Source organism: Aquarana catesbeiana, linkage group LG08 (assembly GCF_042186555.1).
Source record: "Aquarana catesbeiana isolate 2022-GZ linkage group LG08, ASM4218655v1, whole genome shotgun sequence".
NCBI lineage: Eukaryota > Metazoa > Chordata > Amphibia > Anura > Ranidae > Aquarana > Aquarana catesbeiana.
Genome location: NC_133331.1, coordinates 207001969 through 207074057, shown reverse-complemented (window position 1 = coordinate 207074057; position 72089 = coordinate 207001969). Strand labels below are relative to the sequence as shown.

General features: G+C 42.4%; 1 protein-coding gene across 1 annotated transcript; it reads right to left on the bottom strand.

Annotated features, from left to right (window-relative positions):
• Positions 1 to 33574: 33574 nt before the first annotated feature.
• On the bottom strand, positions 33575 to 51040 carry LOC141106237 (pulmonary surfactant-associated protein D-like). Its single transcript, XM_073596849.1, has 5 exons — positions 50775 to 51040; positions 47637 to 47857; positions 43266 to 43382; positions 35905 to 35988; positions 33575 to 34048 (listed from the first exon to the last, which is right to left on the bottom strand). The coding sequence occupies exons 2-5, from the start codon at positions 47839 to 47841 to the stop codon at positions 33663 to 33665; spliced, it is 792 nt and encodes a 263-aa protein (XP_073452950.1). The 5' UTR covers positions 47842 to 47857; positions 50775 to 51040; the 3' UTR covers positions 33575 to 33662.
• Between the last annotated feature and the right edge of the window lie 21049 nt (positions 51041 to 72089).

Here is a 72089-nt window from a genome sequence, read left to right as displayed (position 1 = left end):
ATCGCTGCTTTGTTATTATATTTTAGACACTTTGAAGCGCAATTATTTTCCCCCTTTTTTTCTGAAACGTACCTGCACTCACAGGGAAGAATATAAAGAACAGGGCTTGATTCTAAAGAAAAAGATCAAGGAGAAGATATACGAAGAAACACACATAGAAGAAGCCTTTAACAAATACTCGGTGTTGTATGATAAAGAACCCGCAAGCGCCACATTCCTTCAAGAAAAGGCAGAGCATGCACAAGTAAGATTCTGTACAAGATAAAACAACAAAGTGCCATTGATGCAGAAAATCTTTAGGGAAAACTGGAGGATATTAAAACAAGATCCTGTCCTAAAGAACTGCCTATTAGTGATGGACGAGCTGTCTGGGCTGTACATCAGTTCGGCCCCAAACAGAGCCCATTCACTGATCAGGTGCAAGGCTTTGTCCAATTAGGGCACTGAGCACTGGGAGAGCCCTAATTGGACAAAGCCATGATGACTTTGCACAATCATGGCTCAGTGCTCATAGTCCCAGCCCAACATTATAATGCCCTGTACACACGGTCGGATTTTCCGCCGGAAAAAGTGCGATCGGATTGTGTTGTCGGAAATTCCAATTGTGTGTGGGCTCCATCTGACTTTTTCCGTCGGAATTTCTGACACACAAAGTTTGAAAGCAGGATATAAAATTTTCCGACAATAAAATCCGATAGGTTAAATTCCGATCGTGTGTACACAAATCTGACGCACAAAGTGCCACGCATGCTCAGAATAAATTAAGAGATGAAAGCTATTGGCTACTGCCCCGTTTATAGTCCTGACGTACGTGTTTTACATCACCGCGTTGAGAATATGACCGTGTGTATGCAAGACAAGTTTGAACCAACATCCGTCGGAAAAAATCCATGGATTTTGTTGTTGGAATGTCTGATCAATGTCCGATCGTGTGTACAGGGCAAAAAAAAGGTTCTTTTTGTGTTGTATACACACTTTTTTTTTTGTCACTGCATTTTTTTTCCCCTGCCCCTTTTTTTTAAATTGTCAGCCCAATTTTTCCTACTGCGATGCTGGTGTTCCCCTTTTTTTATTAATATATATATGTTTTTTTTGTTTTTCAATTTGGGCCAGTGGCAGTCATTAATTGTACACAGTTTATAATGCACCAAGCACCACATTTCATTTTTTTTTTGTTTGCTGCGTCTTTTTTTATGATTGTTGTTGTTCCCCTGCCCCCTTTTTGTAAATTGTCTGCCGCAGTTTGTCTTACTGCGACAGTTTTTCTGGGCATGGCCCCACTGTGTCATGGCAAAACCAGTCCCATCATGGATGCAAAGGGCAAAGCATGAACTGGGGAATGAAATGTATCAATGACTAAGTGCTCATAGATATCAAAATACTAGTCCGTATACCAATCACATGGGGTATGCAAGGAGCATCAGAACCCTCCACCCTCCCCCCCCCCCCCAGAGCATCAGTTAGGCTACACTAGCCTAGCTGCTATGGCATTATCAGTTGCAGGAGCCACGCTGCCACTGGGAAGGCCAGTTAAAAATACAGTATGTTTGTTCCCGGTCTGCCCGCATTGTAAAACAACAGGTCGGTACTTGGGAGGTTCCGTATGATGTCAGAAGGGAGGGAGGAAGGCACTTATGATGAGCTTCAGCTACCTATTGGCTAGGAAGGCACCAGGAGAGGTGCTGCTGCCTCCTTAGCCAATGGTTACACAAAGTGCTTTATCCATCTCTCCAAATTCATCCTGCAGGCTTCTTGTCTTAGTCGGTGTGGGAAGAAGCTAATCTGATGCGGGGAGAAGGCTGAACAGAAGCTGCAGAACTGCATGAAATGAGTGAACTTCCTGTAGTGATCGGAGGTGAGAGACTTTCACAAGTTTACTTTCATTTCATCGGCATCTTTCACCCCTGCTTAATTTCCCCTTCCTTTCCTGTACTACATGGCTGTACATCTTCCAGGTAAGACCATGCAGTAAATCACTCTCACACCTATCCTCCCCTTTCCAGTTCACTTTCTCCTGTTCCTTTCTGCTCTCCACCTCACATAAATCTGCACTAAATAAGTCCTGCAGCCTCTCAGATTTTGACATTCCGCTCTAGAAGCCCACACATTGTCTGCTGACACCCTTTCCACTACTAGAGTGAGACTCAGGCTGCAGTATTTGCTATATTGTTACTACTTAAATTCAAAATACTAATAATAAGTTACAAAGCCATCCACAACTGTGCCCCCAGCTACATCACTAACCTAGTCTCAAAATACCAACCTAATCGCCATCTCCGTTCCTCCCAAGACCTCCTCTTCAGAGAAGCCTATCCTGCCTCCATCTAACAACTGCACTATTTTCTCCATTAGCTCATCCTCCACAGCTATTACCCTTTTGTATAACTTGACCCTCCCTCCTAGATCGTAAGCTCTAACGGGCAGGGCCCTCTGATTCCTCCTGTATTGAATTGTATTGTACTTGTACTGTCTGCCCTAATGTTGTAAAGTGCTGCGTAAACTGTCGGCGCTATATAAATCCTGAATAATAATAATAATAATAATACTTGTGACAGGAGTACTAATAGTATACAATGCAATACTGTCTGCAGCCGTGAATGATACAGCCACAGCACCTGTGATCATGAGCATTATAATAATGATGACAGGTCCTGTGGCTGTATCATTCATGGCTGCAGACAGTATTGCATTGTATACTATTATTCAGGGCTTTTTTTCAGCTGAAATGTGGCACCCCTTAACCCTGCACTCTGTGCGCAGCACACCCTAAACCCTGCACTCTGTATGTAGTGCACCCTGAACCCTGCACTCTGTATGTAGTGCACTCTGAACCCTGCACTCTGTACGTAGCGCCCCCTAAACCCTGCACTCTGTGCACAGCACACCCTAAACCCTGCACTCTGTACGTAGCGCACCCTGAACCCTACATTCTGTACATAGCTCACCCTAAACCCTGCACTCTGTACGTAGTGCACCCTGAACCCTGCACCTGTATGTAGTGCACACTGAACCCTGCACTTTGTATGTAGTGCACCCTGAACCCTGCACTCTGTATGTAGTGCACCCTGAACCCTGCATTCTGTAAGTAGCGAACCCTGAACCCTGCACTCTGTACGTAGCTCACCCTAAACTTTGCACTCTGTACGTAGTGCACCCTGAACCCTGCACTCTGTATGTAGTGCACCCTGAACCCTGCACTCTGTACGTAGCGCACCCTAAACCCTGTACTCTGTATGTAGTGCACCCCTGAACCCTGCACTCTGTATGTAACACACCCTGAACCCTGCACTTTGTACGTAGCACACCCTGAACTCTGCACCCTGTATGTAGCGCACCCTGAATCCTGCACTTTGTACGTAGCACACCCTGAACCCTGCCCTCTGCATGTAGCGCACCCTGAACCCTGCACTCTGTACGTAGCACACTCCTGAACCCTGCACTCTGTGCATAGTGCACCCTGAATTCTGCATGTAGCGCACCCTAAACTCTGCACTCTGTACGTAGCACACCCTGAATTCAGAATTCTGTACGTAGCACACCCTCAACCCTTCACTCTGTACAAAACTGGGTACTCAAGGCTGAACCCCTCCATTTAAAAAAAATATCTACAGTCCTAATATAAATATAAGAAAAACAACAGAAAAGAGCAGGCTTAGCACATATATTCACCTCGACAAATAAGGTGGTTACTCATGGATCCTACACAGTGTAGGGTGCTGTTGCCATAGCTAAACATATAGCAAAAACAAATGGTTCAGGTGCGAAGCACCAGAAAAGAGTTACTTATGGCAACAGAATGCGATGCTTTTAAGAGTATCAAAAATTCATATTTATTAAATTAATTTAAAGCAAATTGGCAAAATAATAAACCAAAATTCAAGAAAATATATAGCAGCTTCACTGTAATGGCCAATAAAAAATCACTACAGTATTTGATGCATCACACATACATGAAAACATAAGACAATACATATAACAATTAAAAAGAAGCATCCGGATGCCGCATAGCAACAGACAGGTTAAGGTGTCAGATGAAATTCATCATGAATGTCTTTAAAGAAAAAGGATACTTATAAAGTGACAGCTTAACCTGTGCATGGCTCCAGCAAGGAATGGATAGGGAGACAGGGAAAGGAAAGAGGAGGCTGACTGATTTATGAATTACTTATAAGGGAGCAAAAAATGCCCTAAAGTGCATGATGTTGGGAGACATAAGTTCTGATCTTTCCATCTGGGGGAACCATTCTGAAATTGTCTTTAACCAAATGTTGGTAAGAATGTTATCAAGTGTAGATCTTATACATATGAAAAGATTATCCTGGAAAAGTCCCAGTGACAGCTATTTAGAAGATGGTAAATAAATCCTTAATTAGGATCGTGTTTAGTCCTGGTGCTGAATACACCTTTAATAGATGATAAATTTTCAATCCCTTCCGGGTATTGTTAATTGTGGGCCCGTGGTACGTTAGGGGATGTGAGGCTTCAGATGCTATATTTTAAATCACCTGTAGCGGGCTGAAAACTTTTGCCAAGTATTAGAGGTACTTTACCACTCATACGCTTTATACGCTAATGGCCTCCGTCCTCGATAGTCCCCTCCATAGGTCTGTCACTTATCTCCAGGCACTGATATTAGTGTGCGTCTGGCTATGGCTTTGCCTATATGGTCGGATGTCTCCGCGTGTAGTCAGCGGCCTCAATGCTGGGAGCTTGGTAAGGCGGTGTCACATGATGGAACCGTGATGACGTCAACGCGTTTCCCTATAGTCCATAACGTAGCTTCATCTGGACGATGATTGGACAGCAGTCCGCACTCTCTTATATCATGATTTTCTTCATGCTGAGTGCCGCCCATCAATGTAGATTTAAGGGAACATGTCAGGAAAGGGTTCGCCCATTGGTGGTGCTGTCGGTCTCTTGGATCGCAGTACCAGTGTCCACCAGCGGTGTCTTCCAACACTCTGGATCTGTAGTGGAGGGATTTACCTGTTGGTGGCACTGTTGGATCCTTTGGCTGTAATACCGGTGTCCACCAGAGGGTGTTTCCCAGCACTGTGGAGCAGACAGCACCTCCTGTGTTCAGGTGTCACTTGAGGCTAATTACACCTGTGCACCTGATTCAGCAACCTGTAACCTGTGTACCTGATCCTGTTACCCTGTGCATCTGATCCCTTTCCTGTCCCTCCTGTTACCTTGCATCCCTGCCCTGTAGCCTGATCGCATTGCACCTTCCCCATCTGCTGATTCCCTGTGTATGACCCCGGCCTGCCTTATGTTTGTGATTCTGGAACTGCCCTTGTTTATCTGCTGATCTCCTGTGAATGACCCTGGCCTGGCTACATTTAAGATTGCGGTATTCCCTTATATTGCATATAGTTATTGTTGTTTGTGGGTCACTGTTTGGTTGGTTGTTCACTGTTTATATTGGAGGTGTTTATACAGCGGGGACGGAAAGTATTCAGACCCCCCTTAAATTTTTCACTCTTTGTTATATTGCAGCCATTTGCTGAAATCATTTAAGTTCATTTTTTCCTCATTAATGTACACACAGCACCCCATATTGACAGAAAAACACAGAATTGTTGAAATTTTTGCAGATTTATTAAAAAAGAAAAACTGAAATATCACATGGTCCTAATGCCCCATACACACGGTCGGACATTGATCAGACATTCCGACAACAAAATCCTAGGATTTTTTTCGACGGATGTTGGCTCAAACTTGTTTTGCATACACACGGTCACAGAAAGTTGTCGAAAAATCCGATCATTCTGAACGCGGTGAAGTAAAACAGGTACGTCGGTTCTGTAAACGGGGCAGTAGCCAATAGCTTTCATCTTTTTATTTATTCTGAGCATGCTGGCACTTTGTGCGTCGGATTTGTGTACACACGATCAGAATTTCCGTCAACGGATTTTGTTGTCGGAAAATTTTATAGCCTGCTCTCAAACTTTGTGTGTCGGAAAATCCGATGGAAAATGTGTGATGGAGCCCACACACGGTCGGAATTTCCGACAACAAGGTCCTATCACACATTTTCCGTCGGAAAATCCGACCGTGTGTACAGGGCATAAGTATTCAGATCCTTTGCTGTGACACTCAGATATTTAACTCAGGTGCTGTCCATTTCTTCTGATCATCCTTGAGATGGTTCTACACCTTCATTTGAGTCCAGCTGTGTTTGATTATACTGATTGGACTTGATTAGGAAAGCAACACACCTGTCTATATAAGACCTTACAGCTCATAGTGCATGTCAGAGCAAATGAGAATCATGAGGTCAAATGAACTGCCTGAAGAGCTCAGAGACAGAATTGTGGCAAGGCACAGATCTGGCCAAGGTTACAAAAAAAATTCTGCTGCACTTAAGGTTCCTAAGAGCACAGTGGCCTCCATAATCCTTAAATGGAAGACATTTGGGACGACCAGAACCCTTCCTAGAGCTGGCCGTCTGGCCAAACTGAGCTAGCGGGGCATAAGAGCCTTGGTGAGAGAGGTAAAGAAGAACCCAAAGATCACTGTGGCTGAGCTCCAGAGATGTAGTCAGGAGATGGGAGAAAGTTGTAGAAAGTCAACCATCACTGCAGCCCTCCACCAGTCGGGGCTTTATGGCAGAGTGGCCCGACAGAAGCCTCTCCTCAGTGCAAGACACATGAAAGCCCGCCTGGAGTTTGCTAAAAAAACACCTGAAGGACTCCAAGATGGTGAGAAATAAGATTCTCTGGTCTGTTGAGACCAAGATAGAACGTTTTGGCCTTAATTCTAAGGGGTATGTGTGAAGAAAACCAGGCACTGCCCATCACCTGTCCAATACAGTCCCAACAGTGAAGCATGGTGGTGGCAGCATCATGCTGTGAGGGTGTTTTTCAGCTGCAGGGACAGGATGACTGGTTGCAATTGAGGGAAAGATGAATGCGGCCAAGTACCGGAATATCCTGGACGAAAACCTTCTCCAGAGTGCTCAGGACCTCAGACTGGGCCGAAGGTTTACCTTCCAACAAGAAAATGACCCTAAACACACAGCTGAAATAACAAACGAGTGGCTTCACAACAACTCCATGACTGTTCTTGAATGGCCCAGCCAGAGCCCTGACTTAAACCCAATTGAGCATCTCTGGAGAGACCTTAAAATGGCTGACCACCAAAGTTTACCATCCAACCTGACAGAACTGGAGAGGATCTGCAAGGAGGAATGGCAGAGGATCCCCAAATCCAGGTGTGAAAAACTTGTTGCATCTTTCCCAAAAAGACTCATGGCTGTATTAGATCAAAAGGGTGCTTCTACTAAATACTAAGCAAAGGGTCTGAATACTTAGGACCATGTGATATTTCAGTTTTTCTTTTTTAATAAATCTGCAAAAATGTCAACAATTCTGTGTTTTTCTGTCAATGTGGGGTGCTGTGTGTACATTAATGAGGAAAAAAATGAACTTAAATGATTTTCCTGGTGCCTCCATGGCAGCATACTAGTGATAGAGCTCCGCCTCGACTCCTCCCTCAGGACCAGTGAATAGCATAAATTAAAGACGTAGTCCCTCCCCCAACATTCTCCTTTTTTTCCTCATACCTCTTGTGCTGGTGAAGAGTAGCAGTATGTCCATACCTCTGCATTCGGCAGCATCCGCCGGGTTTAGCCTTTCCCGTGCGCAGTCCCTGTTCTTGGGCCGCTCACAGCGCTGATAAGACTGGGAACCCCTCTGTGGATCTGTTGGGGTCTTCGTGCAGAGTTTCCTCAGGAACGCAGTCTGCCACCATAGCCTATGATGAAGGCAAAAGGAGTCGCATAAGGATCAGCTCCCTTTTCTTCCAGGCCTGTGATTTTTCATTTTTTTCTTTCCATCTCTCATTTTAAAAAAAAAAAAGAAAGAAAGTTGCATTTGTCTCCCCCCCCTCTTTTCCTTTTTTGTATCATCCCTTTTCTTTCTTTAAATGAAAATATGATATAAAGGCTGTAAACATGTTCCTTTTGTTTGATACTTAATGTGTTCTGGAGACATCTTTTATCCAGGGGGCCGTGTTGTCTGTTTTCCTTCTCTTGCAGACAGCGTGGCTCGGCGTCCCCTTCGTTATACTGCGCATGCGCGATCCAGCCGTCGCTCTCGGCTTCCCGGCGTCTTCTCGGCGGCCCGGCAGCGGTTCTACTGCGCATGCGCGGGCGCGTGCGCGGTCTCGCGACGCCACGGCAGCCATCTTTGATTCTGGAAAAAGGGCCAATTTTGCCCTTTTCTTCCAAAAAATTAAAAAAAAAAAAAAAAAAATAAGGGAGCAGAAAGACCGGGGGTTAATGGGACTGCCCCACCCACCCTTAGGCTATTTAGGATCGTTTTTGGGAACTGGTGGTCAGAGTTTCCTCGGCTGCCCTGCTAAGGTCTCTCTGGCTGCTCTGTGGTAAGTTTTAAAAAAAAAAAAAAAGAAGAGGAACAAAATGGAATATGTGCCTCTTAAAAAAAAAAAAAAAAAGAGAAACAAAAACATTCTTTTTCTTCCTTACCTTTTCTGCTATTTTTTCTTCTGCAGCTGATCCTTATGCCCAACTCCGAAATGAGCCACTCATCTCGCAACAAAGATCCTCACACCTCCGTTAGGTATGGGACCACCTATACGTGAGTATAAAAAAAAAAAAAAAAAAAGTGCGCTCGCTGGCCTGACATGATTTTTTCTTAAAATCATAGCCCTACCCACTCCAAGAGGACCGAAAAATCCTCAAGGCACCACGATGACGACAGCCCAAGTCGCAGATCTTGTTCTTCACGCCACCGGTCCCGCTCGTCAAGACATGAGTCCCATTCTTCGCGACGTAGATCAAGATCCAGAAGACGGGACCGGTCCCCCTCTCCTAGATCCTATAAGAAGAAGAAGTGCTGGACCTGTGGGGCTAGTCCGCTGCCGAATAAAGTAGTCTGCAAAGACTGTTTTGCGGACTATGCGTCCAGCCGCGAGTTAGAAAACCAACAGGTGGTGGACCTGCTCAAAAGAACTATGAAGGACTCCTTCTCTGAGCTTGCGGCCTTGGTTCCTGCCCAGCCAGTCCCGCAGACGTCCCAGGCTCAGGAGATTGAACTTAATCTTCCCGGTCCTTCGGCAGCCAGTACGCCTCTACCTCCATCAGGCCGACCGGCCAGAGATTCCCCACCTGAAGACCTCTCGGGGATTCGTCAGATGAGTCAGATCCTTCCGGCTTCAGCCATTCATTGGTAAAGCCATTCATCCAGGCAGTAAGATCCGCAATAGCTTGGGAGGATACTGAAGAACCTCCCCAGGAAGCAAAAAGCTACTTCCCATTTCTTAAAAGGAAACAGGCTTTCTTCCCTTTGATTGGAGAAATTACGCAAATCATTCAAAATGAGTGGTCTAGGACTGATAAAAAGCTGTCGTTGGGCCGTTTAAATAAATTGTATCCCCTACCGGAGTCGGGAACACAGTCACTGAACTCCATGCCGGTGGTAGACGCATCGGTGGTGCGACTAGCAAAGAATATTACCCTGCCTATGGAAGATTCCGCGTCTTTCAAAGATCCTCTTGACAGAAGAATCGATCTGGATCTCAAGAGGAGCTATTTAGCTGCAGGAGCGGCATGTAAGCCAGCGATCGCCCTCACCTCCGTATCCAATGCCATTAGAGCTTGGACGGATAACATTGAAACAGCTCTACACCAGGATGTCCCCAAGGAAGACATAATTAAAGCCTTGGAAGAAATTAGATTGTCAGCAGACTTCGTTGGAGTAGCAGCTATAGACACGATTAGGTGTTCAGCAAGATCTATGTTGCACTCGGTAATGGCGAAAAGGGCCTTGTGGTTAAAACCCTGGACGGCGGATTTGGCTTCCAAGCAAAATCCCGTTTGACGGGAAGGCATTATTTGGAGACAAGATGGATAAAGCCATATCTAGGCTGTCAGGAGGAAAGTCAGGTATGCTTCCTCAAGACAGAAGGATGCGAAGATCCAGAGGGGGTTCTTCCAGGTTCCACCAGTCAAACCCTAGAGATTTCAGACAATCAAGGCAGTTCAGAGACGGCAGAAGACCCTGGAGGGGCACTCAGGCATCCTTCTTGGGCAGAAAGTCGAAGGCCCCTCCGACTCAACATGAGCAGAAGCAATCCTTTTGACGCCAGATTAGCCCAGACACTCCCGGTGGAAGCCAGACTAAAATTCTTTCTTCCAGTCTGGGCCAGCAAATGCCAGGATCCCTGGGTTCTCTCAACAATCCAATGGGGACACTTTTGGAGTTTCTCTCATCCTCCACCTCAAAATTCGTTCACAAGAACGGAAATTCCATCCTCTCCGCTGAAGGCTCAAGCCCTAAGACAATTTGTATCGTCACTCCAACTTCAGGGAGCAGCTGTGCCGGTTCCTTTGGCGGAGCACTTCGCAGGCTTCTATTCCACTCTATTTCTGGTTCCAAAGAGAACGGGTGGATGGAGGCCTGTGATCGATCTAAAAAGACTCAACAGGCACATACACCCAGAAAGCTTCAAGATGGAGTCTCTACAAATGATTATTCAGGCAGTACAGCCAACAGATTGGATGATCTCAATCGATCTGCAGGATGCGTACTTACACGTGCCAATTCTACCTGCCTTTCAGAAGTATCTCAGATTTGCAGTAGGTTGGATCCACCTGCAGTTTCAAGCCCTGCCCTTCGGTCTGTGCACCTCCCCCAGGGTGTTCACCAAGATTCTAATATCCGCTCTGGTTCCCCTGCGGGAGAGGGGTTTGAGGATATACCACTATTTGGACGACATCCTCCTCCTAGCAAGCAGTCCGGGTCAGTTGGTGTATCACCGAGACATTCTTCTCCAGTCCCTGAGAGAACTAGGATGGTTGATAAACTCAGGGAAGAGTCAGCTTGCACCTACACAGCGGATGATCTATCTAGGTGCGATGTTCGACACCCGGGAGGGGACAGTGTCATTACCATCCCTGAAGATGAGGATTATTATCCAGAAGATGCTCAAAACCATCGCGAGCCGGTATCTAACGGCATCGCAATGCCTGAGCCTCATTGGCACAATGTCTGCTTGTATACCGATGATTCCCTGGGCCCATTGGCATTTGAGGTATTTTCAGATGGGTTTCTTGGCGCAGTGGAAGAAACAGCGACTCTCTCAGACAATTCTGCTGACGGGAGCAATGCGCAGGAGCCTTCATTGGTGGACTCTTCCGGAAAACCTCTCCAAACCTCGTCATCTGGGTTCCCTCTTCTGGATCACAGTTACGTCCGACGCAAGTGGACAGGGCTGGGGAGCCCATTGCGGGGAAACCAGGATACAGGGGAGATGGTCCTGTTCCACCCAGGGAGTAGTATCCAACATACTGGAGATGAGAGCAACGTTCTTGGCACTAACTTCATTGGCTTCTCAGATCAGGGGCCAGAGAGTACTTTTACGCCTGGACAACAGGGCAGCTGTCGCATACCTGCAGAGGCAGGGGGGCACTCGCAGCACATCACTCCTCAGGGAAGTAGAGCCGATTATGCTCTGGGCAAAGAAGAACGTCCTAGACCTCAGGGCGATGTATCTCCCGGGAAGGTTGAACACGGAAGCAGACACGTTGTCGAGGAAATTCTTGGACAACAACGAGTGGGCTCTTCATCCCCAGGTCTTCCATCAGATTGCCAACCTCTGGGATCCTCCTCAAGTAGACCTATTTGCTACTCCGGGGAATGCCAAACTGACCAGATTCGTCTCTCGCCTTCCGTATACGCAAGCGGAGGAAGTAGATGCCCTGTCATGCCCCTGGAGGTTCACCACCGCATATGCCTTTCCCCCCCGACCATTAATATTCAAATTCCTACTGAGACTGCTCAGAGAAACAGTCCAGGTATTGGCAGTACTCCCATATTGGCCGAAGAGACCCTGGTTTCCTCTAGCTATGCGCCTCAGTGTTAGCTCTCCAATCAGGATCCATCCTTTCCCTCAACTTCTGACGCAGGGCAGTTTAGTTCATCCAGACCCTCAGAAGCTGAACCTTCGAATCTGGAGGTTGAGAGGCGAAGGTTTGAGTCCCTAGGATGCTCCCCAGGGGTCATAACAACCCTCCTGGGAGCCAGGAAGCCAGCAACCAATGCTATATATTCAAGAATATGGGACAAGTTCTTGTCATTTGCTGCCTCAAATGAGTTTAATCCAATCTCTCCTTCTACATCAGGTGTTCTCGGTTTCCTCCAGTCAGGACTTGATCTGGGTCTTGGCCTAAGTTCCCTCAAAGTCCAAGTAGCAGCAATTTCTGCCGCAACAAATAAAAGATGGGCAGAAGAGCCCTTAGTAGTCACTTTCCTCAGAGGAGTGTTAAAGATCCGGCCACCTGCCAGACGGTCTTTTCCCAAGTGGGATTTATCCCTGGTCCTTGAAGTCCTCTCTGACCATCCATATACCCCAGTGGAACAACTGACAATATGGAACATAACACTAAAAACGGTTTTCCTGCTAGCCATTACATCTGGTAGAAGGATCTCAGAACTCCACTCGTTGGGAATAGGTGATGACCACATCTCTTTTTTCCACGATAGAGTGGAGCTTCGTCCCCTTCGGGGGTTCACACCTAAGGTCACTACTCCTAGCCACCTTTTGGAGCCCTGGGCACTACCAGTATTTGCTGAAGCAGATTCAGGATCATGTCACGAGCTGGACATATCCAGAGTGCTCAGAGCCTACCTAGAGGCCACTAGATCCTTCAGGAACTCGGAAAGACTCTTGATTGTTCCATTCGGTAAATACAGGGGCAAAGAAGCTTCCATCAGAACTCTGGTATCTTGGGTGGTAAAGTTAATCCAGAAGGCCTACAGGATAAAGAATATGGAACCTCCATCCTGAGTGAGTGCTCATTCTACAAGGGCAGTCTCAACCTCCTGGGCAGCAAGGGCTAACGTGTCATTAGAGACGGTGTGCAGGGCCGCCACCTGGTCTTCTCGCAATACTTTCCTCAGACACTACCGTATCGACCCAGGAGCTCTCACAACGGTTGAGTTCGGGAGAAGGGCAGTTCAGGCTGCAATGTCTCATTCTAATTAAACATTTATTGTTAAGCATTATCCCACCCGTGTCAGCTAGTTATTTATCACTAGTATGCTGCCATGGAGGCACCAGGAAAACGGAAAATTGTATCATACTTACCGTAGCTTTCCTTTCCTGGTGCCTATCCATGGCAGCATACGCTCCCACCCTCGGTATTCTATTTTACGGAGAATGTTGGGGGAGGGACTACGTCTTTAATTTATGCTATTCACTGGTCCTGAGGGAGGAGTCGAGGCGGAGCTCTATCACTAGTATGCTGCCATGGATAGGAACCAGGAAAGGAAAATTACGGTAAGTATGATACAATTTTCCGTTTTAGCAAATGGCTGCAATATAACAAAGAGTGAAAAATTTAAGGGGGTCTGAATACTTTCTGTCCCCACTGTATACTGTTATCCCTTATCCTTAAATAAACTTATTTATTCACTTACATACATTTTTGGTTCTCTCTGTGCAATCCACACAGTCTGGTCATACCAATTCATGACAGTATACCAGGGCCATCTCTGACCAGAAGTGGCTGCACAGGGGAACCATCTCGGTTCTGTTTATGTTGCTGGGATGAATTCAGATGTAATTGTTTATTATGCTCTGCTGGCATCGGAGAGTTCTGAATATCTCCACCAGACATTGAAAAGGTGGTCCAGTGTTTAGCTGCTGGAGATTATTCATTTAGCTCACTCTGTAGTTGATCAGGGCTGTATACTGTTTGAGGATGTTCGGCCTTTGAAGCTGGATTCACACCTTTGCATTTTTAGTGCTTTTTGCATTTTTCAGATTTGCACTGCAGAACGTGTTCCATAGGAAACCATGTTGAGTGGACTGTAGTGCAAATCTGCAAAATGCAAACAGCACTAAAACTGCATAGGTGTGAATCCAGCCTGATTAAGATATGTACAGAGCTGGCTCTGCCCTGTATCCCAAAGGGCCGTGATGACTTTTCTCCCCATTAACCAGGTTGCATCTTTAGTATGGCTGTTGGAGGATGACCCTGCATCCTTCTTGGAGCACTATTTGGTTTGTTCCAAACAGTTGTTAAAGGATTGTATAGATGCAGTGCAGTCCCTGGTCAGAAAGAGGGTATGTGAGCCCACTTTTATTCTACCTGTACTTCAAGCATGGTAAAACCTGTTATGCCCAACTTCTGTCAGCTCTCCACAACCCAGACCTGCTACTAAACACCTGCCTGCTCAGACATCTTTTCTCCCGTCACCCATGGCAACCTCAGCTACGATCCAATATACCCTGCTTCCCACTATCAATACCCTGTTTCTACTTCCTGCACCTATCCTGCCTTTAACCCACCTGCATCTTCTCTACTACCTACAATTTCCCTACAGAAACTTCCTCTGGCCGCTGTCCCCCCTTCCTTGCCATATCCCAGCCCTTCGCTTCAGTATGCCTCACCTCCTACCTACAGTCCTACAGCCAACTACAGATCTCCAGCAGTTAAGCCAAAGAAGAAACTGAAGTTCTTCCCCACTCACACGATCCTGCCAGTAATCCAATCTGCTTCCACACCAACCAACCTGCGTCAGTCCGCCTTCATGGCAGCTGAACCTGATGACCCACCTAATCCTACCAACTTTTTGCCTGCTATCCAGCTTGAAGTTCCTGTGCCCCAGTCTGATGTTCCTGTGCCCATGTTCCAGTCCGATGTTCCAATACCTGCCGACCAGTCTAATGTGCCTGCTGTTTAGCCAGTGCCTGCCATTCAACCTGTTGTGCCAGTGTCAGCTGTTCAGCCTGTTGTGCCAATGCCTGTGTCCACTGTCCAGTCTGACTTCCCAGTGCCTGCTGTCCAGTCTGACATCCCAGAGCCCTTGTTCCAGCCTGATGATCCTGTGCCCATGTTCCAGTCCGATGTGCCTGTGTCCCTGCTTGAAGTTCCGGTGTCCCAGTCTGAAATTCCGGTGTTCCAGTCTGATGTGCCTGTGTCCCTGCTTGAAGTTCCGGTGTCCCAGTCTGAAATTCTGGTGTTGCAGTCTGATGTCCCGGTGCCTGCCTTCCAGTTTGATGTCTCGATGCCCACCTTCCAGCCTGATGTCTCAGTGCCTGCCTTCCAGTCTGATGTCTCGGTGCCTGCCTTCCAGTCTGATGTCCCATGCCTGCCTTCCAGTCTGATGTCCCAGTGCCTGCCTTCCAGTCTGATGTTCCGGTGCCCGCCTTCCAGTCTAATATCCCAGCGCCCACTGTCTTGCTTGATGATTCAATGTCTGATCTGCTTAGTGATCCCGTATCTGGTATCCAGCCTGATGATCCAGTTCCTGGTGGTCCTATTCCTGATACCCTACCTGGTGGTTGCTTTTCCGTTGCCCAGCTTGATGACCCAGAGCCTGCTGCCCAGCCTGATGACCTGGAGCACGCTGACCAGCTCGATGACCCGGAGCCCTCTGCCCAGCTCGATGACCCGGAGTCTGCTGCCCAGCTCGATGACCTGGAGCCCACTGCCCAGCTCGATGACCCAGAGCCTGCTGCCAAGCTCAATGACCCGGAGCCTGCTGCCCAGCCCGATGACCCGGAGCCCGCGGTCTGCCCTGATGTGCCCGCTGTCTGCCCTTATGTGCCCGCGGTCTGGCCTTATTTGCCCGCTGCCCAGTTTGACGTACCTGTTGCAGAGTTTGATGTTCCTGTTGCCCTGCCCGAAGTGCCTGATGCCCAGCCTGAAGTGCCTGATGCAGTGCCTGATGCCCAGCCTGAAGTGCCTGATGACCAGCCTGAAGTGCCTGTTGCCCAGCCTGATGTACCCCATGTAAGTGATGTAAGTCGGAATGACGAAACATGTTGGGGGCGTGGCTGTACGGCAGCCATCTGTGAGGAATTACGTCTGATGTTCTGCTGCTTCCGAGTGTGATAGGGCTGTGACACGAGCGAGCGAGGCGAGCGAGGCAGCGAAGGGTGAGATCACACACATTGCATCCCAGGTCCGCTGAGATTACAACACATCGCTTTGGCTCTGTTACAAGCTATTTTATTTCCTGGAAAGCTTTTACATGATTGGAACTATGTGAGTGCAATAGTTGGGATTTGTGTATGATTTTAATAAAGTGTTTGCAGTATCACACTATTGGAAGCTTTTTTCATTTCATGTTCACTTATGGGAATACCCTCCCCTATTGATTGCTGCTGGGAGCCGAAGTTTGATTAACCCTGGTGGGTTTGAAACAGCTTGTTTGCCGAGCATGAGAATGCAAGGCATATCTTTTTGGTGAGTGCGATTTCAAAGGGAGTGGATCACGATCACATCTTGGTGTGGTGGAAGATATTTTAATATCGTTTTGGCTTAAGAAGATTATTCAATTTATAAGAACTTTTTCACTATGCATGGACGTTTTAATATTTTCTTGATATTTTGACACGTGGATATTGTTTATCACACTTATTATTACGTATTAAGTGTTTGATTTACTGTCATTATTTTTTAATTATAATTTTATTTTATTGTTAGATTATTTTTAGGTTTTCTGTCACGGATTTATACACATGTAGCGCCACTATTTTTTCATTTAAAATACTATACCAGTTTTTTTTTTTTTAAGTAGGCAGCTTTAGGATATATCACTTAGTTTGATGAGCGCAGTGGTGACACATTCAGTTCAGGAGCACGGAACTTGTGTATCAGTGGTTTAATACAGAAGACTTGATTACAACCCCTTCCCAAAGGTTGTATGACAATTAAATCAGAAATTGGGTGAAGCTAAAGAGGTTGGTCTCCTGACAATACGTGAATACAAGCATCTTCAAGTAAGGCAATACAATGTACCCACCTCCTATATTATACCCAAAGTGCATAAAAAGAACAAAATCCACCCGGCAGACTGATAGTCTCGTCATGCCAGGGCTCCCTTGAAAGGGTAAGTGGCTACTTGGATTCCCTTCTTAAGGATATGGTCAAAAATCTAAAGTCATATGTGCAAGACACTCGCCATGTCCTGGCTAAAATTAGTGATCTACGGGTGGGGCACAAGATGTGGTTGGTGGGTATCGATGTGGAGTCACTCTATACCTCGATCCCCCACTCGTATGGGATCCAGTCAGTCGAGACCTTCTTAGATGTCCACTACCCTCAATTTGGATCACAGAATGAATTTCTGACAGAACTGTTGGAATTTGCTCTATATAACAACTTCTTTCAGTTCTCTAAACAAAACTACCAGCAGATTACGGGTACCTCAATGGGAGCAGCCTGGGCACCAGCCTATGCCTGCCTCCACTTGGGACTCTGGGAGGAGGAAGAGGTCTTTAATTCGCCGATGTACCTTGGCCATGTACACACGTGGCTAAGGTACATCGAGGATGTGTTCATGGTATGGAGGGGCAACCTCAAGGACTTGCGCTTGTTTATTGATCACCTTAATCAAAACAAGCGGAATATACACTTAACATGTACCTGTGATCAGATTGAGATTTCCTTCTTGGTTCTGTGGATAACAGTGGAGGAGGGGCAGTTACATACCCGCACATTCCGCAAGGAAACTGCGGCCAATACCCTTTTACGAGCTGACAGGCACCATCCACATTGGCTCAAAAACGGAAGCCCTATAGGCCAATTTCTAAGAATAAAACGAAACTGCACGAAAGATGATGATTGTAAAAAAGAGGGAACGGAGATGTACCAAAGATTCCATGAGTGAGGCTACTCTCAAATCAGCACCCAAATCCATGTTTTACATGTAGGTATGATTTAACACATACATACAATTTTACTGTCCCCATCGCTCTTGTTTAGATGGACCAGCTAATTATGTACACATTATAGTAACTTTCAATATTATTATTATTTTTAGATTTCTGCCTTTTTTTGTCTCCTGATGAGTGGCGTTGGTCACAAAACGCGTCAAGCTATCAGATAACCTTTTTGAATAAATTTCAAGACCACTATCATATCATTACTACATATGCTAGGCCTATTGGAGAGTACCTATCTAATCAAGATTTTAATATTTTATACCATGGAGACACATGTCAATGAGTTTGGTTTTTACCTTTGCCTACAATATGAATTTATATGTTACCTTGCTATGCTATTATCATGTTATTTGTATGAAATAAATGATATGTACTTTATCTACTATTTATATATTGTGCTACTATGTAACATATGTGGTTCTTACTAATTATGTACTACCTACCAGACACACCCTGTCATGTTTTCTCCTTGGCTGCATGATTCATATAAAGTCCCATTTCCTTCCCCCCTTTTACAATAAAAAACTGTGACCCTGTTAGAATAATAACAGCCTTTGGTGCACAATGGAATTTGGTGCGCAGTATTTTGGAGAGACACTGGGGGGATACTTACCAATAATCCTAGCGTCACCGAAATAGTGGGCACTGCCCCCAAAATGGTAGCTCAACGTGCCAAAAATTTGGGAGATATGTTAATACAATCCAAATTCACAAAGGAACCAGACTCTAATTGGCTGTCGACTTATCCAAGAAAAAAAAGAATGTTCCCTTGTAATAAGTGTCAGATTTGTCCCTTTGTCGATAGGACCCAGACATTCATGGATGCTATCGGACAAGAAAGTTTCGAGATTAGGGACTTAATTAACTGCTCATCAACAAGAGTAATTTACATGATCACATGCCCTTGCCCAAAAATCTACATAGGGAAGACAAAGAGGACACTGAAAGTAAGGATAGGTGAGCACCTAAGAGAAATAAGGGACAGAAACCCAGAAAAACCCTTGGCAAAACATTTTACCCAATGCCATGATGGGTGTGAAAGTAAAAGGGATATATGCCCTGAAATTGCCCACCAGGAGAGGTGACTTTGACCGTATACTCCTCCAAAAAGAAAAATGGTGGATATATAGGTTAAAGTCCCTCTTTCTGGTGGGCCTTAACACTGAACTCAACTTGCAAGTCTTTTTGAAGATCTGAAAATTACCCCTAGTGACTCGGCCAAACTACTTCTGGCTGAGCCACTATGAAAGTATTGGTTGGTCGATCCCACCATGGTCTCTTGATATCCATGGGAGGGACACCCGTGGCGGAAATTGATCTAATGACTACCATACTTGGGCTTAAATGATTGGCCTATTTACTTTCTGGTATACAGGTCTGGTTAAAAAATATAAAAAAAATAAAATTATCCTTTTCTCTTTTGCTTTCCACAACCTAATACCTAAATATATACACATGTATCAGCATGTTAATGTAAATATGTACATTTTTTATTTTCTGTTTTGTCAATTAGTACATTCCCAGTCTATTACTTTACTTTTATTATTTTTCATTTCTCTTTCCAACCTTTTTACCTTTTCTTTTTCTCATTTTGCTTCTATTATCTGCCCCTTTAAAATACAGCTAGTCTATACTTATGACGCTAATCATACTATGATTCATCAATCACTGCATTGAAAACAGGACACCTGTTCCCTTAAATCTACATCGATGGGCGGCACTCAGCACAAAGAAAATCATGATATAAGGGAGTGCGGACTGTCGTCCAATCATCGTCCAGATGAAGCCATGTTATGTACTATAGTGAAACGTGTTGATGTCATCGCGGTTCTGTCATTCCTAAATTAGCCAGCCCCCTCTTTCCTTTCCCTTTCTTCCTATCCATTCCTTCTTGGAGCCACGCACAGGTCAAGCTGTCACTTTATATAGTATCCTTTTTTCTTTAACCACTTGCTGCCCACCCACCGTCATTTGACGGCGGGACGGTGCAGCTGTTGTTCTGGGCGGACGTCATATGACGTGATCGCCTTCCAGGCCCCCTAGGACCGCCGTGTAACTGGGGACCCGGTGCGCGTGCCCGGCAGCCGCGATGTCCACCGGGCACCCGCGATTGCCAGGTAACCGAGCAGAACTGTGGATTTGTGTGTGTAAACACACAGATCCACGTCCTGTCAGAGGAGAGGAGACCGATGGTGTGTTCCTTGTACAGAGGAACACCGATCGGTCTCCTCGACTTGTGAGTCCCCTCCCCCTACAGTTAGAATCACTCCCTAGGAACATAATTAACCCTACAGCGCCCCCTCCTGGTTAACCCCTTCATTACCAGTCACATTTATACAGTAATCAATGCATTTTTATAGCACGGATCGCTGTATAAATGTGAATGGTCCCAAAAATGTGTCAAAAGTGTCCGATATGTCTGCCGCAATATCGCAGTCATGATAAAAATCGCAGATCGCCACCATTACTAGTATAAAATAAATAAATAAATAAAAATGCCATAAATCTATCCCCTATTTTGTAGACGCTTTAACTTTTGCGCAAACCAATCAATATACGCTTATTGCGATTTTTTTTACCAAAAATATGTAGAAGAATACGTATCGGCCTAAACTGAGGAAAAAAATTTGTTTTAAAAGAAAAAAATTGGATATTTATTATAGCAAAAAGTTAAAAATATTGTGTTTTTTTTCAAACTTGTCACTCTTCTTTTGTTTATAGCTCAAGAAATAAAAACCGCAGAGGATCAAATACCACTAAAAGAAAGTTCTATTTGTGGGGAAAAAATGATAAAAATTTCATTGGGGTACAGTGTTGAATGACCGCACAATTGTTATTCAAAGTGCAACAACGCTGAAAACTGAAAATTGGCCTGGGCAGGAAGGGGGTGAAAGTGCCATGTATTGAAGTGGTTAACAACTTCCCGACCGGGGCACGTCAATGTACGTCGGCAGAATGGCACAGCTGGGCAAATGGGCGTACAATACATCCCTTTGAATTTCCCGCCATGCCATTGCGCGTGCGCCAGCTGGGAGCTCCGTGAGTCGGGTTGCGGGTCCTGTGGACTCGATCGCCACTGGGATACCCGCGATCGCCTCACGGAGAGGATGAACGGGGAGATGCCGATGTAAACAGCATTTCCCCGTTCTGCCTAGTGACAGTGTCACTGATCTCTGCTCCCTGTCATCGGGAGCAGAGATCAGTGACATGTCACAGCTAGCCCATCCCCCCCACAGTTAGAACACATCCCTAGTACTAACTTAACCCCTCCCCGCCCCCTAGTGGTTAACCCCTTCACTGCCAGTGTCATTTACACAGGAATCAATGCATTTTTATAACACTGATTGCTGTATAAATGACAATGGTCCCAAAAATGTGACAAAAATGTCCGACATGTCCGCCATAATGTCGCAGTCACAATAAAAATCGCTGATCGCTGCCAGTAAAAAAAAATTATTAATAAAAATGCCATAAAACTATCCCCTATTTTGTAAACGCTATAAATTTTGCGCAAACCAATTAATAAAGGCTTATTGTGATTTTTTTTTCCCAAAAATATGTAGAAGAATACGGATCGGCCTAAACTGAGGGAAAAAAATGTTTTTTTATATATTTTTGGGGTATATTTATTATAGCAAAATGTAAAAAATAATGCGTTTTTTTCAAAATTGTGAAAAGAGGTGATCAAATACCACCAAAAGAAAGCTCTATTTGTAGGGAAAAAAGGACGTCAATTTTGTTTGGGAGCCACGTCGCACGATCGCGCAATTGTCAGTTAAAGCGACGCAGTGCCGAATCGCAAAAAGTGCTCTGGTCAGCAAGGGGGTAAAATCTGCCGGGGCTGAAGCAGTTAAAGACATTTATGATGAATTTCATCTGACACCTTAACCTGTCTGTTGCTATGCGGCATTCGGACACTTCTTTTTAATTGTTATATGTAGTGTCTTATGTTTTTGTGTATGTGTGATGCATCAAATACTGTAGTGATTTTTTATTGGCCATTACAGTGAAGCTGCTATATACTTTATTGAATTTTGGTTTATTATTTTGCCAATTTGCTTTAAATTAATTTAATAAATATGAATTTTTGATACTCTTAAAAGGATCGCATTCTGTTGCCGTAAGTAACTCTTTTCTGGTGCTTCACACCTAAACCATTTGTTTTTGCTAAAATAAATATAGTTACAGGCATCAATATGAATGGGCACTACAGTCCTATATTAAGCCCCATCTGTAAAGGCCTCAGATAGTACCCTGGGGTTATCTACAATGATAAATCAATAAAAACCATCACCATCCATTCTTGTTACACAAGGGAGCGTGGTAAATGAAATACAGTTAAAATGTACCACTAAAAAAAGTGCGAGTTACCTGCTTTCACATCCCAGTGAGAGATCCTGGTAGGGTCAAGGTATCCATGGCCCTCTCACCCCAATGTATAAGTATTTAGACCCCCTTAAATTTTTCACTCTTTGTTATATTGCAGCCAGTTGCTAAAATCATTTAAGTTCATTTTTTTCCTCATTAATGTACACACAGCACCCCATATTGACAGAAAAAATAAGAATTGTTGTCATTTTTGAAGATTTATTAAAAAAAAGAAAAACTGAAATATCACATGGTCCTAAGTATTCAGACCCTTTGCTGTGACACTCATATATTTAACTCAGGTGCTGTCCATTTCTTCTGATCATCCTTGAGATGGTTCTACACCTTCATTTGAGTCCAGCTGTATTTGATTATACTGGAAAGCAACACACCTGTCTATATAAGATCTTACAGCTCACAGTGCATGTCAGAGCAAATGAGAATCATGAGGTCAAAGGAACTGCCTGAAGAGCTCAGAGACAGAATTGTGGCAAGGCACAGATCTGGCTAAGGTTACAAAAAAATTTCTGCTGTACTTAAGGTTCCTAAGAGCACAGTGGCCTCCATAATCCTTAAATGGAAGACGTTTTGGATGACCAGAACCCTTCCTAGAGCTGGCCGGGGGAGAAGAGCCTTGGTGAGAGAGGTAAAGAAGAACCCAAAGATCACTGTGGCTGAGCTCCAGAGATGCAGTCGGGATATGGGAGAAAGTTATAGAAAGTCAACCATCACTGCACCCCTCCACCAGTCGGGGCTTTATGGCAGAGTGGCCCGACGGAAGCCTCTCCTCAGTGCAAGACACATGAAAGCCCGCATGGAGTTTGCTAAAACAAACACCTGAAGGACTCCAAGATGGTGAGAAATAAGATTCTTTGGTCTGATGAGACCAAGATAGAATTTTTTGGCCTTAATTCTAAGCGGTATGTGTGGAGAAAACCAGGCACTGCTCATCATCTGTCCAATACAGTCCCAACAGTGAAGCATGGTGGTGGCAGCATCATGCTGTGGGGGTGTTTTTCAGCTGCAGGGACAGGATGACTGGTTGCAATTGAGGGAAAGATGAATGCGGCCAAGTACAGGGATTTCCTGGATGAAAACCTTCTCCAGAGTGCTCAGGACCTCAGACTGGGCCGAAGGTTTACCTTCCAACAAGACAATGACCCTAAGCACACAGCTAAAATAACAAAGGAGTGGCTTCACAATAACTCCGTGACTGTTATTGAATGGCCCAGCCAGAGCCCTGACTTAAACCCAATTGAGCATCTCTGAAGAGACCTAAAAATGGCTATCAACCAATGTTTACCATCCAACCTGACAGAACTGGAGAGGATCTGCAAGGAGGAATGGCAGAGGATCCCCAAATCCAGGTGTGAAAAACTTGTTGCATCTTTCCCAAAAAGACTCATGGCTATATTAGATCAAAAGGGTGCTTCTACTTAATATTTAGCAAAGGGTCTGAATACTTAGGACCATGTGATATTTCAGTTTTTTCTTTTTTAATAAATCTGCAAAAATGTCAACAATTCTGTGTTTTTCTGTCAATATGGGGTGCTGTGTGTACATTAATGAGGAAAAAAAATGAACTTAAATGATTTTAGCAAATGGCTGCAATATAACAAAGAGTGAAAAATGTAAGGGGGTCTGAATACTTTCCGTCCCCACTGTATATCCTAGCAAGGTCTCCTTTAAGGTAATGTGTTACTTCCGGTTGGAGTAGCTGTCCTCCTCCTCGGCTCCTGCTGTACCGCCACTAAATCAGCTTAAAACACCTGCCCGTAACATCAGATCAGACCACTGACACCCTATGAGGCTCCCCCTGCAGCCATGGAGCAATACCCAGGCTTCAGTACACCCGCCAGACCCCATGATCGCGGCCTCGATCGCTAATATGGTGAAGATGCCAGGCCTGGAGGTCAGTGACGGCCCCCCTTCTACTCCCCTTCTGCCATCAGATCAGTAGATGGAGAAAATAGCACAGGCAGTGGCTGTGCTCCTGGCCCCCACTATAACATCCTCAGTAGAGAAGGCCATACAGACAGGCTTGGAGCTAATTAGAAGAGAGCTGGTTGACCATACCTCACGCATTAATGAGGTAGAGAAAAGTATTTCCTCAGTGAAGGAGGAGTTGTACCAGGCACAAGCTTTTGAACAATCTCAGGACAAAGCAAATCAACTAATCCTCCAAAAACGTAAGGATTTGGAAAATAGGTTGAGGCGTAACAACCTCAGATTTGTGGGAGTGCTGGAATCCTTGCACCCTTCCACGCTTCTCGAGTTTTGTGCCACACGAATTCCTGAGGCGCTAGGCCTTAACTCCACATGTGTATTGGAAAGGGCTCATCGCCTCCTATTGCACTCTGCTGACCGCGAATAAACTTGCCCAATAATCGCCAAATTTCTGAATTACATGGACAAAGCTGCCATTTTACAGAAATACCGACAATTGCGATCACTGCAAACTGATGGAATTAAGATCTTCATTTTTCCAGATTATTCTGTAGAGGTGTCCAAAAAAGGAAGGCTTTCCAGAACATCTGTTCAGCTCTGTTCTCAACCCAAATCAAATTCACCTTAGCCTACCTTGCAATTCTTCGGCTCCGCTCACCGAATGGCAAACAGCTTACCTTTCAAGACCCTGCCGAAGCTGAATTTTTTCTATGCTCAATCCACCCAGAAGCTCATTACAATATCCCTCCCAAGGCACCAACTGTTACCCATCCTCTGGACCAACAGAGTCCCAAGAAGGATCCACCAAAGCACCTCAAAGCATCTGGATCAAACAATTGCTACAACTTCTGCTGACCTAATTGCCTTAGCCTTATTCCGCTGTTTGTTAAATGAGTAACAGTCAGCATCTTAAGCTACTCAGGTTGTATCATTGCTGTTTATTTTCTCCTTTACTGTAATTTTTACTCCTTTACTGTAATGTTTGACACCCGTTTCTTTCTCTACTCTCTGTAGGACTTCACTTCCTGTTGTTTTTCCCATGGACCTCACTGACCTCACTTCACATCTGTCAGCAGACAGTTTATGCTTGGTACTGCTTAGACAGGCGCCCACTCCCGATTTTGGGCGGCCTCTTGGGAGTCGGTACTTCTCAGTGCACCCATGTGGAAAAAAGCAAAGTCACCCCTGGGTATGTTGAATTGGTTTATTTACACCCTACCTATGCTCCCTTTCTTTATTTATACTGCAGATCCCCTAAAAGTTGGTCACCTTTTAGCCTCCATTTACATTACTACATTCAACTGGATGAAACCCTCAGGCCTCTTATCACATTCATTCTTACCCTCATTAGGAGCACCCTAGCAACTACACCCCCTTCCTCACACCACCACCTTAAAAAAAAAAATTTGTGAGAATGTGAAAGGGCTCCGATCCTCCAAAAAAAGACTGAAAATCCTTTGCCATCTCAAACGGTTGAAAAATCTACTGATTTCCTACATATGAAAAAGTTATGGGTGGGCACGGTCCTTGGGTCTGAGACAGTTGGGTACTCATATTCAAGAACCTTTCATGTGAAATAATCGCTGTAGACACTGACAATCAAGGACGTTTTATACTGCTCGACTACGCCTTGGCTCTAAAGAGCTTCAGATCTCCAACGTTTACGCTTCCAATAATGCAGGCCAACCCTTCTTCTGTGAGTTATCCACAAATCTTCTAAAACTCCCCCAAGCATGGTCATGCACCCCAACTAAGACAGATCCACCGCTAGAAACTCTTATAGGAAATCTGTAGACACACAGCAGACACCTCTTGCCTCCACCATGGACTCCCTGCATCTTACCGACGTTTGGCGCCTGTTCCATCAAGCCGACAGAGAATACACTTTTTTCTCCTCCCTACATTAAACCCTTACCAGAATAGACTACATCTTCAGCACTGACAGTCTCCTCTCACAAATAACAGAAGTGGAGGTCCATGATATTGCCATCTCAGATCATTCCCCAATATCTGTTTTGCTTGAAGACTCTACCTCCCAAAACAACCCCCACCTGTGGTGTTTCCCTACTTTTCTCTCCAACAATGCCAATTTTAAAACCTACATGGGGTCATCCTGAGAGGAATACAGAGCTGCCAATTATCCTCACAAGGACAGTCCTAATCTCCTCTGGGAGGCTGGCAAAGCCCTCCTTAGAGGCCGGATTATTTCTTATGCCGCCTGTTATAGGAAACAGTCCATGTCAAATTACCGTAAAGCGAGCTCTCTAGAATGTCTGCCTAGGAGTCAAAGGATCATTTTTCTGTGTACACACAGCTCACATTATTGTTCACTATATAGCATGTTGCTACAAATGATTTTTTACACCACTTGAGTTCTGTACATATGGTATGATTATTCCATCTAGTGATTTTCTGCGGGATCAGCAGGACCCAGTACAGATATATACACGGGTGTTTTATATAGAATATTCACATTGATGTTTTATTAGCATAATACAGCGCTACACTTTTTCTTTTTCACACTCAGACATTCTAGAATTGATTAAACACGCTCATATGGATGTCGCCCTTCCTAAATTTGGTAAAAAATCAGGTAAATTATTGGTCAGGCTATGTAGAGGCCCCCATAACTCCACCTTCATCACCTCTCTGCGGGACTCCAATGGCATTACTAAGTCCATTCCCCAAGAAGTTAATAGAGTCATGCTCCAATATTGCACTTCACTATATGCTCATGAACCTATAAATAAGCACCTTGCTCAGAGCTTTCTAGGCAAACTCCGCCTCCCCACAATCTCCTCTTCCCAACTTAACCATTTAAACTTACCCATCTCAGAGTCAGAGCTATCCAACACCATCAAACACTTAGCCCCCAACAAGGGCCCAGGCCCTGATGTTTTCACGAGTGAATTCTTCAAAACACTTCAGAATATTGTCACACCCTCCCTTTTAGAAGTTTACAATGGGATATGTGCTGGAGGCCCCTATCTTCCTACCGGCAAACAAGCCATTATAAAACTTTTAGCAAATAAGGGAAAAGATCCACTAGAGCCAGGTTCCTACAGGCCTATATCCCTTTTAAACTTAGACGTCAAAATCCTGTCCAATATCATTGCAACCAGGCTCACAGACATACTTCCTTCAGTAATTCACCCAGCACAATCTGGCTTTGTAAAGGGAAGAACTGCCTCCCTCAACATTTGCAAGGTCTTAATGGTCCTAGAACATGCCAAAGCCAACCCAGGGAAGAACTTTGCCATCATCACCCTGGACGCAGAGAAAGCTTTTGATAACGTCAGTTTTGAGTGGCTCTTGTTAGTCCTGTCCAGTCTGGACTTCTCTGGACCTTTCAGCCATGTCATTGAGACTATGTATGCCTCTCCATCGGCCAGGCTGGTTGTGGCAGGTCTTCTGTCAGAGGACTTTCTCCTTTTCAAGGGCACCAGGCAGGAGTGTCTCCTCTCCCCTCTATTATTTCATTTAACCATAGAACCCTTTCCAGGTTCCTATCTGAATTGGCCCCATTACAAGGGATACATATTGACAATTTGGAACATCACAACTCACTCTTTGTAGATGATGTACTCATTTTCACAGCGAACCCACCCTCTGACATTGCCATCTTTAAGGACCTCTTTCACTAGTTCTGGTCCTGTTCAGGTGAAGGGGGTGCAAATTCTCCCTAATATTAGGGTTTACAATCTAGCTTGTCTATTGCGTGTAGGTTTAGACTGGATTTCAGAGACCTCCCGATATTCCAACTGAACTCTTGAATCAAAGATGGTTTACCCTTTCTCTCTCTGAGCCCTGCTGCACTGTAAGTGGAACTCTTTACAACCAGCTCTACAACACAACCTACTCCTAAGGGACACTGTTATTGATTGGAGAGATACCCGAAAGAAACTAGGCCTCTCTCCCTTCGTCTCCAGATTTTTACCTGTTTAAGGCAATCCAAACTTTCCTCCAGGCATTGATAACGCCACCTACAAGAACTGGAGGAACCAAGGCTGGCAACGTCCTCAACATTAGTTAATTTGGAATCTGGTCTTCCACTCACATTCACCACATTGCTCAAAAATACTTCCTACCAGCATGAGTTTCATCACCACTCAATGTAGGGACAGAGGAAAAAGATTTCAATTTTCCTTACTTGACCAACTACTGAATCAAGGTTCTCACTCCATCTTGTACACATAGCGACCTTTTGATATGCAAATGGCTTCCCTCTTTTCATTCCTCAACAGGTGTTGACTGGGGCAAAGACTTCCCGGATGACAAAGGTGCTCAAAGGGTACAACAGCATATTACGCCTTATCCCAAATGAATCCTGGAGAGAAATGCAACTAAAAGTGATTACCTTTTTGTCTGAGAAATTCAACCCTCCATCCACACTTTGACCTCTATGTTCTCAACCGAAACCTTCCTTGGCTCATCGTCTATAGTCCTGCATAGGGATGAGCCGAACACCCCCCGGTTCGGTTCGCACCAGAACCTGCGAACGGACCGAAAATCTGCACGAACGTTAGAACCCCATTGAGGTCTATGGGACTCGAACGTTCAAAATCAAAAGTGCTCATTTTAAAGGCTAATTTGCATGGTATTGTCCTAAAAAGGGTTTGGGGACCCGGGTCCTACCCCAGGGGACTTGTATCGATGCAAAAAAAACTTTTAAAAACGTCCGTTTTTTCGGGAGCAGTGATTTTAATGATGCTTAAAGTAAAAAAAAAAAAAAAAAGTGAAATACTATATTTATATAGTATGCCTGTAAAGTGGCGCGTGTTTCCCGTGTTTAGAACAGTCCCTGCACAAAATGTCATTTTTAAAGGAAAAAATCTCATTTAAAACTGCTTGTGGGTTTAATGTAATGTCGGGTCCTGGCAATATGGATGAAAATCAGTGAGACAAACGGCATGGGTACCCCCCAGACCATTACCAGGCCCTTTGGGTCTTGTATGGATATTAAGGGGAACCCCGCACCCAAATTAAAATAAGGAAAGGTGTGGGGCCACCAGGCCCTATATACTCTGAACAGCAGTATACAGGCGGTGCAAACAAGACAGGGACTGTAGGTTTGTTGTTAAGTAGAATCTGTTTGTAATTTTTAACGGGTACATTTTTAACGTGTTTAGCTCCACCCAAAAAATCTTTTTTAAGCTTTTTGGAAAACATAGGGAAGGGTTATCACCCCTGTGACATTTGTTTTGCTGTCTTTCCTCCTCTTCAGAAGATTTTACCTCAGTTTTTGTCCCAATGACAAATGTTTTTTGAAAATTTGGGGTTTTTTGTGGAACAAGGATTAGAAAGCATCAGTGGAAAGGAGAAATGTTTTTCCCATATTAACTCTTACAGGAGAGAATTTCCCTTCCTAGGGGTAGATTTCATCTCACTTCCTGTTGTCTCCTTCCATTTGCAAGTAGGAGTCGTTTGTAAGTTAGATGTTTGAAAGTAGGGGCCTGCCCTATATACTCAGCAGAAATTTGGGCCTTAGGTGTTGTTGTGGCCACAACACTGTAAGCCCTCACAGGGCCCTGCTGTGAAATATTAGATCAAGAATTGTAATTACATGCCCCTGTTGAACAAGGGCAGAAAAATTGGGGCTTTGGTGGTGGTGGTACTGATATGTACTGATACTGCAGCTAGCAAAATCAACTGCCTGCCTGTAGTATGAGAACACCACCAACCTTCTACAGGTAGCTTTAGCTGAACACTGTGCAGAGCTCGCAAAAAACTAACTTGTAGCTTTTTTAGCTGCCTGCGGTAGTGATAGGATCAGGAAAACACCACCAACCTTCTACAGGTAGCTTTAGCTGAACACTGTGCAGAGCTCGCAAAAAAATAACTTTTAGGTTTAGCTGGACACTGTGAGGAGGACGCACCACACTAACTTGTAGTTTTAGCTGAACACTATGAGCAGGACGCACAGCACTAACTTGTAGTTTTAGCTGTACACTGTGAGCAGGACGCACCACACTAACTTGTAGGTTTAGCTGAACACTGTGAGGTGGACGCACCACACTAACTTGTAGTTTTAGCTGAACACTGTGAGCAGGACGCACTGCACTAACTGTAAATAGTCTAGCTGCCTGACTGTGGTACTAATAGGATCAAAAGAACACCAGCAATTTTCTTCAGCCACATTTCAATTTTCTGGGACCAAGTCCTCTCTTTTATATCAGGAGTCACCTCACTCCAAATTCCAAAAGACCCTCTCCTTCTAGTTTTTGGATTTTGGAATCCCTCTCCTCAGACACAACTTTTTGCCAGAATGAACCTCCATCACAAACCCTGGACTTTTATCTACCTCTTAGTTGCACAAAGAACCATCTTGAAACAATGGACTTCAATCTCACACCCAACTAACTCAAACGATAACTATTGCTGCTCATGTATCGACAAAAAACTCTCTTGGACGTGTCCTTGGCTCCCTCCAATAAACGCTTCTTTAGGGGATGGCAAGCATTCATATCAGCAACTCTCTCTTCAGAAGACTACAGGTCCTTCTTTAGCACTTTCACCTGCACCCATGGACTGGTCCAGAGTTCATTTCAAGTGTGCTGTTTGCATTTGGAATCTGTTGCTGTCAACTCTCAATATGAGATCCAAAGAGCTGTCACTATCAGTGAAGCAAGCCACCATTAGGCTGAAAAAACAAACCCATCAGAGAGATAGCAAAAACATTAGGTGTGGCCAAATTAACTGTTTGGAACATCCTTAAAAAGAAAGAACACACCGGTGAGCTCAGCAACACCAAAAGACCCAGAAGACCACAGAAAACAACTGTGGTGGATGACCGAAGAATTCTTTCCTGGTGAAGAAAACACCCTTCACAACAGTTGGCCAGATCAAGAACACTCTCCAGGAGGTAGGTGTATGTGTGTCAAAGTCAACAATCAAGAGAAGACTTCACCAGAGTGAATACAGAGGGTTCACCACAAGATGTAAACTACTGGTGAGCCTCAAAAACAGGAAGGCCAGATTAGAGTTTGCCAAACAACATCTAAAAAAGCAGTTCTGGAACAACATCCTATGGACAGATGAGACCAAGATCAACTTGTACCAGAGTGATGGGAAGAGAAGAGTATGGAGAAGGAAAGGAACTGCTCATGATCAAAAGCAGACCACCTCATCAGTGAAGCATGGTGGTGGTAGTGTCATGGCGTGGGCATGTATGGCTGCCAATGGAACTGGTTCTCTTGTATTTATTGATGATGTGACTGCTGACAAAAGCAGCAGGATGAATTCTGAAGTGTTTCGGGCAATATTATGTGCTCATAGTCAGCAAAATGCTTCAGAATTCATTGGACGGCGCTTCACAGTGCAGATGGACAATGACCCAAAGCATACTGCGAAAGCAACCAAAGTGTTTTTTAAGGGAAAGAAGCGGAATGTTATGCAATGGCCAAATCAATCACCTGACCTGAATCCGATTGAGCATGCATTTCACTTGCTGAAGACAAAACTGAAGGGAAAATGCCCCAAGAACAAGCAGGAACTGAAGACAGTTACAGTAGAGGCCTGGCAGAGCATCACCAGGGATGAAACCCAGCATCTGGTGAAGTCTATGCGTTCCAGACATCAGGCTGCAATTGACTGCAAAGAATTTGCTACCAAGTATTAAAAAGTGAACGTTTGATGGATGATTGTTAATCTGTCCCATTACTTTTGGTCCCTTAAAAATTGGGCGGCACATATACAAACTGTTGTAATTCCTACACCGTTCACCTGATTTGGATGTAAATACCCTCAAATTAAAGCTGAAAGTCTGCAGTTAAAGAACATCTTGTTTGTTTCATTTTAAATCCATTATGGTGGTGTATAGAGCCAAGAAGATTAGAATTGTGTTGATGTCCCAATATTTATGGACCTGACTGTATATTAGATGATCCATTCAGTTCTCAACTCTCCTTTTTTGTTTTTGTCCCCCCCCCCCTAAATTTTGAGATGAATGTTACTTATCTTATATTGTATTTTTGGTATACAGATCATTACCACCTTGGAAAAAAAAATATTTTATTGTGATATGCCTTAATCTATGTAACATTTCTCTTTTGTGATACCCCTTTTTGGCATCTGTATCTCGTTTTGATTTCTTAAAAAAAAAAAAAAAAAAAAAAAAAGGTAATGTGTTGTATCACTGTTCCTCCCTCATACTCAAGATGGCACACCCTCTGCATGCAATTGAGATTCCGTTCTTTTTATAATGTTATTATGGCAATATCTGATAGCCATCTTTAACTTACCTTTTCAGCATGTTAATTTGCATTTGTTATAAATAAAAAAATACTATTTTATCTTACTAGTTGTATTATGCCCTGTACACACGGTCAGATTTTCCGACGGAAAATGTGTGATAGGACCTTGTTGTCGGAAATTCCGACCGTGTGTAGGCTCCATCACACATTTTCCATCGAAATTTCCGACACAAAGTTTGAGAGCTTGCTATAAAATTTTCCGACAACAAAATCCGTTGTTGGAAATTCTGATCGTGTGGGAAAGAATATGTATAGTTTGTCTTGAGCAACTAAGACTCCATCTTAGGATTAGAATCCATTTTAGAATATCATGCTAAGTTGTCAATAACTTGTTTAAATGTCACATAAACCTTATCTTGTCTTAGGAATTTGCATACGCAGATTCGCATGAAAATACTTCTCATAGATTAGCTTGTTCTGTGATTTCTCAGAACATAAATACTGTTGTACTGTAAATAAGCTAAATTTGTTATGTATTACATATATTGTTAAGTATTGTATGTCTGGAACATAATTGTTTGGATAACAGAGAAAGGTCCCATGACGCACATGGTGTGTAGCTATAATGATTGTATAATGTCGTATCATCATTATTTTTCTTATATAAACGAGTGACAAATAAAAGCTTATCAGATTTACTCTGAGCAAACTATAGCACTGTATCTGTGTCTTGTTTATGAAGAGTACTTCTCCAGGGTCCCTGTCGGTGATAGGACTAGGAGTGATGTCAGACCCTGATCTATAATACTTTAAACCCTTTCAGTGTGTACACAAATCCGACGCACAAAGTGCCACTCATGCTCAGAATAAATTAAGAGACGAAAGCCATTGGCTACTGCCCCGTTTATAGTCCCGACGTACGTGCTTTACGTCACCGCGTTCAGAACGATCGGATTTTCTGACAACTTTGTGTGACCGTGTGTATGCAAGACAAGTTTGAGCCAACATCTGTCGGAAAAAATCCATGGATTTTGTTGTCGGAATGTCCGATCAATGTCCGACCGTGTGTACAGGGCATTAGAGTTCCTGTGCCTAAAAAGTCCATATTTTAGATTCCAAATATACACTGTATTGCCTTTTGGGACGTGGCAATATCTTACACCAGATGTATCCATTGTGCCACCTGGTGGATACTATATAATTTAATGTCTCAGTTTCCATTCCTTTTACTCAGTAAACAGTTTTTTTTTTCTCTAAGTGAGTAATTTTCGTTATACTATTCTATGCTACCAAATTCTTGAGATTTAGCACTTTAAAACACGTAAAAAGAACTGTCAGATCATTCATTTTCAAACATGTACATGTTTCTAATATTAAATTACTTTGATTTTTTTATTGCATACACTTATTTTAGAAGATATACATATACTTCTGCCATAATTTAAAGTAATTCTATTGATATTCACAGATAACAAGTCGCAGTAAATTGCATGGAATGTCATTCCATTTCCCATTGTCCTGGATCTCTACACAGTCTTCATTATCTTTGCTGTTATTTGGCTCTCCTAGGTTCCAGTTTGTAAACGTAATCTTCTCTCCTGTCAAGTACTTGAATATCCCTTCAACCTGTAAATCTGATATACCCAGGAAAGCTTTGATTGTCTCTCCCTTAGTCTGAAGAATCTCTTGAGCAGCACTATTTTCTGCTGCATTTCTTGGCATAGCCAAGTTTCCTCCAGCTTCTTTACATGTCTTCTGGGCATTTTCAAAATTTTCTTCAAGACCATTGGTCACAAACACTTTATCACCAGCTTGTTTACCACCATGGAAGAGGAGAACTGAAAGATTTTAAGCAAAACAGATTATGGGTTAATATATTTATTTAATAGAGATGGCATTTGTTACTATTGGTAGGTGAAGTAAATCTTTAGGTAAAAGGCTAAATAAAGATATAATATTCTACATGTCAGTGTAAATGGTTTGATTTTAATGTGCTGTATGTGTATATTAGAATATTTTTTTTAGTGTATACTGAGCATAATGTATTGTATACGATTAAGAAATAGAATGAGCTGCTTTGGTCTTCCAAAAACAATACTAAAGATTATGGGTCTATTAAGAAAAAATGGTAATACATTTTCTTACTGGTACCCCATGCTCCAATATATGGATTTATATCAAAATACAAATTTATTACACAAATTGTGTTCTTTAAAAACAAACATACAGCAAATTGAAATCAACAAAACATCCCCTCATTTTATGGAGAGTGTTTCTCTTGATTGGTATATCTACATTTCCAGAACTCTGGAGAACAATGCAGCTGAATAAAGGAAGCAAACTCTCCAAGTACAGTGTAGTCCTCTACATATGCAAGCTGCTTCTTCAGGGGGTAGAAAGGGGATGCATATTTTCTCTACATATATAGAAATTAATAATAGTTAACAGATAATACAGAAATATAAACAATACATATAATGTTACTGATTTCAAACACCAGACTAAGCTATAAGGCTTACCCACTGCAAGATGGCAAGGAACTGCATGAAATACCAACCCTGGACCCCAGGCTTAAGGGCTAAATTACACTTACAATTATGAAAATACAAATCACCTGCTCCTGAGGACATCCACTAATGATGATGAAACGCATTGGTCGGGGTTTCCGTAAATGCCATTTTATGTATTTGGAGGACACGCTGCAGTAGCACTTCGTGGTTACAGGATAATTGTATTTTTATCCTAGTAAGTATAATTTCTTGTTTTTTTATTGGGGATATACCATATTTTACCATGGAAAGCTTTCTGCTGTTTTCTCTTTAAGCTGATATACATACCTTATACTGCTCTGTGGGCACTTTGGATTCACCCTTAAGAACAACAAAGAAGAACTTTGCATTCAAGAGACCATACATCCCTGGGAGATAGAGAAGCACTGTTGACTCACTTGTTTATACAAGGGGGTCCAGTCTCTCTGGTGAGTGTGGGAGAGGTTGGGGGATCAGCACATTTGTATGTATGTGGAGTGAATATCAGCATGTCACACTGAGCACTGGAAGTGTGGACTTTCATTTCGACTTGATTGATAATATTTTATTAACAATATTTAATTATTTGTTGAGTGCTGTTCATGGTTTAGAATTAATATACTGTTTTGGTTGGGAAGATAGTGCTGTTCCTGTTATAGGTTTATAGTATTATCTTCAAGTTGCATTATGCAATTTTTTTGACAGCAACTGTCCTTAATACTTATAAGGTACAAGTTTTCATGTAGCACAAGAATTTGTTTTTATTATGAATAGACCATAATAGCTGGTTAACACGCATCAACACATACTGGGCACTCACTACAGGTTACCAAGTTGAGAGATTTGTAATATTGAATAAATACCTATGTTTTTATTGTGATCTAAAGTCTATATCTTTCAATGGAATAATTGCACTAAAGTGAGAGATTTATTTGTTTCATAATACAGTAATAGTTAAAGACTAACTCATTTTCTAACATCATTATTATTTTACTGACTTTGTGGGCAGAGCGTAATGCCAGGATTGGGGATTTCCGATTGTGGTGGTACACTGGAAAACAAGGATTGATTTCCCTGCTTCTTAGATCAAGAGAAAATAAAAAGAAAAGTAAATTGCTAAAAAAAAAATGTAAACATCCATAAATCACTATATAAGTGTTACTTACTTTTATTATATTTATTAAGGCTTGCTTGAAGCAGATGTAGCTCTCTTTCAAACACCTTCAACTGCTCCTTGACTGTATCAACCTCTAATTAGAAAGACCAGCATTAAATGCATTTACAGCTATCATTTAAAGATTTAGGCTTGATCAACAGGGTTTAGTTCAGGTCTGACATGAGTTTAAAGCAAACACAACATGTTCGAGGTTAGCAGACCCACCTAACTTATGCACCAGCTTGTGCATGGACCCATCTACCTTGTACATCACCACAGCAATCAACTAATTATAAACTTTGAGCTTATATCAGCTGACTTAAAATAGTCAATCATAGGATCTTTGCTATGTGCTAGCCCCTCGCTATAAAACGCCAGATTCCTAGCAGCCATTTGTCTTATTGTTCTGTAACACTGCATACAGCTTTAAGGCATCTCCTAGCATGTAATTTAAAGGATTGTTATTTTCCCTATATTGAACTCACAGTTGCATTAAAAGAAGGACCCTCTTTGTTAAATTGTCTCCCATGGCAGTCTCCTGCTCCCCATGCCCCATTTTTATGATAACATCTTTCCTATTAGCCCCGAAAATGGGCATGTTGTATAGATCTTAATGAGGTTAAACTCTAAGTTCAGGTTTTGTGGCCATTAAACTGAATTCAACAATCTCCCTAGAAATCAAAACCCGGACAGACTCGCTCATCTTTAATACTTAGGTATGAAGTCTAGGGATAAGTCAATCCGGCAAGGTTCAGTTTACTAGGAGTTTGAGGAATGCACATTTCCCACATAAATTGCAAACTGAAAATTCTCCCGCAAACCCTATCAAAGTCAGTGGAAGGAGAATTCTCTAGAGAAATTGCAGTCCCTTGTGGGGAGTCAGTGAATGCCAATGCAAAAAAAAACATAGTAATGGAAGTGCTTTTTTATATGACTTTGAGGGTGACATTGAAAATAAAATATTTTCTGAAAAATACAGGTTTATGTAATGCCCTAAAGCTGTATGTGGTGTTTGGAACAGCATGACTTTCAGCAGCAATGCACTCGGGCAGCATATTTTCGGCTGTAGAATTAATTTTTTTTTATCAGCACCCCAATCCACTAATATTTGAATCATATCCATTAAAAAGGCTTTTTTCAGATGGTTTTAGCAGTGACAAGTGTTTTCATCAAGCTGTATTAAGCTTGCTTTAATCAACAGAAAGCTTGGTAGCACTCCACTGCACCATTTTTAAAGGTAAAAAAAGAAGGGTTTGGTAGAAATGGCCCAGCAGCAGGGCAATTTTGTATGAAGGGTGAAAGTCCCCAATGCAGAGCTATCTCTTGTATTTGCTGTGGCTGAATTTGTTGGCCACTTTGTATGTGGCCTCACCGTCATTTTATCTCACAGGACCTGCCCTCCTTCTGTTATCACCATGTGTGGCACCTCTGCCTTTCATTTTAGGCCTGCCTGTCATTGTTTTTAGTGGGTGATTGTCTAGCTTGTATTTAAACTAGTGATAGGGGGGAATGTGTGGTGCTTTTTAAAAAAAATAAAGTTTGTATTCATTTTTGCAGATAAACAATACAAAGCGTAACATTGGAGGTTACCAATGAACATACATGCAGTAATACAGGAGTAATGTCAACATGGTGTCTACAGTCATGGGAATATAAATTAGGCAAAATGCAGATTCTCAATGCATGTACCAGTTACCCATGAACGAAGTTGCTCTTTACTAAGAATTAAAAAGGTAACGATAGAAGTGCAGAAGTGAGATTTTCCCACCTGGGCAGCCTAGTGCCGCCAATAGAGCAAAGTATATGATACAGATCCTCTAGGTATCAGCAGTAAAAGAGTGCTACTCCTCCAGATTATATATCTGGAAAAACCCAATTAGGATGTGGGCTAAGAGGAATTAGTAATAAAGCATTGACAAAAAGAATAACAAACAATAGGAAAAACAAGTAAAGCACCAGGTATGTGGTTAGGTGTCAAACTCTGGCTTGTCCTTACATCAGAAAATTGTAAACACAATTAGATTTGTATTAAGACAAAGGATCAAGGACACCACATCCCAAGCAAAAATGTGCAAAATAGGAAAATAATGGGGATTGGGGTGCCAAGGTCAACACTCCACAAAAAACATGTTGATATAAGATAAAAAATCTTATTTTATTACAATTTTAAAATCTTAAAAGACTACAAAGTATATATTAAAACCATCACAAGAAGACGTGTGGCTTGAGCAATGATGCAGCAACTTCAGCTCTACATGTATCGCCAAGATATGGCTTCTTCAGGAGTCTTATGAGTGCTGCAAATGATATCAGATATACAGTAAATGAGACATACAGTACAATTTATAATTAAGATACAATACAAAAAAGTATTACCCAATCAAATATAACAAAACGTAGCCATTGGTGTACATTAGATCATTTGGGGGAAAATATCCTACCAGTGTACTTAGGAGATTCAATCAATTTTAAACACTTCATGCATCAAAGCAGGGAGTACTAGTCCAGGATAATATTAGTGACCAGTGGAGGCTGGTGCTTTATATTTTGGGGGGGCAGCAAGCAAGACATCACCAGCTGCCACCCCCCATTGGTCGGCCATGCACTTACACCCCCACCCCACCCCCGGGTTGGTTGGCCCCACACTAACCACATCTAGGTTGTGGGCAGCTTAGGCTCCTCCTTGGTGGCTGCTTCCTCCTCGATGACTTGGAGGCTTCCTCCACTGCACCTTCTCTCCTCCTTCCCTCGGTGCAGCGGCCAATACGACCGCTTCTCCTCCCGGCCAATCGGGTCTCAGGTCCTGATTCCGGATTGGATTGGGAGGAGAATTAGGAAGACAATAGCGAATATTTGTAAAACCCTTCCCATAACTAAGTCAAACATCCAAAAGCTCCAGATATAATGCAGCCCCTCTTACCCAGTATATACAGACCATCCCAGTAAGCAGGAGAAAGGGACAGAGGAACAATTACCCGCTGAATGCTGGCACTGCAAGGAATAAGAGTAGATAACTGTAGCAAACCTCCCATAAGCAGGAGTAGCCATTTATAACCTGCATGTTTAAAAACAGCTCTTACCAAAATTGTCCCGTGCTGCGGCAGAAGTGACACCACGCGCATGCTCGAGAGGCGTCTGCGCCATATTTGAAGTTCATGCCTATCCACCGCCGAGCAGTGTTAGTGGTCAAATGCAATCACTGTATCAGGACATCTCTTGCCTGATCTTTGGCCCAGTGATCCATAGCAAGAAAACAAATTCAAATTCCCAAATGCACTGTAAGATTAATCACACACTACTCTGGCCATCAGAGATAGATTCTTGAAATCATGGAGAAATATTGGTATCTTCTACTAGTGGACGATATTTTATCCAAATATGTGAATATCTATCCTGAAATCACATATAGGAGATCACAGTCTCTCAAGGACCGACTGGTCCACAGCCACAATTCAGTCAAAAATAGAGTGAGCACCAAGGTCCCAGGAACAGCCCCCTGCAGCAGATTTAATTACTGTGGCTTTATCCTTAAGGCACAGCAGATCACTCTGCCTAATGAACAAACCTTTAGACTCCAGTTCTTTGCAGATTGTCAATCTGTGTAGTTTATTATATGGAATATGACTGTTGAGCCTTCTATATTAGCAAAACCAAAAGAGCATTCTTCCACAGAATTTGAGATCATGTAGCGTTGGTTTCTAAGAAAAAGCTGGAGACCCTGATCAGTCAACACATGGGTCTATATCATGGGTTTGATCTAACTAAGATGCATTTTTTTGCTCTTGAATATATTCCCCAACATAAGAGGGGAGGTGATGTGGACAAGTTGCTACTGCAGCGGGAAACTACAATGTAGCTGGAGCTACAATTTAGCAGCCCCCCAGGGCTCAATGATGCCTTAAGTTTTAAGCCCTTTCTTTAAATAATTTGTGGGTGGGCCAAACCTGATGCAGTGTCCACGGATGCTATTGGCCTTGAAATGTAATCTAGTTTTCTATTTAAATTAGGTGGCTTAATTGACCAACTCCTTTTGCAACCACAATGTATAAATATTCAAATATTTAGGATTCTTTGGGGTAATGCTGTACTGACAGGGTGCTCTGAGGTGGGATATATGGTTGAATTAACTTTGGATTATGTGTCAATTTTTTTTTTTCCATTAATTGTCTGTGCACCTTGGCTCGCAGGGCTGGCTTGAGGTTTTGGGTTACCATACGGACGCCCAGGGTGCTCTTCCCCTTGTTTTTGTGGGCTAGGTTCTGGCTGCTTCCTTAGGGTGGGGTCATCACTTTTTTTTGGCCCCTTGCTGGGCCTCTATGCTCTGAATACAATCTGGACTCCCTGGGGTTGTGGCAGTGAAGCCAGACGCCGGCAGGATCGGAGGGGTATTCAAGGGTCGTCACGGCGCGGTTGTTTTGCCATGGCTGTGTTGCTTGTGGGGCTGATCTCCAGCTGGCACAGTGACCTGGGACGGGGTAAGAGCTGTTTTTAAAAATGCAGGTGATAGATGGGTATGCTTGCTTATGGGAAGTTTGTTGCAGTTATCTACCCTTATTCCTTGCAGTGCCAGCATTCAGCGGGTACTTGTTCTTCTGTCCATCTCTCCTGCTTACTGTAACGGACTGTAGCGGACTGAAGAGGGGCTGCATTATATCTGGAGTCTTTGGATATCTGACTTAGTTATGGGAAGGGTTTTACAAATGTATGATTCATTCACTTATTTTTTGCAAAGGTATAACCTAAGTGGGGATAGGCTTTCTTTCCCTTACACCCCTCCGGTCCTGTCCCACCCCATAGTAGTGGCGAGGATAAATCTTTTGTGAAAGCATGACAAACAAGTTTGAGTTCTGGCAGTGCCCCTTTTTCTCTTCTTGTGTTTAAGGTAAAATTCTAAATTTTTTTTCTATTGCTGCAAATTTTGAAACATTGAAATTCCGCTTATTCCCTGCAGGTGCTTAATCATGGCACCCGTCCCTCATATAATCCTGGACTAGTCCTCCCTGCTTTGATGCATGAAGTGTTTAAAAATCATCTAATGTACACCAAAGGCTATGTTTTGTTATATTTGATTGGGTAATACTTTTTTGTATTGTATTTTAAATATGAATTGTATGTCTCATTTATATCTGATAGCGTTTGCAGCACTCATAAGACTCCTGCAGAAGCCATATCTTGGCGAAACATGTGGAGCTGAGGTTTCTGTATCATTGCTCAAGCCACACGTCTTCTTCTTGTGATGGTTTTAATATACACTTGTCTTTAAAGATTTTGAAATTGTAATAAAATAGATTTTTTTATCATATATCAACATTTTTTTTGTGGAGTATTGACCTTGGCACTTTTACAATCCCCATTATTTTCCTACTTTGTAACACAATAAGTACATGATATCATAACTAGATTTTCAGTCTACCATTGTACTTGAGATGATTGTAGCCGTATGCCGTATTGTAGCCGACTATCATCCCCCCTCTAGTCTATAGCTTTTCCTCTGTCTTTTCTCACTTGCTCATAGCTTTATTGCCATTGCCATACACATTGATTTGTATGTGTTTGTTTTTCTTTTTCCTTTCCCTCAGAGATTTTTTTTTGTTTTGTTTTGTTTTGTTTAAACATTTTACCTTCTGCTAAAACTTTTGTGAATCAGTACTGCTTGGACCTTGAAGAAGGGGACACACCCCGAAAGCTCGTCCATGAAAAATTATATGTTAGTGCAAAAGACAAAGTATCACGAACAGTACTCAATTTTCTTAGTCTACCATTGGAATTAGTGAGGTCTGCCTTGGCATATTATTCTGTGTATTTGTTTGATGTCATGATCAGAGATAACTCTTCGATAGATAGTGTAATTTCCATGGTAAGCCTCTTTCTGACAAAGAAGTGCTTGATGGGTCCAAAAACTCTTTACTATGTCATCTAATTTTACTTTATACATCTGAGTTTTTAGCTCTTTCTTTATAGTTGCAATGGTTGGGTCCACCAAGGTGGTCCAAGTTTTGAGAATAACTCTGCAATCTGTCAGTAAACAGAAATGGATCCACTAGGGAAGTTGGCCACAAGAACTTGATGGAATATGTTTGCTGCAATCAAAGAGACATAAAAATGGGTCCAGTTGGAGTAGTTATGTTTGTCACCCCAAAAATTCATAATTTGGTTCCAGAAGGTGGAAATGTTATGACAATTCCAGAGACTATGAGCTAAGTTTGAAGTAGAAAGACCACACCAGGAGAAATTTGACGAATGAGGGTTGCCATTGTCAATAAGGAAAGGTGCTTTTATTGCACACTATTTACTTCACAGCAGTGTGTTGTGAACAAAGAATAGCACCTCATTCATTGCAGCTCTGCATCTGCTTTTAGGCCTGTCACTGTGATTTGGGGGGGGGGGGGTGTTGGCTAACATTAATTTTAATGTATTAAAATCTGGCAAATTCACTGCATAACTATGGTTGATGCAAATCCAAACTTTTCCCTAATGAAGTCGAAATGGAGATGATAACTTGCTGTAGCAGCTGACATTTGAGAAAGTCAATATACACTTCTCAGTAACAACACTGTTTAGCATGCTTGGACTGCATGCTGTAGAGTGTTACTAAACCCAGTAATATGAAAAAAGTTCACCCCCCCCCACAGTGCCCACAGCTTACAAATATATTTTTTTACATTAAGATACTCCACTATATACCTTTTTGGATGATCTGTATACCACAATAAACTGCACAGTTTCTCCAGTGCTGAGAGTTCAGGTAGGAGGAGATTTCTACTAACACTACTACAGCCTGTATGCACGCCCACATGTGTGATGTCAATATCATGTGACCTGGCTAGCTCTGAGAACAAGTAAATGTTCTCTCCATCATAAAAGACACAACTGAGCATGTGCAGGTCGGCTACCCTTCCCCAGATAGACAGTGCAGGTGGGGGAGGATCTATGCATACAGCATAAAACAGCCTTTTTACACAATGCAGAGGATTAACCCCTTAAGTTCCACAGTGAGTATAACAAGCATGTTATTCTGCATATACAGACTGATTTTACTGTTGTGGGTTTAGTAACACTTTAAGGAAAGAAGTGTGTGTGCAGTGGATAGCAATGGATGCTGATAGTACGGATTATGAAGGTACTCATATGTTTATATACAGTATTTGTGGAAAGAAAAGGTTTACTTTAATATCAAACATCCTTTAAAACCTCAAACTGATGTTTAAGTTTTTGCTTATTGTGAACCATAAAATATACATGAAGTGACTTTAAGGGCAGTTATTCCATCAGCCACCTAAATTACTTAATAAAGAGAATTTATTTGATAAGCACTGTTAATAGATTGAAAATTATATATGATAAACTGATCCTTCCCCATTATTATCTTACCTGATGTCGCACTTACACCTTGTTCTCCTTTTTGTCCAATTGAACCTTTGTCACCTTTTGCTCCTGGTGGACCAATCTTTCCTGGAGGTCCCTGACTGCCCCGAGATCCTTGTTGTCCTTTGTGAAGGAATTCACACAAAAGTTATTTATGACTGTTTAAATTGTGTAAATACACCCTAAATTATGCAATATCAAATTTGGCTGACATTTATTAATTTTCTGAATTCCTAAAGAACAACCCAGAATGCTGAAAAGTGAGTACTGCCTTAGTAGTATATCATCATCCCATTGTTTTATTTTCATCAACTACAAAGCATGAGTTGTACCTATAAATGAAATTACAGTAATGCCCTGTACACACAGTCGGACATTGATCGGACATTCCGACAACAAAATCCTAGGATTTTTTCCGACGGATGTTGGCTCAAACTTGTCTTGCATACACACCGTCACACAAAGTTGTCGGAAAATCCGATCATTCTGAACGCGGTGACGTAAAACACGTACGTCGGGACTATAAACGGGGCAGTAGCCAATAGCTTTCATCTCTTTATTTATTCTGAGCATGCGTAGCACTTTGTGCGTCGGATTTGTGTACACAGAATCGGAATTTCCGACAACGGATTTTGTTGTCGGAAAATTTTATAGCCTGCTCTCAAACTTTGTGTGTCGGAAAATCCGATGGAAAATGTCCGATGGAGCCCACACACGGTTGGAATTTCCGACAACAAGGTCCTATCACACATTTTCCATCAGAAAATCCGACCGTGTGTACAGGGCATAACACTAATTAATTACTAAAAATAAGTGCAAAGAAAAATTTCCTGCATGTTCCTAAAATTAGACATGAGCATAAGTAAGATACAATCTGAACTAGATGCTGTGATTATCACTGATATCTATTACTTTTGGGTAACCTGCTGGGCATATGTAGATTTTAGTTTTTTCCAGCATGATAACATGTTTATTGGCTGCGTAGTTTTATTTTTAGCAATTATATTTTTGCGGTGTGTGTGTGTATTTATGTATAGGTGTATTTTTTGTGTTTCAATCTTACTGGCAGTTACATAAATAGGTAAGCAATAGTAGATTATAATAAAGGCTAAACAGGCGGCTACCCGATGCCCCAGACTCCAGGGGAGCTCATGAGGTTGCCAGACAAGTTCTATACTTGGTGCTCATCATGGTAGTCTTTAGCTTTGCAAGTCTTTTGTTTTAGAAACTCATCAGCAATGGCAATCTTTTTATTGCTATCAGTAAAGCTTTCCTTTGAGATTAATATATAGTAATGCACAATATGAGGCAAGAGAAGAGGCAATGCATCGGTAGTGATGTCAATGATGGTCTCGATAATGGGAACAGAGGCTGGAGAGGGACAATAATCTTCTCTCAAATATTATAACACATTTCAAAGCAAACAGCTTCTTTGTCAAAGATTTGACATCACTTCCAGTCCACGGCTTGGCGCTGACATTTCATCCAGTCCGCTCTGTGTGCGCAGGGTGGCCATCAATTTGGTTGGATTCTCCCCGCTGCTACATCACTTACCTCAAATCGGTTCTTCCCTTTCTCCCTGGCACATTCAGGACTCCCTAGACATCCCACTGCTGTATGGATGGGTATGTGTATTTACCAATCCCAGGATCTTTATCACCACCAGGAGCTGTAGTGCACATTGTTCTGTGACGGTTTGGTGGAACCAGGAACTTCCATGTATGCATCATAATGCTTGTCATTTATCCTCTTGATTGCACTGAGGTGCTGTTACCATCACTGATTTTACTAAATAAAACTATTTTAATCTTCTCTTTGGACTAGAGTTGATTCATCCCTGTATACACAATTAACTATACAACTCTGAAGGGTTTACCTACAGAACTTTAGTGTGCTGGCTCTTCGCTTTTTGCCAAATTAGTCTTTCACAATGAATTGCTAGCAGCACAACGTAATTGCACTTGCTAAAGTGTTAGCGCCTCTCACCTGTGTTTCTAATGCACAAAATGAACCTTCCCTTTACTGCAAAGCATTTCTTTGATATTATCCGCCACCGTCATATAAATATTTTCCAAATATTCAACTGCATAGGATTTAAGAAACAAAACACAAATCTGTACACTGATTCTGTTGCATGATTCAATTAAAGTGACAGGGGGCCCATGAATTGAAGATAACCCTGGGCCCTCAGTACAATTAATTCACTATCCAAGGTACTATAAGTCAATTAAAGTATGAAGGCAAATAACAGCCTGTAGAGGCAGGTTTTCTACCTTACCCAGAAAAAAGATCTCACAATTGCACATTGTGGTTAGCTCATTCTGCAACAACAAGGAATCTTGGAAGTGGGGGATTCTAAGAAAAAACAAACATACATACTCAACTCCCTGCTGTGATGCTGCAGCTGCCCCCCACCGGTTCTAAACCAGAGAACTGAGCCATCACAGGACCGCTGATTGCTCAATTCTCAGTGTTCCTGGAGTAGAGAGTTATGACTGCACTCATTGGATCTACGGACGGGAAAAGGGATGGGAGTGACTGACTCAGAGGCTAAGCCAGCTGTCGGTTGGGCATCTGGGTGGGTCCTAACATTATTGTCAGGATCCTTCCATAGACTGGGACAGCTCTGTGATATCAGCCAACAGTGGGTTTTAGCCTGCTGTCGGCTGATTCTGGGTCACAGGAGAGCACAAGTAAGTGCATTCCTTTGACCCAGAAGAAAGGTATATGTAAACCCTAAATCTAGTTTTCAGTATGTGTGATATATTTTTCAGTTATTTGTGCCCACTATTGATTTCATTATAACAATGTAAGTGTTGATATGAAAAAAAGGAACTTGATATTGTCATTATGATGTGATTATGTACAATTGTACATTTTATATCTGACATGCAACAAATTTGTATATATTTAGTAGATTAAACAGCTCTTCCCCTTTTACTCCTGATGAAGTGGAAAATTCAATTAAATACATAGAGTTTGGGGCTTCTGGAACATCCCATATTGGGGTTTTGGGTTTATGTACAGTAACTAAAAACTAACCTCTGTTATTCAGTGGTAAAATCCAGATGTTTGATGAGGCTAGAGCTAGAAGGTGTTGATGTCTAGTACTAGATTTTGTACTTTTTTTATTGTGATTTTTTTAATATCCTTTTTTGATATTTATTTAGTACCAGTTAAAATTCAAATTATTAATTATTAATTATTAATTATTAATTAAGGTTAAAACTCTTTTGCATTTTTTACTAAAGGAGGGAGCTGAGAATCTTCATACAATAAATTGTGTAAATATTTACTTAATTATCCAATCAGATGAAAAACATATTCCTGTTTACTGATTAACTCTGCACATGATTGAGTAAATTAGGAGAAGTGTATGTAAACCCTAAATCTAATTTTCAGTATGTTTGGTATTATAACTAACAATATACTGTATATTTTTCAGTTATTTGTGCCCACTGTTTGAAAAAAACATTCAAATTATTAATAAGGTTTAAACTCTTTTGCATTTTTACTAAAGGAGCGAGCTGAGAATCTTCATACAATAAATGGTGTGAATATTTACTTTAATTATCCAATCAGCTGAAAAACATATTCATGTTTACTGATTCCCTAAACATATTCCTGTGAAAATGTACATAATTTGTTTTATTAAAATTTTAATTCCATTAGTAACTTAATAAAAAACAAAAAGATATAAAAAGATAAGAGCCCTTTCACACTGGGGCCGTTTGCAGGCGCTATTGCGCTAAAAATAGCGCCTGCAAACCAACTTGAAACTGCCGCTGCTGTTTCTCCAGTGTGAAAGCCCGAGGGCTTTCACACTGAGGCGGTGCACTGGCAGGAGAGAAAAAAAACTCCTGCAAACAGCATCTTTGGAGCGGTGAAGGAGCGGTGTATTCACTGCTCCTTCACCGCTCCTGCCCATTGAAATCAATGGGGCAGCGCGGCTATATCGCCGGCAAAGCGCCCCTGTAGCGGCGATATGCAGGCGGTTTTAACCCTTTTTCGGCCGCCAGCAGGGGTTAAAACCGCACCCCTAGCAGCCGAATACCGCCGCCAAAACCATGGTAAAGTGGCGCTAAAAATAGCGCTGTTTTACCGCCGACGCCCCCACCGCCCCAGTGTGAAAGGGGCCTAAGGCTGGTGGCTTCAATACTGGGTGCAAGGCATTTCTTTTTTTTTTAAATGCAGATTACATGCGTAAGAAGGCTTTCTGCAGTAGTGAGATGTTTGTGCTAGAGTGCAGATCTGTGCTGCTATTTGTTCCTCTTCCTACACCTTATTTACTGTGTGCAGTAAATCATATAATTTTTCTTGTGTGTTTTTAGAAAATCATTGACTTATCGAAAAATCTGTACTTTGGATCAACATTACCTTTGTCCCCCTTTTCACCCTTTGGTCCTTCTTTACCATCTCTCCCATCTCTGCCAGGTAATCCAGCGGACCTTTGTGAACTGCATGTGATAACTGCGCAAGTATTGGTAAATTCTTCACATTTACCATTATCAGTTGAAGTGGTGGTAAAAGCCTTTATAGAACTCCCAAGTAATAAAATATTTAAAATCTTTAAAATATACATTGTTCAAGCTTTCACCCTGAAAACAAATAGATTATTACTTAAAAAGTGGGATTAATATATTTTATGAGTTCAGTAGTGCATCTTTTTATGTATAAGCATCTTTTTAGTATAACACTGGTCCTATTTCGAGTTAGCAAAAGGTAAACAGAACACGTTTGGCCCACACTTATAATGTTTTCTAGATTTCTATCTACAACTTTATCTGTCTATCTATCTATCTATCTATCTATCTATCTATCTATCTATCTATCTATCAGTGGCGGCCCATCCATAGGGGGCGCATGGGCGCTGCGCCGCCCCCCCCTCCCCCTCCAGGCAGTCACAAAAAAAAAAATTAATACTGGCCCTTTAAAAAAAAAAATACAAAAAAAAAGGTCCTTAAGTGCACTGTGTTCAGACGCTGGACACAGTGCGACACCGGACACAGTGCACTTATGGGAAGCACCGCGTGTATGCAATCACAAGATTGCAGACACGTCGCTTCATTTCTGAAGCGCCGAGTAGCTTCCGCCCGGCGCCGGTAGTATCTATTACTACGGCCGGGCGTTTTGATTGACATCTCAGTTTGATGTCACTTCCTGTTTTCTCTGTCCCATTGCGCCCGGGAGAGAGGAAACAGGAAGTATGAGGGGAGCGGATCCATCCATCGACGCTGTGGAAGGAGACAACGCAGGAGAGAGGACAACACACAGCAAGGTAAGTACCGCTGTGCTGCTCCCGTGGAGAACGGGGGGAGGGGGGTTCGATGTGACACAGGCAAGGCTGTATTTGGTGGACACAGGCTGTATTTGGTGGGACACAGGCTTCATTTGGTGGACACAGGCTGTATTTGGTGGGACACGGGCTAGGCTGCATTTGGTGGACACAGACTGCATTTGGTGGGACACAGGCTAGGCTGCATTTGGTGGACACAGGCTAGGCTGCATTTGGTGGACACAGGCTGTATTTGGTGGAACACAGGCTGCATCTTGTGGATACAGGCTGCATTTGGTGGACACTGGCTGCATTTGGTGGACACTGGCTGCATTTGGTGGACACAGACTGCGTTTGGTGGACACAGGCTGCATTTGGTGGGAAACAGGCTAGGCTGTATTTGGTGGACCCAGGCTGCATGTGGTGGGACACAGGCGGCATTAGGTGGGACACAGGCTGCATGTGGTGGGACACAGGCTTGCATTCGGTGGGACACAGGCTGTATTTGGTGGAACACTGCATTTGGTGGGACACAGGATGCATTTGGTGGACACAGGCTGCATTTGGTGGGACACAGGCTGCATTTGGTTGGACACAGGCTGCATTTGGTGGGACACAGGCTGCATTTGGTGGGACACAGGCTGCATTTTATGGGACACAGGCTGCATGTAAGGACGGACTCCGCTGGGGACACCTGATGGCATCTGGTGGCAGGCGACGTGGCTAGTGACACGCTCAGGGCTCCCACTGATTCTGCATTATGGTGAGTTGAATGATTTAATTTTATATTACAATGTAATAATAGAAATAATGCGCTTCAATCATCCTGACACCATAACAACCATGGTGCTGGGATGATTGAAGTGCTAACACCAGGTGCTTGGAATATCTGCTGATTGTTAAACTTTCTAGAACACACATATTTCTATTGTTGTGTAGGATCTGGGCCTGCTGTCCCTCCATCCCTCTCCCCCTCTCCCTCCATCCCTCGTTCATCTCAGACGCTAACCACACCATCTTAGGGCCATGCCCACTATTTCACTGAAACCACGCCCATTTTCACCAAGTGGGAGGGGTCAAAAAGGAGGGGCGGGGTCTGTCCCCCATCCTAAAACTTCACCAGCCACCACTGCTATCTATCTATCTATCTATCTATCTATCTATCTATCTATCTATCTATCTATCTATCATTCTATCTATCCTCAGATTATATGGCTCAGGCAGAACTTGCTTGCTAGAGTGAACTGCTTGCTGGCACATTGTCAGACTCCTTTGTAACCATTAAGTCTGGGAACCTCTAATATGCAAATATTGACTTTGGTTCCTGAAATCATGCTTGGTCCCTCTCACCTCCCTTACCTCAGTATAGGTTCATCCCTATGATGGACATCCTACCTGACAAATAAGTGCAGATAATGGGAGAAGCAGGGTCAAGCACGGTTTGGAACTGAAGTTGTTATTTGCATGGTGTCTGGGCCTTAGACCTCCTGCGGGGCTTTATAAGATAAGGGAATTTTCTGTGCCTGCTATATAAATGTTCACCTTCACTTTTGAAAACTCAGAGCAAACATACATACAACTAAATCACTGACTTAATTGCATTATCTTTCATCTTTACAGTCTGCCACTGAGACATCTATGAATTAATTTAAAAGCATAATCCTAATATAATCGAATATACTGCCAAAGACACATTACAAATATTTGTTATAAAAAATATATATATATATTTTTTTAGACCAATTCAAGGGACAGTTTTCAAACAATCATCAAACGATGCTATGCCACACATAGGTTGGACTTGATGGACTTGTGTCTTTTTTCAACCTCACCTACTATGTAACTATATACAATCTTTACATTTTATAAGTTAACAATAGTATCTTAATATATATAAATGCCTAGTGTGCAGTGAATTACTTCTTTACTACTTAAAGTATTTTCAAAATTGTGAATGAGATGAAAAAAAAAATAAAAATAATAACTTCCTTCCACTGTAATAAATAGGATAATTTCAGAAGCAATGTAATATCATTTGTAGAAGGATTATTTAGAGCTCTCTAGCATGCACTGTTAAATATGACCTCTAACACTCTTTGGCAACATTCAACATAAGGTGCAGTTATGTAATGCTTCATATAAGTGCTTTTTGCTAAGTAAAAATAAATATTTTTATCTTATTTTAGGCTACAGAAAAAAGGGAAGAGTCAAAATGTTGTAGAAATTGCTCATGTACTTACCGGGAAGCAGCATATGTTGACAAGATAGAATCCTTTTACTTTTGCATTACCTCGGATGTTTTTTTTTTTCATAAATTACTGTTTAGTTCCTTAATTTTATGCATATTTTTACACATTAAATGTTAAGCATTGTAGTGTTCTTCTTGTCCTTATTCTACCTGTTTTAATGGTGGATAAAAAAGATTAATTGCTACAATGTATTAGCAACTAAAAGAAATTGTTCCCTATAAGCATGTATATTTGCACATTCAAATTTGAACAAAGTTATGCAACTGAACTTTGCCTTTTAGTACTTTGGTTTGGCTTATGTTCAAACTGATTTTTTTTCAAAACTATTTGAACATTTACAATCAGTTTTTAAGAGATTGAGTTTTTCATTATGAATACTTTTTTATTGCGGTAAGATTTTAGATGGTAAGATTTAAGTGTCAAGACCTTAATAAAATTATTTCAGCACCTATATTTTTATTTACTAATTATTTACCATAGCAATTTAGTTTCTCCATAGTAATAAGAAAATGTAGAATATTATATTAATATTATTTTGTAATGCTAATACCCTGAATGCAATCATGTTGACATTTAGATGAATAATAGGTCACACAGAAATGTCCTTTTGCACATGCTTGGCATTAGTTTAGCAGGCACACTTATTTCATGACTGGTTCCTTTTCAAGGGGGGTAGCAAATAGCTTTGTATAGCAATGTTTATGTCAGGACTGCAGTGGTTGAGAATAGAATTGAGCACACGATATAGTGCAAACACAGGTTCAGACCAAACTTTGGCTGTTCAGGTGTTCATCCAAATAAAAGACTTTTTGCTCATTCGGTGGGAGCCAAACATCATATATAGTAGTGTTATTTCTTCTGCTACTATATATTACAGCTTCATTCCTGTCAGTAGTTGCTAAGGACTTCACCAGGTCCCATTCATTTACTGGCTGGGAATCCCTGGCCATGTAAATTAAAGGTTGGGGATAGCCAATCGCCATATTCGGTCAGTGATATCATCCAGGAAGCCAAACCCCTTTGTGTGCTTTTATAGGCAAGGCCTCAGGGGATGTCAATCATGGTCAGTGACAGGATAGGATGTGTTCATTTGCTGGTGGGATTATTTTCTTTTGGTGGGCTTCATTCCTCATGAGTGACATGGATCTGCATTGCTGGATGATGTGATTGACAATGGATGTACATTGTGGGACTTTTTTTTTTTTAAATAAAGCACTTGTCATAAACCGTGAAAGTGTCTTTTTTTACTGTTACTTTTTTGTTTGAATGAGTAGAGGTACTATGCACATCTTATTTACATAAGGGGCTGGTAGTTTGGGGCCCACTTATTGATAAAAGTGGGTTCCAGGTCCCAATAAGCCCCTTGAATGCAGATCACCACAGCCACCAGGTCAGGATTATAGGTGAGAGGCCCTTTACTGGGTGTATGATTCAGGAAGGGGGAGGGAGGCAAATGCTCTTCACCCCTTTCCTGGATTGACAGGGTGTATGCCAAGATATGGGCTTGGTGTGTATTTTTGTGGGGGCCAAAACCCAAAGTGGCCCCTCATTGTTTTTTTACCATATAGGATAACGGTCTGGCATAGCTGAAAGAAAACTCCAGTGGCTTTGTTTACAAACAGAAGTAAGAGGCCAAGCCTTTCACTTGCCGGTAATTTAACCGCTTGCCAACCAGCCGCCGCAGTTTTACTGCGGCAGAATGGCACGGCTGGGCGAAACGACGTTATGTTACTTCGCTTTGCCTTTTGGCGCCTGCAGCATGTGCTCGACCACAATGCGAGTGCCCAGCGGGCGCGATGACCGCCAGGCTCCCGCGATCGCTCCTGACAGAGCGAGAACTGGGATCTGTGTGTGTAAACACACAGATCCCGGTTCTTTCAGGGGAGAGGAGACAGATCGTGTGTTCATACTATGTATGAACACTGATCTCTATCTCCTCCTAGTCAGTCCCACTCCCTCCACAGTTAGAACACACACTGGGGAACACAAGTAACTCCTTGATCGCCCCCTAGTGTTAACCCCTTCCCTACCGGTGACATTTACACAGTAATCAGTGCATTTTTATAGCACTGATCGCTGTATAATTGTCAATGGTTTCAAAAATGTGTCAAAAGTGTCCAATGTGTGCGCCATAATATAATGTCGCAGTCCCAAAAAAAATTTGCAGATCGCCGCCATTTCTATTAAAAAAAATATAATAATAATAAAAATGCCATAAATCTACCCCCTATTTTGTAGACGCTATAACTTTTGTGCAACCAATCAGTATACGCTTATTGTGATTTGTTTTACCAAAAATATGTAGAAGAATACATATCGGTCTAAACTGAGGAAAAAAATTGTTTTTTTGATAAAAAATGTGGGATATTTATTATAGCAAAAAGTAAAAGATATTGTGTTTTTTTCAAAATTGTCGCTCTTGTTTTGTTTATAGCTTAAAAAATAAAAACCACAGAGGCAATCAATCACCTCCATAAGAAAGCTCTATTTGTGGGGAAAAAAGGACATGAATTTTGTTTAGGTACAGCGTCGCATGACCGCGCAATTGTCAGGTAAAGCAACGCAGTGCCGAATCGCAAAAAATGGCCTGGTCATTAAGCAGCCAAATCTTCCGGGGCTGAAGCGGTTAAATGGCTTTAATTGCTATGCACCCTGAAAACTCGTAGAAATCTATGCGTCTGGCTCCCCACATGGAGATTAGGGGGTGGCGCATGGAGATTAGGGGGGAGGCGCCCCTTATGGACCGGTCACCGCTGTTTGAGAGGTTTATGTATATTGACCTGCTTTGCTAGCTGCCAACATTATTCACTGTAATGCTGGCTTCTACTTTGCATAATTTTAAGTTTAAAAAATCTTTGTGCATTGACTTTTACAAACAAGTTGTGACAATAAATTAGCAAATGATGCATAGAAATGAAAATGCTGCATCAGGCTTTTGTGAATTGGGACTAATATATATTACTATTTAAAAAAACATAGTTACCACACCTGGCATGTGATATACCAGCCCCTAGATTCACATTAAACTGCAAAACTAAGACAATGTATTACAATAACTTTGAGTAGTGTTATAACAATGAAAACTTTTTATTAAAAAGTCTTATGCCCTGTACACGCGGTCAGATTTTCCAACGGAGAAAGTGCGATCGGATTGTGTTTTTGGAAATTCCAGTCGTGTGTGGGCTCCATCTGACTTTTTCCATCGGAATTTCCAACACACAAAGTTTGAGAGCAGGATATAAAATTTCCCGACAACAAAATCCGATCCTTTAAATTCCGATCGTGTGTAGACAAATCTGACGCACAAAGTGCCACGCATTCTCAGAATAAATTAAGAGACGAAAGCTATTGGCTATTGCCCCGTTTATAGACCCGACATACGTGTTTTACGTCACCCCGTTCAGAACGATTGGATTTTCCGACAACTTTGTGCGACCGTGTGTATGCAAGACAAGTTTGAGCCAACATCCGTCGGAAAAAATCTGATGGATTTTGTTGTCGGAATGTCCGATCAATGTCCGATCGTGTGTACAGGGCATTAGACTCCAACTAACAAATAAAAAAAAAAAGCAAAGTTCTTAAAATGGATGTAAAGGCTGAAGGTTTTTTTACCTTCTTGCATTCTATGCATGAAGGTAAAAAACCTTCAGTGTGCAGCTCCCCCAATACTTACCTAAGCCTGATCTCAATCCAGCAATTTGCACAAGACCCAAGGCTCTCCCAGGTCTCTCCCTCCTGATTGGCTAAGATGCAGCAGCGGGAGCCATTGGCACCCGCTGCTGTCTATCACAGCCATTGAGGCAGGAGCAGGGGGCGGGGCTGAGCTGCACTCTCTGTGTCTTATGGATGCAGAAAGCTGGCTCGGGAGCGAGCACGCATGAGTGTCCCCACAGCAAGCGGCTTGCTATGGGGGCACACGGCAAGGTGGAGGGGCCCAGAGCGCCGGCTGGGGACCCAAGAAGAAGAGGATCGAGGCTGCTCTATGTAAAACCACTGCACAGACCAGGTAAGTATAGCATGTTTGTTATTTTTTTTTTTTATTAAAAATATTTAATTTACAATCACTTTAATTATTTTTGATAGGTTTGTCTTTTGCACATACTGCATATACAGAAAGTTCCCCAAAAAGAAAATCAACAGGATAACTGCTGCATATAAGCCATAAAGTACATGGACTTTCAAAGCATGATGTATTATCTTTAGGCCCGGTTCACACTTGTGCGATGCCAGACATCGCATGTAATTCGCAGCGCACTGCTGTATACATTACATGCGATGTCTGTGCGGTGCGATATCAGCCATACAGATAGTATGGCTGATATCGTACCGCATTCGGTCCAAACACACACAGGACCCTTTTTTCTGTTCGGACCAGAATGAGATCGCATGTGTGTTCACACATATGCGATGCGATTCATGTCCGAACTGTCAGTTCGCAGTGCGATACATGAGCTGAACTGGAGGTGTCATTAACAATGTATTGACACTCCCCAGCAGTTCGCATATGGCAGTGTGAACTGCCATGCGAGTCGGCGCGATACGGGAACCTGCAGTGGATTTGCAGGGTTCTCGCATCGCACAAGTGTGAACCGGGTCTTAAAGTGGTTATAAAGTTTGAAGGTTTTTTATCTTAAAGCACCCCCCCTAATACTTACCTGAGCCCCATCTCCATCCTGTAATGTCCACGAGTGTCTTGGCTGTCCGGGACTCTCTCCCCTGATTGGCTGAGACACAGCAGCGGCACCATTGGCTCCCACTGCTGTCAAAGTCAGTTAGCAGATCAGGTGAAATAGGGGGCGGGGCCAAACTGCAGCTCCATGTCTGAGTGGACACACGGAGCTGCAGCACAGCTTGGGTACCCCTATAGCAAGCCGCTTGCTGTGGGGGCACTCAGCAGGAGGGAGGGGCCAGGACCACAGAAGAGACACCCGAAAAGAGGAAGATCTGGGCTGATCTGTGCAAATCCACTGCAACAGAGCAGGTATGTATAATATGTATGTTATTTTCATTGAAAAAAGAAAAAACGAGACTTTACAATCACTTTAATAGCTGCAAAGCATTATTCTGATACGGAAGGCCTCATTTACTAAACTGATAATTTATAAAGTCAGGGGAAGTGAATACAAATATCCAGTCAACTGCAAGAAAATGTAAAGAATTAAAGTGTCACTAAATACTTATTATCCAAAAATTCACTATGTAATGGCGTTGTAATCTATTTTTACTATTTCTTACTGTGTTTTTTTGCCTCCTTGTAACATCCTGGGTGAACTCCCAAAGCTCTCCTTTTCCTCCTCATTTCCATTTGTTTAGAATGAGCAGTGCACATTAGTTGTAATCATATACACTGCTTTATGTACTCTACAACACTCAAAGTCCATAGTCCCTAGTCCATTCTGGAGCTGGCAAAAAAGAGTGCCTTTGTTTCTACAAATAGTGGGACCATGAAGAAAGAACCAAAAAAAAGAATTTGGAGAATTAGAGGAGGGTGAGAACAATCCAAGTATTGAGGTTGTTCTAAACCAAATAGGATTAATTTAATTGTAAGAGGGTAGTTCACTTTCCCTTATCTGTTAAGCTCAGTAAACAATCTCTGTTAGGGGACAAGTCCCTACTGCTTTAGCAAATCCACCCCGGTGACTTCATTTGATGGTTAAGGTGCTTTAGCTACAGAGTTGAAAGGTAGGCAAGATAGGATAAAGATGTGACAAGCATGCAGCAAATCCTGACCTGCATACTGTACCTGCATCATGGCAGTGCCTCAGAGGGTTTTGAATCTACTGGGTTCGAATTATAGCAAGCAACTAGGAATTTCTCAACAGGAGAGATTTGTTTTCAGAGAATGAGTATTAGAGATAAAATGTACACCCCAGCATTTTTGCTTTTGGTGAATGGGTAGGGATACTATGTACACACAATTAGTCTTTTTCCCATCTGGCATTACAATTGAATTATATTGTAAGATTTCTAGTCTCAGATTTTCTTTTTTTAATTTTTAAAATATGATGCAATATATAAAATTGCCAGCAGGTGGCAATAAAATACTTTTGATAAAAAGTAAGTGTTACTGCATTAACCATCTATGCACTTATACTCAGCAATCATCAGGTAATTTAGATTGAACAATACTCATGAGATTGTCTGTTTTGAGAATATCACATTGGACAGAAACAGAAATCTCTAGACTTGTTTGCTTAGCATTAAGTCAGAAGAAAGTTTTTAAATTGGATTTTAAAGCTATTTTTGAATAAAAACAGTTACAGAACAATGCACTGTGTCCAACAGCTGATAGCGAGTGCCCCCCCGAACCATGCCAGGCCACATGCCCTTAACATGGGGGAGTGGGTGCTTTGGGGCGGGCGGTTCTGCTCTACTCTGGAGAGAAGGGCCTCTTCCCAACAACCCTGGGCTGTGGTTGTCGGGATCTGTAGGCAGGGGGCTTATCAGAATCATGAAGCCCCTTTAACATGGGAGCCCCCAGATCCCCCCCATGTGAATGATTATTGGGTACATAGTACCCCTACCCATTCACCAAAAAAATGACAATTAGTAATAAACACAAGAGACAGTTTTTGACAAATCATTTATTTAAAAAAATAAATAAATAGTGTCCTTCATCAATCATGCCGCCCGCCGACCCAAAAAATGAAAAAAATAAACACTCCACCTCCTGAAGGCCTCCTCTCCGCTTTGACATTTATTATGTAGGTTAGGGGCGGGGGCCACCTAGCTACGTCACCCGGTGGCTCCGTCCCACATGAGGTCACATGCCCACCATGCACCAGTCCATGACATCAAAAGGGGGTGGTACCACTGGGTGATGTAGCTGGGTGGTCCCGCCCCTTACCTATATAAGAATGTCAAAGTGCAGAGTAGACATTCGCCGGGAGGCCTCCCAGGAGGCGGGAGCATTTTTTATCTTTTTTATTTTTTGGGTTGGCAGCTGGCGGCGTGATTGATGATGGATTTACATCGAGGGGCACTATTTTTTTATTTTTTAACAAAGGATTCTTCCAAAACTGTCTCTTGTGTTTATTACTTTTTGCTATTTTTTTGGATGAATGGGTAGGGGTACTATGTACCCGATACTCATTCACATGGGGGGGGGCAAGATCTGGGGGCCCTCTTGCTAAAGAAGGCTTCCAGATTCTGACAAGTCCCCCGTTTGAAGACCCCGACAACCACAGCCCAGGGTTGTCGGGAAGAAGTCTTGTCCCCATCAACATGGGGAAAAGGTGCTCTGGGGTGGGGGGGGCCCAAAGCACCCACCCTGGGGGGGAGCTGGCTTGCCCCACCCTTTCCTGACCTGCCAGGCTGCATGCCCAGATTAGGATCTGATATGGATTTTGAGGGGACCCCACACCGTTTTTTATTGGGTTTTTTTTCTGGCCTGGGGTACCCTTCCAAATTTTGAGGTGACCCCATGCCATTTTTTAATTTATTTTTTCAATAGCCGGGTGCTGGCAATTGTAACCACGAGTCATTTTAAATGGGATTTGACTTGTTTTTTTTTTCTTTAGAAATGTCCATTTTTGCTGCAGCATGTTTTATCCATGCCACAGGCACTATATTTAAAGAATTTTTGATTGTTTTTATTTTTATTTGATATTTTATTGATACATGTCCCCCCAGGGCAGTACCCAGACCCCCATACCCCTTTTATGGCCAATTATTAGAACATAAGCCTTTAAAATGGGTATTTTTGATTTTTCCTGTTCGGCTCTCATAGACTTCAATTGGGTTTGCCGTTTGGGTTAGAACATTTCTCCTGTTCGGAAGTTCAGTTGCGAACTGAACAGGGGGGTGTTCTGCCCATCCTTAATGATAAGTGTACTGCTTGGTGTGTTCAGTTGTTTGCATGAGTATTTACCTCCCTTGGACATTTCCATATTTCTACTGTTACAATCCGGTATTAAAAAAGAATTAGAATACATAATAAATTGGTAAAACTGCAGATGCTAGAAAAAAAAATATATTTATTTATCTCTATCAAAAATATCCCGAGCTTTTAACATCTCATGGAGCACTCATGGAACACAGGATCTTTACGACGCTCCATGCCGTTACAACTGAGCATGAGCGGGAACCAGCAAGGAATGCTGGTAGATCTGTAATACTGGAACCAGGAAGTGATTGCTTGTTGGCTTCAAATGCCCATAAGCAAGATGAAAACGGCAGTACACATTTTATATAACTTACTATTTGAAACAAAAACTGACATCTTGGGAGGAAATGACTGCAAAAAGTGACATTGTAAAGATGTGAATTTTTAAGTAAAAAAAAAAAAAAAAAAAACGCGAGTGCAAATCCGCTTTAGATCCAATTGATAATTTGTGGCAAGCCTTGAAAATTGCTGTTCACAGACGCTCTCCATCCAATCTGACAGAGCTTGAGCTATATTGCAAAGAATAATGGGCAAAAATGTCACTCTCTAGATGTGCAAAGCTGGTAGAGACATCCCCAAAAAGACTTGCAGCTGTAATTGCAGCGAAGGGTGGTTCTACAAAGTATTGACTCAGGGGGGCTGAATACAAATGCACCCCACATTTTTCAGATATTTATTTGTAAAAAATTTTGAAAACCATTTATCATTTTCCTTCTGCTTCACAATTATGCGCCACTTTGTGTTGGTCTATCACATAAAATCCCACTAAAATACATTTACGTTTTTGGTTGTAGCATGACAAAATGTGGAACATTTCAAGGGGTATGAATACTTTTTCAAGGCACTGTATATAATAACTATAGGAATTAGCAAACTTGCAAGATAGGATTAGGGATGAGCCCGATGTTCGACCTGACTTGCATGTTTTGGCCAATCACAGCGCGCTCTGCTATGAGAGCCATGATTGGCCAAAGGAAGGGTGCCTTTGGCCAATAATGGCTCAGGGGGCTGAGTCCATGCCCTACACTATGTTAGGCTGCCTACATAGCGGCCGCACATAGTTGTATGAATAAGATCAGCAAAATAACATTTGTAAAGGAAAAAATGTCAGTTAAAACTGCTCGCGGCTGTAATATATTGCTGGCAATATAAATATAATTTTTTTTGAAAAAAAAAATTATATTTATATTGCCAGCAATATATTACAGCCGCGAGCAGTTTTAACTGACATTTTTTCCTTTACAAATGTTATTTTGCTGATCTTATTCATACAACTATGTGCGGCCGCTATGTAGGCAGCCTAACATAGTGTAGGGCATGGACTCAGCCCCCTGAGCCATTATTGGCCAAAGGAAAAAATGGCACAGGGTGCCCCCCAAAATCCATACCAGACCCTTATCCGCGCACACAACCTGGCAGGCCACAGGAAAAGGGGGGCGAGAGAGCGCCCCCCCCAAGAACCATACCAGGCCACATGCCCTCAACATGGGGAGGGTGTTTTGGGGTCCCACCAAAACACCTTGTCCCCTGTTGATGGGGACAACGGCCTTTTCCCCACAGCCCTTGCCTGGTGGTTGTGGGGGTCTGCGGGCAGGGGTCTTATCAGAATCTGGAAGCCCCCTTTAACAAGGGGAATTCCAGATCCCGCCCCTCCCATGTGAATGGGTATCGGGTACATTGTTCCCCTACCCGTTAAACCTAAAAAGTGTCAAAATGGTAAAAATGACAGGAGACAGTTTGGGACAAGTCCTTTATTAAACGCTTGCCGACCGGCTCACGCCGATATACGTCGGCAGAAGGGCAAATACAAGCATATTAACGTACCTGTACGTTGCCCTTCAAGAAGTGGTTTGCGGGCGCACGCGCGCCGCTGCGAGCTTCGTGAGTGTGATTGCAGGTCTTGGGGACTCAATGTCCGCGGGGATAGAGAAAGAACCAGTGTGGATGGATGGGATGCTGTGCTCCAGCTCCCGTCCGTCAACGAAGGGGTGGTAATCTAATCGATGACGCTCGTGATGACGATCCTGATTGAGCCCACCTTTGTTGCTTTTTAAAGCGCAGAGTCGTGTTGCATGGCCACGCCCTCTGAAGACGTAATGATGAAATGCGTCAGTGCGTGACCACGCGACCCTACAGCTCTACACACCAAGCGTCATCCCGGGACTCATCGAGATGGGTGGAACGCCAGCACTCCGACCAGCGGTGAGCAGACGTGATGGATGTGACAGGCTGTTTTTAACTGTGACTACTGTAAGCATATTTTTGTATGGGGGGCACTTTTTGGAAACAAACAATATTGCACTGTGGAGAGTCTCCCCTATTGTTTTTACATGATGCCATGGTGCTAAGTGAATTTCTGGAGTATAACGGAGTGCGATCAGCTGCTGTTCCAGAGTGGATCATCACAATTAAAGAGATTACAGACTCTAGTAAATCCACACTTCTGGTAAGCATTTATGCAAAACGGGCTAACCACGAGGTGATACGGTGGAGGTTTATCATCCTAAGGATAATATATTGGATCTAATATAGAAGCCTTCTCCCGCTATCGTTATCTCACTCACACATGGGACTTATCACTCTCTGATGTGCATCTCACAAGCTGCACATTTTTGGGCACCTGGAATTGCTTACTAGTGATTTGAATTTTATTTGACTTTGAACTTGCAACTGTCATACTCTCTTATTTTTATTTTTATTTATATCTATTTCTGCACCTTTATTGTTGCTAAAATACGTATAAGGATTAATTTTTCCCATTGTTTTACGATACAGTCGCCAGGTGGACAGGTAGAGTGTATTAGTATAAGATCTTAATGAATAACAAGGGAAGGTTATAGCACTCAATGATTATCATTAGCATGAATGAGCATTCATCTTAAGCGCTGTTAATACTATTCTGTCCTTAGAAAGTATACATTTATTTAATTTTAACCTAGGTTTTACCTTATAACGGCAGCTAGAAGTGTGTCAAATTTTCTGTATCCATTTGAGCGCTAGGATCAGAGTGATTTTTCACGTTTGATATTCTCCATTGCATTTGCATAATATACTGATTAATTTGGTGGGGTTTTTTTTGGAATCCAACTGATTACTTGCATAGACAACTATGTTTTCCTACTGGTGCTGTCCACTCTCCTAAACTTATATATATATATTTATTTATATTAGGCATGTGCAATTTGTTTCAATCCAAATTCATTTTTTATCGAATTTCGACAAATTCGTTAATTCGGAAATATCCGAATTAACGAAAACCCGTTTAACAGTTTTTTCAGAATATTCATAAATTCGAAAAATTTGTACATTCGTAAATTCATACATTCGGAAATTCGTACATTCGTAAATTTGTACATTAGTAAATTAGTGAATTCGGAAATTTGTAAATTCGCAAATCTGAAATAATAATTAACTAATAATATTACTAGTAACTATTTAATTATAGGTATTGTAATTTCCTTTCAAATTTGGCTGTTAGTTAATGTAACACATACAAATTTATCCGAAGTTATGAATGATCCGAAATAACGAATGCCGCATCCAAACGAATGGAACGTAATAAATTAATAATAATAAATAACAATAATAATATTAAAAACTTTTTATTATTATTATTTATTATTAATTTGTTCCGTTCCATGTATTTAGATGCACCATTCGTTATTTTGGATAATTCGTAACTTCGGATAAATTCGTATTTGTTACGTTCACTGACAGCCAAATTTGAAAGGAAATTACAATACCTATATTTTAATAGTTAGTTACTATTTCCGATTTTCGAATTTTCGGGTTTTTGGATTTTCAAATTTCAAATTTACAAATTTCCGAATTTTCGAATTTACAAATGTACGAATTTACCAATTTACGAATGTACGAATTTACGAATGTACTAATGTAAGAATGTACAAATTCACGAATGTAAGAATGAACGAATGTACGAATTTACGAATGTACGAATGAACGACTTTATGAATGTACGAATTTACGAATGTACGAATTGCGATCATAACGAATGACCTGAAAAGCGAAAAAAAATAAAATAAAATAATGAAACGAAAACGAAAATGAACAAATTTTTTGGCTGTGCACATGTCAAATATATATATATATATAGCTAAATATCTATATATACAGTACTGTGCAAACGTTTTAGACAGGTGTGAAGAAATGCTGTAAAGTAGAAATGTTTTCAAAAATATATGTATTTTAATTGTTTATTTGTTATCAATTTACAAAATGCAAAATGAGTGAACAGAGGAAACATTTAAATCAAATCAATATTTGGTGTGACTACCCTTCAAACCAGCATCTATTCTTCTAGGTACACACAGTGCTTGTGCACACAGTTTTTGAAGGAACTCGGCAGGTAGGTTGGTCCAAACATCTTCCAGTACTAACCACATATCTTCTGTAGATGTAAGCTGCCTGAAATCCTTCTGTTTCTTCATGTAATCCCAGACAGACTCCACGATGTTGAGATCAGGGCTCTGTGGGGACCAAACCATCACTTCCAGACTCCTTGTTCTTGTTTACACTGAATATAGTTCTTAAAGGGTTACTAACCTTGTTTTTTTTCCTTTTTAAAAATAACAAACATATCATACTTACCTCCTCTGTGCAGCAGGACTCGGCCCCGCCCCCTGTGGCCGTGTCATTGGATTTGATTGACAGCAGCGGGAGCCAATGGCTGTGCAGCTATCAATCTATCCAATCAGTACATGAGACACCAGCCGAAGCTGGTGTGCTTGTTCCCGTCACGGGAATTACGGGGCTCAGGTAAGTAAAAGGGGGGCTGGGGGGGGTCTGCTGCATGACAGGAGGTTTTTCACCTTAATGCATAGAATGAACCCCTTTAATGACATCGGCTGTATGTTTGAGGTTGTTGTCCTGCTGCAGAATACATTTGGGGCCAATCACACACCTCCTTGATGGTATGGCATGATGGATAAATATCTGTCTGCATTTAATGTACCATCCAGTGACAGCATACACACACAACTTTTGTCAATCCTTGGCAGCAATTTCAGCTAAAATTAACAGCTGCAAGTCATTTGGGGAAAGCCTCTATAAACTTTCCACATCTGAATTCTAGCAATTTTTCCCATTGCTGTAGCTCTGTCAACTTGGAATGGTAAAAAACAGTTTTTAAGCATTCTCTCCATAGATTGTCAATTAGATTGGGATTTGGGCTTTCAATTAACAGTTCACATTCACGCTCTTGGATTTAAATGATTACATTTGTGGCTTTGGCTGTTTTTAGGGCTATTGTACTTTTGGACTGTGAACCTGCAGCCCACTCCTAGATTTCTTCAATACTGACACAGGCTTCCTCCAGAATTGTCCTCTATTCAGCTCCATCCAAATTGCTCCCAGTCCTCATCACTGCCACTGATAAGCATACATACACCATGGGATGGCGCTCTCATATTTTTTCTAATTTTTATTAATGGGTTTAGTGGTGCTCTAGAAAATGTTTGGAGCTTGGGATGTTGTTTTATAACTCAACCATGTTTGGTATTTTTCCCAGAATTTTAAATTAGACTTATTTGATAGCTCTTTGTTTGTGTATACTTATGCAATCAATACTTCTGCACCAGTGGTTCGATGTACTGCTGTATAATAGCTGTCATAGACAGTAGCATAACTTTTTTCATAGCAGTTGGCTTCTGTGGGGCTTGTGGGATGTAGGTGGGGGGCAGTTGGCAAGCTGTTGAGGCAAATATAGGAAACATGTTCATGTGTAGATAACGTAGATTGAGTTCTGTACTATTGAGGGTTGGGTAAGTTACAGTTGACCTTGACTTCCAGTAAACCTTCAGTCAAGATGAGCTGAAATTGGTTACACAGCAAGAGTCTTAAAGATTGTTGCTAGACAGAGCTCTTCCTCATATTTGCTGTTCAGTAGGCAGATGTCTTAGTATAACACTCCAATGACTCCTACCACCTCAGATTCAAGAGCAACATTCGATTAAAAAACCATATTCATTGTAGAAAGCTAACAGTAGATGGGATGTAAAAGTCTATTGACAGGCTAAAAATGTGTGGACATTGCTCATCTTCATTCTATGTGCAGAGGTTAAGAATTACCAATGTCAGAACTAAAATCACTGCTAAAATTATTTGAGTCTAAAGTACATTTTGGCCAGCATTCACTATATGTCTTATGCATACAGGTATAAACACTGTCAACATGGCTTCAGCATCATGGATAGAAATTTCTGCAAGAATATCATTTTTTTTTTGTTCTATTAAAAAAAAAGGCGTACCCCCTCCCTGCCTTTCCTAACTGATCAGCCAAACCCACCTTGATGGAGTAGGTCACCACTACTCCAGTCGTTCAAGAGCGCGACAATGTCTCTTGAGATTTCCTATTGTTGTCAGTTTGCCAGGGTTGTAACGGTCGGGGCCTGATTCTGCGTGTGGTTAGAGGAGCAAGTGCATCTAGTGATGATGAGAGCGAACTGTTGTAGACAGAGGTGGCCAGGTCAGGGCAGGACAGGACAGGGGAGAGAATATGTCATTTAGGTGGTCAGTAGCAGAATAGAGAAGAGAAGAGTTAAGGTGACGAAGGTTCCTACAAGTAATTGTTTGCTGCTTGGAGGGATGGGTGGTTGGAGGCAAGGATACAGTGAAACTAATGAGGTTGTGATCAGAGAGAGTAAAGGGGGTGTTTGTGAGGTTGCCAGGGTTGCAGAGATGGGAGAATACAAGGTCAAGGGTATTACCATTGGAGTGAGTGGAAGTATGTGTCCATTGTGTTAGGTCAAAAGATGAGGTTAAGTTGAGAAGTTTAGCTGTAGTTGGGCTGTTAACATTGACAGGAATGTTGAAGTCACCAAGAATAATCGTGGGTATTTCAGAGGAGAGAAAGTAGGGTAGCCAGGCAGCAAAGTCATTAAGAAAGTGCAACAACGGTCCTGGAGGCCGATAAATTGCTGCAATCCTCAGAGAAATAGGAGAAAACAGACGAATACAGTGCCTCTCAAAAAGAGAGGGAAAGAGAGGGAGGGATAGGATGGACTTGGAAGGTGCTCTGTGGGGATAGAAGGCATCCAACTCCCCCTCCTTTCTATCCATTGGGTCTGGGCGAGTGAGTTCAATGGAGGCCACCATGGGAGAGGGCAGCAGGAGAAGCTGAGTCCAAATTTTGAAGCCAGGTTTCGGTTACGGCGAGTATGTTAAAGCCATGAGAGATGAAGAGGTCATGTACAGATGTTAGCTTGTTACAGATGGAGCGGGCATTCCAAAGGGCGCATGAGATAAATGGGCTGCTTTGAGGAAGCAGGGGGATAGAAACTAAATAAAGTAGATTGCAGTGTTTGCCAGAGAGGGAGGGGTATTGGAGATGTGGCTTGCAGTTTGAAAATGGTGGACCAGGATTAGGAGAAATGTCACCTGAGACTAGGAGAAGGAGGAGGGTGAGGAAGGCAAGATGGAAGTGGTATGTGCATGTGTGCACGTGTCTAGTGGCCTGGTGTTTATGCCAGCATGTGGGTGCAGCAAATGCAGAAGATGATGGGTGCAGTAGTAGAGAGAGGGTAGGAGTGAGGGTGATATGTGCATGCTGCAGGGTAGAGAGGAGGGGTAGAGTAAGGATAATTTGAGGATAGAAGACACTGATGTGAGAAGAATGAGAATGAGGAGCATGTTAGTGGATTGAGTGGGAATCTGACTTGATATAAAATAAATGTCAAATGCTGGTTTGCTTGCCGTCTTGCAGAGTGGAGCAGAGTTCTTGTTGTATCTTCATCCAGCTTTAGTTATCCTGCTTTCGGTAAACTGCGGCAGTGAAACTGCGCATCACTTGTGACAGAGCCATGATGTCTGCGCCTTGCCCCTGTCTGCGCCACCCCATAGGCTGCTTTAAATTTATAGGGAGACTGAGCAGGCATGCATTTCTCTATTGGTCATCATAGGGTCTGATTTGAGACACCTGAATATGGGAGAGAAGATGGCCAATACCAGACCAGACACAGGCTAGGGTCGTAAAGCTAATTACCTCTCTTGATCACTCAAGCCAAATAGGGTTGAGAATCAATCAACAGTAATGTTGCTATTGTAGTGTGGTTGTTATATAGCTAGCATTAAATATAGAAGTTTAAAGATATGACAGCAGAAGACATTTACCAAATATGTTACAGTAATGTCAGTTTAGCAGAGTAGAGCGTACAGATGGATAGACATTTACCAAATATGTTACAGTAATGTCAGTTCAGCAGAGTAGAGCGTACAGATGGATAGACATTTACCTGTGAAAAAGCAGAGGAGAAGACATGATCAGAATTGATAACTGCAGCAGTGAAACTGCGCATCACTCATGACAGAGCCACTCAGGACAGAGTCATGATGTCTGCGCCCTGTCCCTGTCTGATTGGTGATAACACACAGTTTGTTTTTTCAACAAAATGCCTGTTACAATTTATGTTGTGTAAGTGTGTTTTTTAAGGGGGTGGTCATCTTGAATAAACTTTTAAAATGGCATCATGCTATGTGGAGCCTTTTTTACATGACTAAACCACCCTGGGCAATGAGATGTTTGAGATAACCGGACGGGAGACACATGGTGCGTTCAAGGTATTCTGACTCCGATTGTTGTGAAGCGATTTATCCCTTCTATGCCTGGCCTGTATAAGATATAATCAAGGAGGACAATCCTCATCAGATAGCTTGAACTCACCAAATACCAATTCCATCCACAAAAGTGCCTTTATTCTGAACATAAGGTTACAGCAGATGACAAGATACAAACAGATGAATAGGTTGTGGTATTTATGCAGTCAAAATATGATATTGTCTGTAGCTTACTATGCAGAATACATGTGTCCTGCTACATGTGGCCTTTTAGCTGCATCCATGACACAGGAAGTACAGTCTCAGGAAGAAGGGTGGAGCATTACATACAAAGGAAAGTGTGTCATAACATAAGGGAAAAAGAACATAAGAAAACAAGTGCATTACCACAAAAGGTTACTAGATGGCAGCATGTGAACTAAATATAAAACGTCCATAGAAAATGGTTAAGGAACAATCTATATAAATTCTATGCCCCATTGGGGCAGCACACAAGGCTTTTGAATTACATCTCTTTGGTAAGTGTAAACCCCTCGGGGAGTGTGTTTCATGTGGTGTGGAGGGTATACGATTATAAATTATTATGTGGAATCCTTCACTTATCAATTGAACTGTCCCATCCCCTATCAACATCCTATTGATTTCTCATACGTGTTTACATGTGAATGCTTATTTGATTGGAGCTCTGCTTTGAGTATTGGAACTTTTTCTATATGGACTGAGGACTTTTTTAACTATGTGTATAATAAAATACATCTACCTGCCAATCTGCAATCCCCTACAAAATGTACACTGAGCTGCGCATGCGAGGGGTAAAAATAGTTATTTAGCTGTATTTAACAGTTTCAACAGCTTCACAAAGGCAATTAAGCTATGTGTGAGTAAGTTAATAATTTAATTCTGATGAAAACTGACCTATATGACTGCTTTGATAAATGTCACATACAATATGCATTTTATTGATGACACCAAAGATAGTCTAACTCTGTTATTGAAATGTAAGCAACACGTTTCCTTCCTCTAGTCTGTGCGCCACCTATTACAGCATAAACTGCTGGAAAACAAGATGTCACACTGAAAACTGAAGCAGGTTGATTGCATATTGATCAGAGTGGTTGCTGCTTTAATAATTTCCCATTCACTCAGTGCCATCACAATAGCTTGAAATACTTCTGAATTCACACACGTGCTGTGAGGGTGTTCTGGCAAGTGTCCCTCTCCCACATTCATACTCTAATGGAGTCCTTCCAAGAAATGATTTCTCATTGCAGTGTCATTTTCGTTAACTATTTCACCAGTCAGCTGCTGCAGTTTTTGAAAATGCCTCAATCTATAATGAATAATCCACCTATCGCAACTAAGTATTATTATCATTTGCAATATGAAAGCATAAACATAACATTTTGAACATTCAGTTTTCTTTATGGCTCAGGCTCGGTGCACCTAATTGAGGGGGCAGCGTTAGGGCCCATGCACACTGCATCTCAAAGGTTCTCAGGCTTTTGAGCTCTCTTGATCTCTAATTTTTTCTGCCTGGAAACTCCCCTCCATGTTAGCCAATGGGTGTTATTTACGAAAGGCAAATCCACTTTGCACTACAAGTGCAAACTACAAGTGCAAAGTGCACTTGAAATTGCACTTTCAGTGCACTTGGAAGTGCAGTCGCTGTAAATCTGAGGGGTAGATCTGAAATGAGGGGAAGCTCTGCTGATTTTATCATCCAATCATGTGCAAGCTAAAATGCTGATCTAATGATCTACAGCGATTGCACTTCCAAGTGCACTTTCAGTGCAATCTCAAGTGCACTTTGCACTTGTAGTTTGCACTTGTAGTTCAAATTGGATTTGCCTTTAGTAAATAACCCCTCAATATGTCATGGTAGTGCTTTTGGTGGGGCCTCAGGAACATGCACACTCTTTCAGAGTCTCTGTATACTCAGCCTGTTAACAACATTCTGGGTGGGGAGAATTTTTCTGGTTGCAAGTTCTTTGTCCCCATGTCTTCAACAAATGTCTCTGTACATTGAATGTATTGTTTTTTAGCACAAGCCTGTCTGTCACTAGATGTTTCTCTGAATTCTTACAGGTTTGTATTCATCACCCTTGTAAAACTATCTTAACCACTTGCCGACCGTGTTGCGTACATTTATTGCGGCACAATGGCACCGCTTCACGAAATCCCGTACCTGTACAGGGGGGTGCTCATGCCCCCGCCGCGCTCACGACCATTGGATTTGTTTCAGAACCCATCAACCTTCTGATCCAGGCCAATTATTTATAGCCTGAAACTGCTGATCGGTTCTGGCGAATTAAATCCTTCCCCTGCCTGTAAGTGTAAACAAAGGCAGGGGAAGTGATGTCATCTCCCCTCGTGGAACTCTTTTCGTTCCAGAGAGAGGAGAGAGAACATCTCACAGTAAGTTACACCAACATTACACTAACACCAGTACACGTAGGCACACTTGTCACCTCCCGATCACCCGCCCTGTTAACCCCTTCACTTCCTGTCACAGTGTCACCCAGTGCAGTTGTCAGATTTTTCACTGATCACTGTACTGGTGTCATTTGTGACACTAATCAGTGTTAGGGCAGTTAGTGGTAGGCCAAGGTAGCTTTAGGGTACCCCCTAACACCCCCTAATAAAGGTTTAACCCCTTGATCACCCCCTGTCACCAGTGATCACCGTTTTAGTGTTACGGGTGACGCTGGTTAGTTAGCTATTTTTTTATAACGTCAGGCTACCCGCCATATACAGTATTACCTAAATAAAGGTATAACCCCCTGATCACCCAGCGGGTGATATCAGTTAGGTTTTAGCGTCAGTTAGGGTCTGCGTCGCCCCAGGCAGCGTCAGATTAGTGCCAGTAGTAGTGCTAACACCCACGCATGCACCATACACCTCCCTTAGTAGTATAGTGTCTTAACGGATCAATATCTGATTTGATCAGATCTATACTAGTGTCCCCAGTAGTTTAGGGTTCCCAAAAACTCAGTGTTAGCGGGATCAGCCCAGATACCTGCTAGCACCTGCGTTTAGCCCCTCTGCCCAGCCCAACCCACCCAAGTGCAGTATCAATCGATCAGTGTCACTTACCAAACACTAAACGCATAACTGCAGCATTTGCAGAGTCAGGCCTGATCCCCGCGAATGCTAACAGTTTTTTTGGTAGTGTTTAAAGCAGTCACTGACAGTCAGGTGCTCTTTTTTCCTGTGAGTCTCACTAGTTGCACCAGTAAATTTAGTGGCCACAATGTCCAATTGAAGGTAGTGAAGAGCCTACACGTTTCTGAGCATGACAGATGAGAGTGAAGAGGAAGTCACCCATCTGTCAGATTCAGGCTCAGAATATGATCCTGTAGACAGCAGCGGCACCCTGACAGATAGCTCTGATGATGGAGTAATGGTCCCTGCCAAGATCAGTCGTCAGGCGTAGCTATGATTAAGCACTATTTGATAGTGTGAAATGCGTTCAGCTCTTCTGTCCGTTCTGCTGTGGCATGTATTTTTGAGTATATTTTCTACGAATAAAGGCGAATTTTTGGAATGCGGCTGTCCAGAATGTTTTCTCATCTTCAAGGTCAGGCATACCCTGTTCTTCTGCTGTTGTTGAGGTGCAAGAACCGCAGGGCTCTCATATGGAACAGAGAGCCAGTACTATTGCCGCTCATCCTTCTGGTCAACTGGCAAGCACCAGCGGCCTAGTACATCCTGGTTGTACATCCAGCACTGTAGTATCACGTGGTGACGTGGCGAGTCCCATAAGTGCAGTTCAAGCTGGTGAGGTGGCTAGCACAAGTAGTGTCCCGCTGCCACCAAGAAGACAAAGACAGGCCCATCTAGGCCATAGTGCCCTTCCTGCTGCATTTGCCAATCTGAATTGGGAGCCCACCACTTCTGCAGCACCTGTACTTCCCCCATTCACTGGCCAACCAGGAATTCAGGTGGAAACAGTTCATTTTACGTCACTTGATTTTTATTTGCTGTTTTTCATGGAAGATCTCTATAGATCTATTGTGGACCAAAGCAATTTGTATGCTGGTCAATTCATCGCCACTAATCCCCAGTTGACCCTTGCCAGAGATTGGAGACCTATCATGGTCTCTGAATTTAAGACCTTCCTGGGCCTATCCCTCCTCATGGGCATAACTAAAAAAAGTGGGTTGCGATCATATTGGTCCACTGACCCAATTCACCATATGCCTGAGTTCTCTGTTTGCATGACGAGGACACGATACGAGCAGATCTTGCGGTTCATGCATTTCAATGACATCGAAACTCTGTCATCCTTGGGGTGACCCTGAATACAATTGGCTCTACAAAATTTTGGCCCCTCGTAAAACACTTCAACCAACAGTTTGCAGCCTTGTTTACTCCCGATCAAGTTGGCTGCATTGATGAGTCTCTGATTAAGTTTTCTGGCCGCTTGTCTTTCAAACAGTATCTTCCCAGCAAGTGTGCCAGCTATGGGGTCAAGATGTATAAGCTCTGTTACAGGGCAACATGCTATACATATAGAACTGCCCAGACTACATAGGGAGCGCTGGTAAGATTGTGTGGGACTTGGTGTCACCCTTATTCGGAAAGGGTACCACTTGTATGTGGACAATTATTACACAAGCGTGCCACTTTTTAGTTACTTGTTTGATCGTGGAATTGGCGCATGTGGCACCGTGCGATCTAATCGCCGGGGCTTACCCCAGCAGCTTGTAGATTCCCATCTTAGGCTGGGGGAGAGAGCCTGCTTGAGATGTAATAATTAGAATAAACCTAAAAAAAATAGGATTTTATGGGCAATTGAAAAAATATATATAGAGAACTTTACATACTGTATAGAAAATGTAATTTATTAT

Excerpts from the sequence above, each read along its gene's own strand:
- LOC141106237 (XM_073596849.1), bottom strand. The coding sequence starts at position 47,841 with ATGTATATTTTAAAGATTTTAAATATTTTATTACTTGGGAGTTCTATA. Across the intron at positions 35,989-43,265 it reads AGGTGTAAGTGCGACATCAG|AGGTTGATACAGTCAAGGAG; the intron begins GTAAGATAATAA and ends CTTTCTAATTAG. Across the intron at positions 34,049-35,904 it reads CCTTAATAAATATAATAAAA|TTCTCCTCTTCCATGGTGGT; the intron begins GTAAGTAACACT and ends AAAATCTTTCAG.